The 72,089-nt window shown below is 40.2% G+C and overlaps 1 protein-coding gene across 1 annotated transcript; it reads left to right on the top strand.

Moving 5' to 3' along the window:
* The first annotated feature begins 30,119 nt into the window (after positions 1–30,119).
* Positions 30,120–65,293, top strand: IL20RA (interleukin 20 receptor subunit alpha). Its single transcript, XM_029223378.1, has 7 exons — positions 30,120–30,363; positions 49,077–49,212; positions 54,742–54,920; positions 56,782–56,957; positions 57,532–57,676; positions 61,061–61,200; positions 64,400–65,293. Exons 1-7 carry the CDS (start codon positions 30,249–30,251, stop codon positions 65,189–65,191), a joined length of 1,683 nt encoding a protein of 560 aa, XP_029079211.1. The 5' UTR covers positions 30,120–30,248; the 3' UTR covers positions 65,192–65,293.
* Positions 65,294–72,089: the final 6,796 nt, after the last annotated feature.

Below are 72,089 nucleotides of genomic sequence, written 5' to 3'. Positions count from 1 at the left end.
GGTAAAGTGTTCCTTCTCTTTAAATTATATTATCCATGTATCCCAGAAAACAAAAATTCTGTCATGAAGATGTTCATTCCTTTTTTATTTATTTTTAAAATAAAAATATTCTAAGCCTCCATCAACTAATACATCTGTGGAGTTAAGTAGAGAGGTAGTAGAAAGCTGGGTCTACTATAGTAGGTAACAAAGCATATGCCACCACCGTAACCGCACCACACCCTGGCAGGAAGTAGAAAGAAAAATGGTAACAGAAGGAAAGAACAGTGAGTAGAAAGGCAAATCCCCTCAAAGGTATTTTTTGAGGGGAGGTGTAGGGCAAGGAGAGCATCACAATTCCTGCTTCCCAATTTTACCTACATAGTGTCCAGTAATGCTAGTCAGTTCATATTAAACAGGAACTAATTCTGTCTGAAAGCAATGTGAGGCTTTAATTCAGCCTAAATTCTCCTCTTATAGATTAAGCAGCAGAGAGAAATTTCTCCTTATAGAGAAAGCCCTGGCCCAATGATGGCAACCAAGATGCTCCATTTAAAAGACCGTTTTCAAAATGCCACCATCCTAGAAAGAAGTCTTATTTAGAATGAGACCAAGAATCTTCCTGGAGATATTTCTCCCTTTCTTCTCTGAAAGACAGCTTCAGGACCATGTTGTTTTTCCGCCCTTCTTTCCTGCAGCATGTTCAGGGGGGCTGCTTGATTAAACAAGAGACTCAAGGAGAAGGCCGTTAGAAAATTGGAAAGAGTGGCAGCTAGAGACCAGATGCTCCTGCCTTATAAATTAGTAGAAGATTATGCACAGCCAGCTGTACCATATAAATGCCCGGTTTTTATACCACACCATGACCCTCTGTGTTTATCACATGGTCCAGCATCTGGTCAATTCTGTCCCCAACTCCCATATATCTATTCAAATCAAGCATTGGCTAGGGATTTATTTATGTATATGCTTCAATCTCAATCAGGATATCCTCCTGAGGTCCTAACTTGCAGTGTGGCAGAGAATTAACCCAGCAAGTCCTTTGTATCATGACTATAAGTTCCTCATTCATCTGGAGGATCATTTTATTTTTGCAAGGTTTAGAAGGTGAGTAGTGGCCAAATAAAGAATGCATGCATGTATGTAGATAATAAAGACTAGATATAGATATAGATACAGATATAGATACAGATACAGAAATATAAGCCTCAAAGTCTTTACATACCAAGATATGGATTTTCTAGAATAAGGTAGAAGTAATGTTTTATATGCCTTGAATAATTAAGATAAAAAGGAAAGAGGCTTTCTTGTGTTTTTAAATCTTGAGCTAAATCTGAGGTTACAAAAAGTCTTCTAAGTTTCTTTTGTAAAGACAGTTTTTCCAAGAAAAAAATCCATTAATTGATTACTTGGCTTTGGGTGTTTGGCTTTAAATGTCTTTGTTCGTTTATTTTTAATGTGACCCAAGTTATGTGGGCCCATCTCTGTGGTGCAGCCCAAAGAATACTCCGATCTTCCCCTCATGCCACACATCAAAACAAATTCTAGATTGACCAAAGAATTAAATGGAAAAAAGTTAAACAAAAAATAAAATTAGAAGAAAACACTTTAACAATTTTTTCTGATCTCTGGAAGGTAAAGGACTTTAGATTATAAAAACAAGGGAAGACATTATAATAGAAAAAGATTGATAGATTTTATCCCATAAAACTTTAAATTTTCTAAATTCCCAAATTTAGCACAACCTGAATTAAAAGACAAACAACATGGTGTGATTTTTTTTTTTTTGCAACAGATAATGAACAAAGAATTAATAATCTTAACATATGGAAAACTCTTAGGGATCAACAAGGAAAACACCAAAGCAACAGATAAATAGGAAAAAGACAGAATTAAACAGTTCTCAACAGAGAAAATACAAATTGTCAGTAAATTTTTGTTTTGCACAGTTCATTAGTAATGTTAAAATCTTAAGTTGAAACAAGGTACCATTCTACACCTATCAGCTAGGAAAGATTAAATTATAATAGCAAGGATGAGATGACATCAAAAAATGGGGCAATCAATCTGGAAAACAAATTAGCTTCAAAGTGTTCAGATCCCTTGACTCAAATTTTATTTCTGGGCCTCTATACTAAGCGTGAAAATTTCAAAATGCAGGTGTAAATTCAGGCACAGTGATATTCACTACAGTGTAAGTTTAATAGCAAAACAAAGAGTGGAAACCATCTAAATGCTCTTCAGCTATAGGGAAATGGCAAAGTATATCGGATGTGTCCTTTAAGCTATTAAGTTCTCATTAAAAATCATTCTTACAAGAATTTGTAATGACATAGGAAGGGGGAATAAATTCACATTTCTCTGGCCTAATTAATGTGGCACCTTTTCCATGGGCATTTGATATGCATCGTGTCCAGTCTATGTGAAGCTTTCCACACAGTACTGAAAGGAATAAAGGTATACCACCCCCAGATATGTCAATTTGGCATAAAGATTATTTTGAGCTAGAGGAAATTAAGAATCAACAGACACAGGAAGACTTCTCTGCCCTCCCCTTACTTGCCTACATGCAGGGCATAAATTTCCCTTTGTGAGGGGCGACTTAAGTTCTCCCCGTGTTCCTGCTCCAGAATGAGGAAAGCGACCTTTATTACGAGAGACAGTCAACACCAAGGTGACTCTGCATAAACAAACTTTACTAAAATAACCTGTATCTTCCACTAGTTCCCTCATACACTTCCTAGTTACTTCCCCACAATTTATAGTCCCTTGAAGTCCAAACCCTCTTTTGTTATAAGTTAAAATGTTGCATAAGTTAAAATGTTACATAACAAAAGAGTTTCACTTCTTTTCTGTGAATTCCTGTGCATGTAAAAATATTAATAAATGTGTATGTGTTTTCTCTTGTTAATCTGTCTTTTGTCAGTTAAATTCACAGGCCCCCAGACACAGAACCTAAGAGAATAGAGGAAAGGTTTTTCCTCCCCAACAGTTTTTGACATGTAGAAATTCTTTCATGAATCTTAGCTATTATTGTCATTCTCATTTAATCCTTGAAACAACTCTGTAAAGTTGGCATTGTTTTACCCATTTCATGAAAGAGTGAAACAAGGCTCACTGAGGTCAAGTGCAGGGATACCTAACTGAACTACTGTTTGAAAAAAGGTGGGTCAGAATCCACAGACCATGTTTTTCTCAACACATCCTGCTCCAAAGACTGGAGAATTCAACAAGACTCATCATAAAATTCAACAATATTCCACATTAAAAAGTTGTTTTCAATTGTTTGCAGGGTTGCATTTTGTACTTTGCGGTAGTTATAGAAAGAAATGGCTAAGAATGACTCTGATTGGTAGGAAGGAGGAGGGTTTAAGATATTAAGATTATTCTAAATTAAAGCAATATGAAAAAGAGCTATCATACTAATAGTAATACTTGACTTGCATAAAAAAAAGAGTTTAAAAAATTTGCAGTAGAATGATATACCTTGTTTTCTATGATTTTATCCAACTTCAAAGTCTTCTGATACCTGGAGGCAAGTATGCCTATAAATTGCAAATCTGAATTTCTAAACCTGGACTCTGAAGCATGTTTTGAGTGGAATGCTATAAATGTGACCCAGCTGTTACCTACACTTGCAACAAACAGAGGTGTCTCAAAATGGCTTCAAGTGACTTATAAATATCAGTGATGCAAGAAAAAGAAATTACTGGCACAAAAACAGAAATATAGATCAATGGAACAGGATAGAAAGCCCAGAGATAAACCCACCCACAGCTGGTCACCTTATCTTTGACAAAGGAGGCAAGAATATACAATGGAGAAAAGACAGCCTCTTCAATAAGTGGTGCTGGGAAAACTGGACAGCTACATGTAAAAGAATGAAATTAGAACACTTCATAACACCATACACAAAAATAAACTCAAAATGGATTAAAGACCTAAGTGTAAAGCCAGACACTATAAAACTCTTAGAGGAAAACATAGGCAGAACACTCTATGACATAAATCACAGCAAGATCCTTTTTGATCCACCTCCTAGAGTAATGGAAATAAAAAACAAAAATAAACAAATGGGACCCAATGAAACTTAAAAGCTTTTGCACAGCAAAGGAAACCATAAACAAGATGAAAAGACAACCCTTAGAATGGGAGAAAATATTTGCCAACGAAGAAACTGACAAAGGAATAATCCCCCAAATATACAAGCAGCTCACACAGCTCAATATCAAAAAAACAAAAAACCCAATCCAAAAATGGGTGGAAGATCTAAATAGACATTTCTCCAGGGAAGACATACAGATTGCCAACAAACACGTGAAAAGATGCTCAACATCTCTAATCATTAGAGAAATGCAAATCAAAACCACAATGACGTATCACCTCACACCAGTCAGAATTGCCATAATCAAAAAACCTACAAACAATAAATGCTGGAGAGGGTGTGGAGAAAAGAGAACCCTCCTGCATTGTTGGTGGGAAAGTAAATTGATACAGCCACTATGGAGAACAGTATGGAGGTTCCTCAAAAAACTAAAAATAGAACTACCATATGACCCAGCAATCCCACTACTGGGCATATACCCTGAGAAAACCATAATTCAAAAAGAGTCATGTACCACAATGTTCATTGTAGCTCTATTTACAATAGCCAGGACATGGAAGCAACCTAAGTGTCAATCAACAGATGAATGGATAAAGAAGATGTGGCACAATGGAATATTACTCAACCATAAAAAGGAACAAAATTGAGTTATTTGTAATGAGGTGGATAGACTCTAGAGTCTGTCATACAGAGCGAAGTAAGTCGGAAAGAGAAAAACAAATACCGTATGCTAACACATATATATGGAATCTAAAAATATGGTACTGATGAACCTAGTGGCAGGGCAGGGATAAAGATGCAGACATAGAGAACGGACTTGAGGACACGGGGTTTGCGGGGAAGGGGAAGCTGGGATAAAGTGAGAGAGTAGCATTGACATAAACACACTACCAAATGTAAACTGGATGACTCGTGGGAAGCAGCTGCATAGCACAGGGAGGTCAGCTCAATGCTTTGTGACGACCTAGAGGGATGGGATAGGGAGGGCGGGAGGGAGGCTCAAGAGGGAGGGAATATGGGGATATATGTATACATATAGCTGATTCACTTTGTTGTACAGCAGAAACTAACACAACATTGTAAAGCAATTATACTCCAATAAAGGTGAAAAAAAAAAAGGAAAAGAAATCTGTTTGTTTCTACTATACCATGATGTTAAACGCATTCTCTTTATTAGATTTTGTTACCTACATTTCCCCTTGGTTTATTTTTGAAAGATAACATCCCTTTTACCATATTTGAGACATATGTCAGTATGGAGGTTTGTACGTTAGAGTTAGTAAGAGAAGGGGCTGCTGCAAAGTGTGTCTCTGTTTGGTACAGAAAGGAGTCGTTGAAGACTTCAAAGTGATTTTGAAAATATTTAGGTATTAGAGGGAAAGAACCATCATGCAAAAACACTAAATTCAAAGAGAGGATTTTTAAAAAGCAAAGGAGATGAGGGAAATGAGCTGCCTCCTTTTTTCCAAGATTTCATCTCATTTTAACTTTTTTTTAGGTACTCTGGATGCAAACATGTCTGTAAACATTACCAATGTGAAATTGCATTTCTTGAATTGGAAGCACATTATTCAATAGAATAGTATAAACATGATCACAGCTGTTTCAAAACATAGGTGTCCCAACATGGTCCACCAAGTGGCTTTTAAATATTGATGATGCAAGAAACATTAACTTGGTTTTATGTAATCAGGCACTACTGAGATTTTGCAAGGCTTCAGAATTTACTGCTAGTGAAAGCTGTAAGTCGAGTCCTCCCTCAGCACCAATTTCTTCACCTCGGACCTCCCTCCAACCCCGCTTTTCCAACATAATAAACAGTTGAATCCCAGCATAATAAACCAATTTTATAAGATGGTTTTATAATCAACCTAGAATATAGATGATACATATGTCTTTCCCTAGTATGGGGACATTTATGAGATCATCCTTTCTGACCGCTTCATTCCCAAGGCAAGGGTGGAGGGGTAGGCAGCCAAGAAGAGTGAGAGGAAAAAATTCACCTTTCCAGGTGCTTGAAAACCAAACATTATATATTTGCCACAGGAAAGAAAGAGGTGAAGAGAGGGAGAGAGGAAGGAAGGAAGCAGAAGTTCTCCTGTCAAGAAACTTGCAGTGGTGAGTGTGATGTGAGAAAGAGCAGTTTGGGGAGATAAATAGCAGTAGTTTGGGATTTGTTTTGTTTTGTTTTTAGTTACTGGCTTCAAATCACGATGAAAATTTCAAAACCAGAAAACTTTAAATACCACTATCATATTATTTCTAAAGAAAGGTAGTTCCGATTAGCGCTTCTGAAACTAGCTGTGTTAAAAGATAAGTTTTTAAAAAAAATTTCTCAACTATCATGGCCAATACATTTGTGAAATACGATAAAATGGAATACCTAGAAAATAAAATAAAAACAAAGATGCAAAAAAAAAAAAAGAAAGAAAACATTAACTTTAAAAACTGAACAAATGACCCTCAACATCATTTGAAGGGTAAATAGTCACCTTCGGATACAATGGCTAGTGGCCACATGGATCTGTGTTTTAATACGGAGGCATGTCACACACACAAGCGTACACAACATTTCTGCTGCCCTCTTACTAATGGATTTCAGAGGTATTTCCATTCAGTCTCTTTGAGGTCTGGTGGGGGTGGGGAAATGAGAGAGGAGGAAGTCGCTGGTTCTATGGGAAATGGAGCTTGGGAGCAGCCCCTTGAGCTACAAGAAAGATAAGCCACCTGGGATCCAGCTAACTCATCCAGGCAGCTCAGAATGAGTACCCAAGCCATCCTCAATCTTCTCTTTTTATTTTTTAATTAATTTTTATTGGAGTACAGTTGATTTACAATGTTGTGTTAGGTTCTGCCGTACAGGAAAGTGAATGAGTTATACATATATCCACTCTCTTTTAGATTCTATTCCCATATAGGTCATTACAGAGTATCAAGTAGAGTTTCCTGTGCTGTACAGTAGGTTCTTATTAGTTATCTATTCTATATAGAGTAGTGTGTATATGTCAGTCCCTGTCTCTCAATTTATCCCTCCCCCCACCCTTTCCCCCTTGGTAACCATAAGTTAGTTTTCTACATCTGTGACTCTATTTCTCAGACAATTTTCTACAGTATGGTTGAAACCCTGCTTTCTGTGCCTAGGAAATATTTTTTATATTGGAATATCAAGAAACTAGGCTTCTTTTGAATTATCCAGCTTTTCTTTCATAATCGTTGATTGTTTTGTGGAATAAAACTCAGGAGAAACTCAACAATCCGCTAATCAGAATCCTTCTTTAACTAGTAATTTTGCATATTTCCTGTAAAATTAAAGTTGAAGCTTACACTCTTCAGTGCTTTTGGTTGCAAACAACAGCAAATTTTCTGGCTAATTTAAACAGGAATTTGCTCGAAGGATATAAATTACTTCACGGAATTGTTGGGAGAACTGCGTTTAGGCAGAAACTAAGGTCAGCAAAGCCCAGCCCACGTCCTGCTGAACTCCGCTCCTCCTAGGTCCTTGCTGCCGGGCCACCAGCCTCACAGCCGCCATTACAAATAATATCTAAGTGGTCCCAAGCCTTTGATGCTCCCAGTGAGAGCATCTGACTGGCCACCCTTTGGCCACCCACCCATGCTCTAGCAGTCAGGGGTCAAGAGTAGAAAATGGATCTGCCTCCCGTGGCTTCCACTGGGGTCGTGCAAGCCCTGTCTCCCATCCATCTTTGGATTCTCCCCAAATAGGAAGGACACTGGGCATACAGAGCCACAAATTTTAGGGCTTTATGATAGGCACTTCACCTACATTGTCTCATTTAACTATGACAATAACTGTATTATCCCCATTTTTAAAGATGCAAAATTGAGGCTTGGATAAGTTCAGGTGTCCATTAGGATGAGATCCGAGGTACTGAAGTGCTATCCCAAACATCAGAGAAATCTGAAATTATGCATACTCTAATCCTAATGATAGATGTGTTTGTGTATGTTTTGGGTTTTTTAAACTTTTTATTTTACATTGGACTATAGTTGATTTACAACGTTGTGTTAGTTTCAGGTGTACAGCAGAGTGATCCAATTATACATATACAGAATGTATTTTCTTTGAACAGTGGTGATCTAACTGTGACACAGGTGGTAACACCCTTAACCAAAGCGCAGGTTTGATAGAACACCATTTCTTCGGACACACTGGTATCGTGGTACATGAATCTTTAAGAAGAGATTAGTGCCTCTGCTATTTTATAAGCTGCAAACATACTTTCTTCAAGCTACTCTATCAATCTATCTGCAGGCATGGAAGGAACAGATGCTCCTCGTTAAGAAGAAGGAATCTATGCATGAAAGAGCAGAGAAGGTGCAGTTTTTTACCTCTTGGTGACCTCACAGAACACTACTGACCCCCTGTGGCCATATTTCAAAGTGCCATCTTCAACTGAAACCCAGCTGCTTCTGAGGGCCAAACAGCAACAGCAGGAGAGGTCCCCTGAGTACCATGGTCCCTGTGCTCCTGTGTCATCATTGGGAAACTGGTTGTCATTGTACTGGCATGTGGAATCACTGAGCTAATAAGCCCAGTTTTGCTCTGCTCGAAAGCCACAGCCCACATCCTGAGGATTCGCCCAGTTCTACCCACAGCACGACGTCTGTATTGTGTTTGTTTATATTCACCGAGCACCTTTCCTATTTGGGCCTTCTGACAAGCATTTGCCCTCCATTGTCTCATTTAATCATTGCAAGAATTGTGTTATGCCCGTTTTACAGATGAGAAGTTTAAGTTCAAAGATCAGTAATTCCCCCCAACCCCACCCCAAGTCAGATGAATAAAAAGAAATTTCGAAAAAAGGATTCAAATCTTCCTCCCAAGGTCTGCTAACGTCTCCATGAAGGCTCCTAATGACTATTTGGCCCACAGAAATCTCACCCCTTCTAGACTTTAGTACTTAGCAGATGCTGTTTTGTATTATCTTATGTGTGTGGTAAAAACTTTGGGTGGTTGCTGGGTGGGAGGGAATGTGGGTTTGTAAACCCAGAACAGAAAATCTTTCCAGGACTGGAATCTGCACGCATATGAAAAGAGAACAACAGTGACGGCTGATACGTAACCACGGCTCACCGTGTGCTGGGGACAGGACATCTCAAAATGCTTTCTAATGATTACATCTTCATATCAACCCCACAGTGTAGGTATTATTAATAGCTTCGTTTTACAGATGACAAAACTAAAGCACTGGGAAGTTAAATAAATTGCTGTTATGAGTTGAATTGTGTCTCCCCAAAATTCATATGTTGAAGTCCTAATACCCAGCACCTCAGAATGTGACCTTATTTGGAAATAGGGTCATTGAAGATGTAGTTAGTTAAGAGAAGGTCATACTGCAGGAGGGTGGGCCCCTAAACCAGTATGACCGTGTCCTTATAAAAAGAATGACATGTGAAGAGACAGACACATACACAGAGAGAATGCCGTGTAAAGACTGGAGTTATGTTGCCACAAGCTATGAACACCAAAGATGGCCAGCAAGCCACCAGAAGCTAGGGGAGAGGACTGGAACAGATCACAGTCCTCAGAAGGAACCAACCCTGCTGACACTTGATTTTGGATTTCTAGTCTCCAGAACTGTGAGATGATAAATTTCTGGTATTCTAAGCCACCCAGTTTGTGGTACTTTGTTAGGCGGCCCTAGGAAAATGTTACTGTTGTGTAAGGTCACACAGCTCCTAAGTGGTGAAGGCTGAAAATGAACCTGGGCTGTGGGGCTTGGGAGCCCGTGCACAGTCCTGGAGAGAAATGGGGAGAAGGAAGGAGGGAATTGATGACAGAACTTCCTCCAGGCCCTTGGCAGGGTGGCCAGCACCTAGGACCAGGTGGGAAAAGAGATCTGACTCAGAATCCCCACACTGCAGAAGCTGTAACTCTGTCCCCTGTCTCTCATTTGTACTTCTTATCACCCAGGATCCCCAGGTCATCGTAGGAGCAATGCCATCAGCAGCAACAGTGGCAATGGTGATGGCTGCCCATGCCACCGTTGACCTTTAAGTTAGGTGTGCTTACCGCCTGTCAGACGCCCACAGCAGCAAACAAGTATCCCAAAAATGTTAGCAAGGTTTTGTAAAGTTAATAGCTTTATTGACATACAACTGACATACAGTAAACTGCACATATTGACAGTGTACCCTTTGATAGGTTATGTCAAAGGTATATACCCATGACACCATCACCACAGTCCAGATACAAAGCATGTCCATCATCTACAAAAGTCTCATTATGTCCCTTTGTATTATCTCCCTCCACCATTTATACTTTCACCTGGTTTTTTTTTCTTCATTTTTTTTATTGAGGTAAAATATACATAACATAAAATGTACCATCTTAACCATCTTTAAATGTACAGATCACTGGTATTAAATACACTTGTAGAGTTGTGCCACCATCACCACTATCCATCTCCATACTCTCTCCATCTTGTAACACTGAAACTCTATACCCATTAAGCAAATAACTCTCCACCTCCCTCTCTGTCAAAACCTTGGTAACCACCATTCTACTTTCTGTCTTTATCATTTTAACTACTCTAAGAACCTCATCTAATACGAGCTACACAGAATTTGTCTTTTTGTGACTAGTTTATTTCACTTAGCATAATGTCCTCAAGGTTTATCCATGTTGCAGCATATGTCAGAATTTCCTTCCTTTTTAAGGATGAATAATATTGTATTGTATGTATACACCATGCTCTGCTTATCCATCGATGGACACTTAGGTTGCTTTCATGTTTTAGCTAATGCGAGTAATGCTGCTATGAATTCTTTGAGATCCTGCTTTCAATTCTTTTGGGTGTATACCCAGAAGTGGAATTGCTGGATCACATGGTAATTCTGTTTTTAATTTTTTAAGGAACTGCCATACTATTTTCCATACTGGCTGTACCATTTTACATTAAAACTTTCACAAAGCCCAATTTGTCTACTTTTTCACTTGGTGCCTGTGCCTTTGGTTTCACATCAAAGAAATCATTGCCATAGATTTTGCCCTGTGTTTCCTTCTAAGAGTGTTATAGTTTTAGGTCTTTCATTTAGACCTTTAAACCATTTTTAGTTAATTTTTGTATGTGGTGTTAGGTAAGAGTCCAGTTACATTATTTTGCATATGGATATCCAGTTTTCTCAGTACCATTTGTTGAAAAGACTGTCCTTTCCCCATTGAATGGTTTTGACTTCTTGTCAAAAACAATTTGGCTATATATGTAAGGGTTTATTTCTGGGCTCACTATTCCATTCCATTGACCTATATGTCTGTATTTATGCCACTACCACACTGTTTTGATTACTTTATCTTTGTAGTAAATTTTGAAATCGGGAAGTTCAAGTCCTCCAGCTTTGTTCTTTCTTTTGCAAGATTGCTTTGCCTATTTTGGGTCCTTCAAGAGTCCATATAAGTTTTAGGATGGGTTTTCAGCCAAAAAAACTCCATGTCATTGGGATTTTGATAAGGATTGCATTGAATCCATAGATCACTTTGGGTAATATTGACATTTTAACATTATTAATTCTTCCAACCCATGAACATGGGATGTGTTTCCATTTATTTATGTCTTCTTTAATTTCTTTCAGTCATGGTTTGTAATTAACATTGTATAAATGCTTTACTTCTTTCATTAAGTTAATTCCTAAGTATTTTATTCTTTTTGATGTTATTGTATGTGGAATTGTTTTCATAATTACCTTTTCAGAACTTCTCTTCTGTTAGTAGAGAAGTTTAGTAGAGAAATGCAACTGATTTTTGTGTGTTGACTTTGTCTCTTGCTACTTTGCGGAATTCAGTTATTAGTTCTACCAATTTTTTTGTGGCATCCTTAGGGTTTTTTACATATAAGATCATATCGTCTGTGAACAGAGATCATTTTACTTCTTCTTTTCCAATTAGGATACCTCTTATTGCTTTTTATTGCCTAATTTCTCTGTCTAGGACTTCCACCCTATGCTGAATAAATGTGGTGAAAGTGGTCATTCTTTGCTTCTTCCTAACCTTAGAGGGAAAGCTTTCAGCCTTCCACTATTGAGTAGGATGTTCACTATGGGGTTTTTTGTATACGGCTTTTATTATGTTGAAGTACTTTCCTTCTATCCCTAGTTTATTTTTTAATTTTTTAATTTTTATTTTTTATACAGCAGGTTCTTACTAGTCATCAATTTTATACACATCAGTATACATGTCAATCCCAATTGCCCAATTCATCACACCACCATCCCCACACTCCTGCGGCTTTCCCCCCTTGGTGTCCATACGTTTGTTCTCTACATCTGTGTCTCAATTTCTGCCATGCAAAATGGTTCATCTGTGCTATTTTTCTAGGTTCCACATACATGCGTTAATATACAATATTTGTTTTTCTCTTTCTGACTTACTTCACTCTGTGTGACAGTCTCTAGATCCATCCATGTCTCAACAAATGACTCAATTTCATTCCTTTTTATGGCTGAGTAATATTCCATTGTATATATGTACCACAACTTCTTTATCCATTTATCTGTTGATGGGCATTTAGGTTGCTTCCATGACCTGGTTATTGTAAATAGTGCTGCAATGAACATTGGGGTGCATGTGTCTTTTTCAGTTATGGTTTTCTCTGGGTATATGCCCAGTAATGGGATTGCTGGGTCATATGGTAATTCTCTTTTTAGTTGTTTAAGGAACCTCCATACTGTTCTCCACAGTGGCTGTATCAATTTACATTTTCACCAACAGTGCAAGAGGGTTCCATTTTCTTCACACCCTCTCCAGCATTTATTGTCTAGATTTTTTGATGATGGCCGTTCTGACTGTAAGACTTTATTTTCAATGTATCTGGGCTTAGTATAAATTACCTGTCAAGTGACATCCTAGCTGAAGGTGCCTGCAGGTGAAAACAAAACAGGATGGTGAGAAGTTGGCCTTTGACATATTGGAGCTCCATTTATGGAGATGCTGCTTAATGGTTCAGAGGATAGACTCAGAGCCAGACCACCTGGGTTTGAATTCCAGTTCCCCTCTTACCCACACCAAATTTCTAGCTGTGAGATCTTAAACTAGGTACACCAATACTTTTGAGCCTCAGTTTCCTCAGCAATTATATGAAAATAATACTTTATCTATAATGTTTCTGGTTTAATAAAGGGAATCTAGTCATTCTGCCTCACACTTTCCCTCTCTTTCATTCACACCATGACTAGGCGACCCAATAGAGCTGCCATATATTTTCTCCTGTAATTTAGCTAAATCTGCAAACTGAAATTGAGGAGACGTCCTGACAGGATGCAAGGCAGCAAGAATTTAAGTATGATTAACTTGCAGGCATGCTGCACGAGATCACTGATATATTCTCACAGAACCACAGGAGGGAGGAAAGATAACTATGTTCTTACTCTAATCAACCTGAAGCAAGAAAAGTCACAAATTAATGTACTTTTATTATTGTGATTGGCAGAGTGTAAAAAAATTGTGCTGCTTCAACAAAACAGAAAAAGACTCAGGTATTCTCATATTTCTTTTCTGAGCTAGATTTGAATGGGACCATTCTATCTGATTGTAATTCCTGTAGGTAAGCAGATGGTCAGGCAGCACACCAAGAATTATAATAATCTATGTGGAATGTTCCTAAAACATGAGTTAATGCTTTCAAACCCATAAAGCTTGGAATTTTATGGAGATGAACCACATTATAGAACCACAGGCAAGCATGTGCTCATCAATATTACCTCAGCTGAATCAACAGCTCAGCTCATTTGCACCTCCTGACCTTCTGGAAGTGACCTATGAGATGCATCCTGAAAGCAATTTCTTCCTTTTAAGGATTAAAATTAGATATATAAAAATACACACAACTCACAGTGATAGCACGTATTTTCAAGTTCAGATTTCTTCATCTAAAACAAACATGGGAAACAAGATAAACTGAACTGCCAAAAAATAAGTTTTAATTATAATCCATTGCCTCCCTAAGATTCCAGGGGACACTACCAGAGATGACTAGGAAAGAGATAGGAGGGAGAATAAATGGAAAAATGCACAATACCGTTGGCTCTTCATATCCACAATTTCCAAATCCAGGGATTCAACCAACTGCTGATGGAAAATATTTGGGAAAAAATTCCAGAAATTTCCAAAAAGCAGAACTTGAATTTGCCATGCACTGGCAACTCTTTATGTAGCATGTACATTGTATTAGGTATTATAAGTAATCTAGAGATGACTTAAAGTATACAGAGGACGTGCATAGGTTATACGCAAATACCACACCATTTTATATAAGGGACTTGAGCATCGTGATTTTGGTACCACGAGGGTCCTGAACCAATCACCCCATGTATACTGAGGGTGGACTGTAGTAAACTGATCTCCATGGATTATATACAATTAATTGAGAGTCAGCTTTGGTGCAGTGAAAAGAAGGCACAGCTTGGAATATCCAAAAGGCTAGGTGTGAATCGTGACTCAGACACTTTCAAGCCAGTGGCATTAAGAGGTTATTTAACCTCTTTCTGCCTCAGCGTCTTCATCCTTAAAACAGGGATAACAATACCTACCTCACAGCACAGTTGTGAAATAACCTATATTAAGCACCTGGAACACAGTGCACAGCCAATGAATGTCTTTCATGTTTCTTTCTTCCTATATTTTTCACTTTTCAGTAAAAATGTTTTTATTTTTAAAACATCTTGCTGCTTTCAGTGCACTTCTACATAGATTTTCTTAATCCCTCTCACAGCAAAATATACTAACATTAATTCTGTTTCACATATGAGAAAACTAAAGCTCATTCTAGAATGCAGTCTGTTTTACTTCTAGTCTTGTGCTAATCCCTCTAGAATGAATATTGGGATAGCTGAAACCATATGAGGAAAAAGGTCAAAACAGTGAGAAGATTCTAAGATGAAAATATAATAATCTAAGGTTTTTAGAGATCATTAGGTCAAACAGATAAAAGAATATCATGGCAATCTAAGTGACATTTATTTCATTTTTTACTATATAGTTGGGGCTTCAAGAGACTAGAAATAAATATCTCATTAAGAATTATAGGGCTTCCTTGGTGGCGCAGTGGTTGAGAGTCCGCCTGCCGATGCAGGGGACACAGGTTCGTGCCCCGGTCCGGGAAGATCCCACATGCCGCGGAGCGGCTGGGCCCGTGAGCTATGGCTGCTGAGCCTGCGCATCTGGAGCCTGTGCTCCGCAACAGGAGAGGCCACAACAGTGAGAGGCCCGCGTAGCACACACGCACAAAAAAGAATTATAAAGCACACAATATAGGATTTAGGGGGCTTGTGGAGAGCTGTGAAATGATTCTTTTAAAAATCCATTCTTGTTTGCAATTACTGTTTGCAGAAATTTACAGATAACATATGCATGTATAAATTTATAAGACAGTTATTAAAAGCTCTTGCCTTTCGAAGTTAATGTTAAATAATAAGGATGAATCCGTTTTAGCAACTTAAAAAGCAATAAAATAACTCATAATATAGTTAAATACTACTGTGGAAATATCTTTTTTTGGTTTTTATCTAGTTTTCATTTATTACTGCAATTAGCACACACACGATCACTATAAGTCTTCATTTAGAAAGAGAGCTTCAGAACAATTTTATGAATATCTCAGAAATAAAAAGGTAAAACAAAGAGGTAGAATTCAGTGTTCAACAAATTTTGGAAGAGAACAGAAATAAAGGTTACTGTTTGAAAAAGGGCATACCAAGCACAGTGCCTGATAGATAGTAAGCTTTCTAGTCAAGTTTTTTTCTGCCAAGGGAACGTGTGTTTTAGGTTTGGTAGAATAAAAGGCAGAGATAATGAGTCAACAAAGATTAAATCTGAGAGCAGAGCAAGTAGCAAAGTAGGGTCAGGGTAGCAGGTTCATGTTTTAATAGAGAGAAAATAATCCATCGATAATTTCTTGAACCCCACAGCATGAAAACCTGGCTGGGTTGCCATAAGGGATGCTATTCCATACCACTTGCATCCCCACAGCTGCCAGAAGTGTTGGTTGTCACAGCTGAGTCCCTCCCAGGGAACTGCTCTTGGCTAAACGGAGCTGCCTTACACAAGGTTGTGCTCCCCTCTCCTGGAGCAGTTGGAACCCAGTGACTGATGGATGCAAGGTTACAAGGCCCAGCAGCCTCTTCCCTCAATTAGGATAACCCCTTCCAGCTCCAGAGCCCCTCATGGGATTGGCTGAAACCCCTGTTGCAGCTACTACACCAAAGTTTAACCTCACTCCACCAACACTGCGTCCCTTGATTCCTTAGCCTTATTAATCCTTGGAGTTCTTAACAATTAACCACTGCCCATAAATCTCCATTTCGGAGCTGCTTCCGGGGGACCCAACCAAAGACAGTTGGTTACAGAAATGGTCCTAAGAATAAGACTCTAACTTGGGATTTGGGAGATAGGTGGCCTGCTGGCTGGCTGGTAATGAGGACCCTACAAAGAGTCGTACGTGGAGAACTGATAACCTGGCACATTGTAGCAGTCAATTGTCAAAATGTCCAGTGGTGGTGAATTGAATGGGATAACATGCAGGGCAGTGCACAGGCTCAGGCATCTGAGAGGTACCATGGACAGCATCGTTATCAGGGCTATGGAATAGGGAAAACCTGATTAATCCGGTGGGACTGACTTCACTGCAGAAGTGATTGGAGTTCAAGCCACACTTAAGGGTGAGTGTGTGTGTGTGTGAGTGTGTGTGTGTGTGTGTGTGAGACAGGGAATGAGGGATGGTTACCAAAGAGACTTCCAGCCAAAAGAAACAGCATCTACAGAAGCTCTGATGCACAAAAGTGCCTGGCAATGAGAAGAACTGGGAAATGAATCTCTAGAGAGTGGAAATGCAACAAAGGGAAGAATGGCGCCTGGTAAGCCTGGAGGAATAGGCAGGAGATAAGTCTCAGCCGTGGTAAAGACCTTGTTGTCATCTTAAGAGCAGTGATAAATCATTGAAGGATTTGAAGCAAGAAAGCTAAAAGATAATATTACTGAATCCAAGTTCATATGCACGACAGAAGCCAATAAATTGAGAGACAACGTGTTGGGGCAAGGAACAGCGACTTTATTTGGAAAGCCAGCAGACTGAGAAGATGGTGGACTAGTGTCCCAAAGAACCATCTTGCCTGGGTTTGGATGCTAGTTTCTTTTATAGAACAAAGAGGAGGAGGTGAGGAGGTATAGTAAAAAAAAAAAAAAAAAAAAAAAAGGTGATAAGGTGTTGCAAATATTTCCTGTTTCTTGCCAGACTCTGGAGGGGATGTGTTAATTTCTTCTTTCCTGGAGCCATTCACAGGTGGGCTTGGTCAGCATGTTTTCTGTGATCTAAACAAAGATATTTTAGCTTAATGCTCAGGCATGGGAGGCAGGGCTCCTGGAGATGGGCCATTATGTCTACTTTAAGCTCTAGGCAACATGCCTTTAGTGATCAACTTGTAGCAAAAGCAATAGGATAAGTTAAAGAAACAGAGCCAACATGGAGTCAGATTTGTTTTTCTCTCTTACTATAAGATTTGCTTTTAAAAAAATCTCTTTGGCTATGTGAACAGATTGGAGAGAGCAAAAATGGATATGAAGAAAGCAGGCTCTCAGAGGCCGTTGGAGTGGCCTATACAGGGATGTGGTGGCAATCAGTAGAACCTTTTTTACTCAGTGAGCTATCAAACCACCTTCTCGGTGATGAGAAGAACAGATGCACCTCCACTTACCTGGTTGACATCTATAGAAACAATTGTGTGATCTCCCTTCAGCTTAAGATTTTAATCTCTGTTTGAACACTAGAATGTGGGCTCCACTGTAACAGGAATTTTATCTGTTGTGTCACTGTTGTGTCCCCAGCTCCTAAAATAGTGCCTAGTACTTAGAAGGTGGTACTCAATAAATATTTGTTTAATAGTTGAATAAATGAGTTTAATAGGAAACATTCCTAATGGAAGTGTAACAAGTTCCTATATTCCTACCTTGATATGAATAAAAGTGAGCGAGCATAGGCTCAAAGGGGGCAGGAGGGAAGCAATGGGTAAGGAGCCCGTAGCAACTTGCCTACTTTATTCTACTTATATGGCTGTGTAAGTATGGAAAGCAAGCAGGTAATGCCTGTGGGTTAAAAATCGTAATGGAACTGGCTGAAGATGTACTTCTAAGTCAAACTGGAACCTTGCACTAGTCTTTCGAAGAGGGAGCAACTGTCATGTTTTGATATAAACTGGTCACTAAACCTTGTTTTTCATTTCCTGTTTCTTTTTTTAATGGAAGAATTTTAGTATTATCTTTGAATGTAATCTGAACCAGCTATGAAACCCAAATGATTTCCAGTCCTCATGTCCAAGCCTGGGTCTGTAGAAGAGTCTTGACTCTTGACTAAAAGATAAACGGCAGCTGGGTTCCTTCTGGCAGCTGTGTTGCTTCCCCCGAGCACTGTTTTCAGGCTGAGACTATAGCTGAGAGCGGCACTTGAGATCACGTATCTCTTCTAAACCTTTCTGTGCTGCTCAGAACCGAAAATAAATTTTATGTAAGAGAAGTAAGTGATCCCATATTGAGGAGGCCTTTACAGGTGAGTCTGTGCCCTCTGTCAGGGTTGTAAACTAGGACATTGCATATTCATGCGTAGAGAGACCAGCAGGACACCCAGACTCGGTAGTGTGGGAAACAGTGACATCCAGTGGCCGGCCGGCTGCATTTCTGATGTGTGGTGCACACTGATTGGGAGGGACGGGGACTCACTCTTTACTCCAGGTGCTGACTTCCGCTTTTGGCCTTCCAAGCCTGTGAACCCTGTGAGACGCCAGGAAGATTCTGATTTCAGATCAACCAGGTTCTACCAATAATATTTATCCTTCTACATCTTCTCCTGGTTTTTTTTTTTACTTTCAGGATAAGCACTCATCTCTCCCTACAGCTGCAATGTCTTAAATTGTATCATAAAATTGAATAAATGTTAATGATCAACAACTGAGAAAACGTAAAATTCCAAAATTACATTTTTTCCTGGTGTTGAAAGTAAGCTTTGTCATTCATTCAACAAATGTTTATTGTGCACCTACTAGGTGCCAAGCAGTGAGTACAAGAGGAATTCTTACCCTCCTGGGGAAGACAGTAATGTACACACACACATAGAGACATCCCATAATGTCCAGTCATGGTAAATGCTAAAAAGAAAAATGAAACAAGGGCATAGATTTTGACAAGAGAATTGCTGCTATCTTGGATGGTGACCGTACAAGGTCTCTCTGAGGACATTTGAGCAGAAACCTGAATTGAAGGGTCAGATCATGCATATATCAGAGGAGAGCCTTCCAAACATAGAGAAAGGCAAATGATAAGAAGAACTGTTGTGCAAAATACAGCTGCTAGAGAAAATTAAATATGATGTCAGTGTTGAAATAAAAATAATTATATATGAAAGCAGTTTAAATCTATTTTTAAAGATGAAAAGAACCTATAAGCCTAAACTCAGCTTTCATATTTTATACAGGAGAGTGCAAGAGTTAATTACAGCCAATCTTTGAATTAGGAATTCAGACCCAAAGTAAAATAGTATCATATGCCACTAAAATGCCACTATTCATAATCAATTTGCCAAAAATGCCACTATTTATAATCAATTTGTTTCAGAGTAAAGGCAGTGAGTCAGAAACGTGGATAGTCAGATGTTTCATTCTGTCCCCATACACAACATGCCCAGACCTCCCAGTGCTCCCAGGGGTAGCTAGGGTGTTACACACACACACACACACACACACACACACACACACACACAGAGTGGAGAAAGGGTTTTACATTCATTATGGTATTTGATAAAGCTACTTCGGGAAAGATAACTTTTTTCTTTTTGTTTCCTCTTTTTGAGATATAATTTACACATACCTTTAAGGGTGCAGCTTGTTTAATTTTTACATATGAGTTTTGACATATGTGTAAGTTTAACCTCCACTGAGATCAAGGTATAAAACATTCCCAGCTCCTCAAAAGTGTCTCTTTTGTCCCCCTCCTGCTAACCTCCAAAAGATAACCAGTATTTTGATTTCTGTCACTATATATTTAGCCAGTTTTTTGAACTTCTTATACATGAAATCACATAGTACGTACTCTTTCTGCATCTGGGTTCTTTCGTTCAACATTCCACCTGTGAGATTCATTCATGTGGCTGCATGTAGCTGTAATCTATCTGCTTTCATTGTTGTCTAATATTCCATTATATGAATATGCTACAGTTTATATGTTCTACTATTGACAAACTTTGGGATAATTTCTTGTTTGGGTGGGGTTAGTATGAATAAATTTATTATTAACATTCCTGTACGTGTCTTTGGGTGAAAATAAGCATTCATTTTTGTTGAGTTTCTATCCAGGATTAAAGTCACTGATTCAGAAACTGGGCCAACTACCTAATCTGCAAGCCCAATGCAAAATGAAAATGAAAAGCCCCTTATTCAAAAAGTGGGGAAACATGCTATTAAAGATACTAAAATATAAAACTTTTTCCTTTTCCCCAAGTCTCTCTCAACTTGTCATGGTGTTCTTTTATTTGTTATTTAATGTCCTGTAAGTAAGAAAACTTAAATGTTTAAATTTTAGCGTAAATTTCACCTTTTTAATGAATGACTATGAATGAATATTGTGCAATGGCTGTTTTATATGCAAATATTAAAGCATTTAACCTGTGTGCAGGATCACTGAAATTACACAATTCATTTTTCAGAGTTTGTGTATGCGCATGTATTTCATTCTTAAGAGAGCAGTGAAAATGCTGCATGGAACTAAGTTAAATATGTTTGTGTCTTCTCTTTGTACATGCCCATTATGTCAACACTTTCTACCCTCAGCTTACTGGTGAGAAAGTAGGATCAAAAAAAAAAACTATAGGTGGCCCTATCTTTCCTTTCCTTCCACGTTATCATTGCTAGCATACGCGTTTGGTTAATGCAGGGAAGTAACATGAGTAAGAAAGGCTATGATAGAATTCTTTGGGTTTTTGTGTGTTTCTTAAAACATCATTGGGTTCTTTCTATTCAAGGCAAGTTCTGGTTCAAGCAGAAATGGGGCTTCTCAGGGCTGTCAGTGTCCCCCACTTACCTTGCATTCCTTTGAATTTCATTGAACTCCCAGGCATTGGGGTTCCACTAGAATACTGTGCCCATGGGTACAGTGAATGCTATCCATGACTGGGGTACAAAGGAACAGCACAGACACACAAACTGCACGTCCTTTCCTGTTCAGGTGTATGCTCCGCAGTCTTGCAAGTCTTCACTTACAAAAAAAAGTTTAAAATCAGCAAGGATTTGGGGCTTTCCTGGTGGCGCAGTGGTTGAGAGTCCGCCTGCCGATGCAGGGGACACGGGTTCGTGCCCCGGTCCGGGAAGATCCCACATGCCGCGGAGCGGCTGGGCCCGTGAGCCATGGCCGCTGAGCCTGCGCGTCCAGAGCCTGTGCTCCGCAACGGGAGAGGCCACAGCAGTGAGAGGCCCGCGTACCGCAAAAAAAAAGAAAAATAAAATCAGCAAGAATTTCAAAATGTTGACAGCAAGGCATCAAACCATGCATACAGCGCTTCTAAGTTATGGGCCCTGAGCATCTGCACAGGTCACCTGTCCATGAGTCTGTCCATGGAGTTATTCGAAGTATCTTTACCAGTTTAACTCTCCCCCTAGAAATACATGAGAGTTCTAGTTGCTCCAACTCCTTACCCACACTTGACATTTTAACCATCATAGTAGGAGTGTATTAGTATCTCATTGTAGTTTTAATTTGCATTTCCCTGATAACCTATGCTGTTGAGAAGCCTATTGTTTATTTTGATATCTTCTTTTGTGAAGTACCTGTTAAAACTTTTGCCCGTTTTTGTAGTGGGTTGTCTGTCTTTTTCTCATCAAGTTGTGGGAGTTATTCATATTTTCTGCATTCTTTTGTCGTACATATGTATTGCAAATATCTTCTGCTCTGTTCTTATTCTTTCATTCTCTTAATGGTGTTTTTTGATAAACAGCAGTTGTTACTTTTAACGAATTCTAATTTATCAATTTGTAACGTTATAGTAAGTCTTGATGTCTTTGTGTAAGTTGTTCAGTTTTGTTCTTCTCCAAGATTTATCTTGGCTATTCTAGGCTCTTTTCAAATAAAAACTCTGAAATGACCTCTGTGCTAACCTAGCATTTTCAAAAGTTTTCAGACTTAAATTCCTTAAATTACCCAGCAGAGGGTACTATGCTACAACCAAGTAAAGCCAGACTACTCTGGATTTGGACCGAAGAGGATTATTAATGTTGTGCTTTTGTCTTTCCATACCAGAAAAGAGGAATCTTTAGTTTCTTTTCACATATGCTGGCTAATTAGCATGCCTGGCAGGTGCAACTACCAACTGAATTATTATACCAACAGTTGTTGCATTGAGAACTTTTTTTTTTTTTTTTTTTTTTGCAGTACGCAGCCTCTCACTGTTGTGGCCTCTCCCGTTGCGGAGCACAGGCTCCGGACGTGCAGGCTCAGCGGCCATGGCTCACGGGCCCAGCCGCTCTGCGGCATGTGGGATCTTCCCGGACTGGGGCACGAACCCGTGTCCCCTGCATCGGCAGGCGGACTCTCAACCACTGCGCCACCAGGGAAGCCCGAGAACTTTTTTGATGATCATGAATGCCAAGGTCATTCAGCATTTGCAAGGATTTTCATCTTCTTTATTACCACCATGCTTTACGGTAGTGGCTGAAGTAACTTCTGTGGCTTTTTATAAACCCTTCCAGAAGCCAGTTTCTGTTAGGAGTACTGTTTCCATTTTCCATAGTAGTTCTTAAAATAGAAAAGATGACCAAAAACACGTTACAAATCCCTTAGTTAAAAATGTTCTTTGAGACAGATATCATATGACATCAGATATATGTAGAATCTAAATTATGATACAAACAAACTTATTTACAAAATGAAAACAGACTCACAAACATAGAAAACAAACTATAATTACCAAAGGAGAAAGAGGATGGGGGAGGGATAAATTAAGAGATAGGGATTAGTAGATACAAATTATTATATATAAAATAAATAAACAACAAGATCCTACTGTATAGCACAGGGAGCTATATTCACTGCCTTGTAATAAACCATAATGGAAAAGAATAGGAAAAAGAATATATTTATATTATATATATAAAATTCATACTTATATATGAATCACTTTGCTGTACACTAGAAACTAACAAAACATTGTAAATCAACTATACTTCAATTGAAAAAAAGTTCTTTGAAATTAAAGTTGCTTAATATCCAGAAAAAATATATGTGTGTGTGTGTGTGTATATATATATATACACACACACACATATATATCCAAAATATATGTATACATAATATAATGTTCTGCATAATACATGTTATATATGAAGCACATACAGTCTTCCAGTTTGCAGCTTGTCTCTTAAGTGTCTCTTTCAGTGTCTTCTGATGAGCAGAAATTCTTAATTTTAATGTAGTCAAACTTTCCAATCTTTTTATGTATGGTTAATGCTTTTTATACTTAAGAAATGCTTTCCTACCCAAGGGTCACACCCAAAGTCTTTCTGGATTTACCTTTACGTTTAGTTTTTGGATTGGTTTGCTAGAGCTGCCTTAAGAAAAGTGGCTTAAATGTCTCACAGTTTGGGAGGCTGGAAGTCTGAAATCAACATGTCGGCAAAGTTTGCTCCTTCTGACACCTGTGAGGGGAAATCTGGTCCATGCTTCTTCCACAGCTTCTGGTGGTCTACCTGCAATCTTTGGTGTTGCTTGGCTTGTAGATGCATGACCCAGTCTCTGTCTTTCTGTTCACATGGCATTCTCCCTGCGTACATGTTTGCATCCAAATTTCTCCTTTTTATAGGGACACCAGTCATATTAATTAGAGGCCCATCCTACTCCAATATGACCTCATCTTAACTAATTACATCTGCAACAACCCTATTTCCAAATCAGGTCTCTTTCTGAAGAACTGGGGGTCGGGACCTCAGCATATAAATTTCAGGGGGAAAGGACATCATTTAATCTAAAACAGCTCTTTAATGCACCTCAAGTTGTTTTTCATGTGGTGTAAAATAAGATAAATACCCTATGTTCCCAGAACCGTTCACTGAAATCCCACTCTTTTTCCACTCTTCTAAAATATCTGTAAAATGTCGCCAACAAATGTCTATAAATGCTGGACTTTATACATGTATACCTCGTTTTATTAAACTTCACTTTATTGTGCTTTGAAAATAGTGCAGTTTTTAAACATTGAAGGCTTGTGGCAACCCTGCTTCGAGCAAGTCTATTGGTGCCATTTTTCCAACAGTAGTTGCTCACTTCTTGTCTCTGTGTCAAATTTTGGTAATCCTAGCAATATCAAACTGCTTCTTCATTATTATATTTGTTATGGTGATCCGTGATCAGTGATGTCTGATGTTATTACTCTAATTGTTTTGGGGTGCCAAGAGCTGCACCCATATAAGACTTAATCGATAAATGTTGCGTGTGTTCTGAGTGCTCCACTGACCACTGTTCTACTGTGGGTAAAACTTTATCATACAGCTTTGTATGCTACAGAGAAATCATTCTTGAAAGGAAGAGTCAATCGATGCAGCAAACTTCACTGTAGTCTTATTTTAAGAAATTGTCACAGCCATCCCAGCCTTCAGCAGCCATCTGATCAGCCATCAGACCACTCTGATCAGCCAACAACCATCAAGATTGAGACAAGACCCTCCACCAGCAAAAATATTATGACTCGCTGAAGGCTCAGATGATGGTTAGCATTTTTCAGCAATGAAGTATTATTTAAGGTATGTACATAGTTTTTTTTAGACATAATGCTGTTGCATACTAAATAGACTATAGTATAGTGTAAACATAACCTTTATATGCACTGGGAGACAAAAAAAATTCGCGGACTAGCTTTATTGTGATAATCACTTTATTGTGGTAGTCTAGAACCAAACCTGCAAAATCTTTGAGGTATGCCTGTATACTGTTTCATTGATCTTTTAGTTTACCACCTTTCCTTGCTGTAACTTTACAATAAGGCTTGATATGTGGAAGGGAAAGTCCTTCCATCTGAACTTTAAAAAAAGAGTCTTTATTTCTGGACCTTTGCCAATTCCACACAAATTTTATAATCACCTTGTTAAGTTTCACAAAGGTCTGTTAAAATTTCGATTAGATTTGAACCTGTGGTCATTGAATATATGACCTAATTTTAACAGATATTGAATCCTCAATCCATAACTACAATTCATATCTCCCCACCTAAAAAAAAATTATTCTTCAGTGTCATTGATTGGAATTTCATACATTTTCTTATAAAGGTTTCTCACATACTAGGTATCTTTCATACTATCATAAACAATATTTTATTTAATTTTCTACCTGTTTAATGTTGGTGTACAGATGTGCAATTGCTTTTTGGATATTGAATTTATGTCTAGAAAACTTGCTAGACTAATATTGGTATTTTTAAATTATTCATAGATAGTTTTTCAATCTACAGGATCCCTGGCCAATATTCCTTAAGACAGTCTAGTTCATGAACACATGGAAATATTGAGAAACTATCACAGACCAGAGGAGACTGAGCCATGGCTGTCGCAAGCAATGTGGTACCCTGGATTGGATCCTGGAACAAAAATGGAAAAACCAGAGAAATCCAAATAAAGTCTGGAGTTTACTCAAAGGTAACATGCCAATGTAGCTTTCTTAGTTTTGAAAATTTACCATGGTAATGTAATGGGATGAGGAGTATGCTAAAATTCTCTGTACTACCTTTGCAAATTTTCTGTACAGAAGTACATAAATAAAAACTAGGGCTTCCCTGGTGGCACAGTGGTTGAGAGTCCGCCTGCCGATGCAGGGGACGGGTTCGTGCCCCGGTCCGGGAGGATCCCACATGCCGCAGAGCGGCTGGGTCCGTGAGCCATGGCCGCTGAGCCTGCGCGTCCGGAGCCTGTGCTCTGCAACGGGAGAGGCCACAACAGTGAGAGGCCCGCGTACCGCAAAAATAAATAAATAAATAAAATAAAAAATTTATGATGGAACATCCTAGCAATAAAAAAGATTAAAACTACTAATACATTTTATAACATAAATGAGCCTCAAAGACATTATGTGGAACAAAAGAAGCCAGATGCAAAAGAATACATGCTACCTGGTTCCATTAGTAGGAAGGGCAAGAAGATTAAAAAGTAAGTAATCAAATGGTAATGGAAGTCACAATAGTGATTGCCTGTGTTGGAGGGATATTGATTGGAGCATGTGGAAATTTTGCAGAGTCCTGGAAATATTCTATATTTTGTTCTGTAGTTGGTAACATGGTTGTGCATACATGAAAGATTTAAGATTAGTGGACTTTATGCACCTTATTTTATGTATGACAATAAAAAGCATTTTTTTAAAAAGTCTCAGCCAAGTTGTTTTGTGGGAATTTGCAAGTGATTCTAAAATTTATATGGAAATGCAAAGGGAAAAAAATAGCCAAGTTACTCGAATAAGAACAAAGTAGAAGGACTTGTTTGCCAGCAAAAAGATGATTAAAATAGTGTGGTATTAGCATAGGAATAGACAAATAGATCAACAGAACAGAGGATGGTTATAAACAGACCCCTTCATGAAAGACAGTTTATGAAGAGCTGTAAGGAAAGGATAACTTTTCAGTAAATAGTGCTGGGTCAGTTGGACTCACATAAAAAATAAAACTTGAACCCTTACTTTACATCATATATAAAATCAATTCCAGGTGGATCATAATTTGAAATGTGAAAAATAAAACAATAAAGCTTTCAGGAGATAACTTAGAAGAATATCTTCATGACCTTAGGCTACGATAACATTTTTTAAACAGAACACAAAAAAGCAATGACCATAAAAGAAGTAATTGGTAAATTAGACTTGATTACATTTAAGAACTTCTTTTATTACTGTCTGAAGAGACTGGAAAGACAAGCCACAACAAGAAGGAAAATATTTGCAACATATATAACTGGGAAAGGCCTCATATTCAGAAGATGTAACAAATTCCTTCAAACCAATTAAAAATAAAATTAAAAGACACGATCGTATAGAAAAAAATAGGCAAGAACTTGAGCAGATCCATGATACAAGAGCTAATTATGTATTATCCAAAAGGCTGATAAATTATCCATTATCCAAATGGCTAATAACTTACGAAAAAGTTCTTAACATCATTAGTCATCAGAAAAATGCAAATGAAAACCACAAGGAGATAATTCTACATATCTTCTAAAATGGCTACAATTATAAAGCCTGAAAATACCAAATATTAGCAAGAATGTGGAAAAAGAACTCTCATTACAGCTGATAGGGGCGTAGATTGTTACAAGTACTTCAGAAATCAGGTTTGGCATTATTTAAGTTACTGAGGTTGAAATTAGGTATGTCTTATGATCCAGCAATTACACTTCTGGGTGTGTATCTGGCAGGAATATGTGCACATAAGCAAGAGACACGTACAAGAATGTTCACAGCAGCACTTTTAATAGCTTCAAACCAGAAACAATTTAAATGTCATAAAAAACAGGATGAATAAATAAATTGTGGCATAGTCATCCAATGAATTAACTTCACAGCATGGTACAACAGCTACAGGCAACAACATGGATAACTCTCATAGCCTAATGTTGAGTGAGACAAGCCAAATACAGTAGAATACACCCTGAGTGATTCAGGGGAGAAGAGAAAGAGTAGGAGAGGTGACTGTCAGGTTAGAATTGTCCTATTCCTTGACTTGAGTGATGCTTACCAATGCTTTCACTCCGTGATAACTCATTGAGTTGTAACAACTACCTGTGCGCATTTTTCTGTATACATATTAGGCTTCACAATTACAAAATTTTTTAAAATGCATGAACCACTTTTCTCAAAACAAAAACTGAAGAGTTGGAGGAAGATTTGATGAGATAGGATGCCATAGGATTTTAGATATTGGATATAATTTGATTTAAGCAGACAGCATGACAAAAATTGCTAGTGGCCCCAAATAGCCACAGAGAATGGCAGAGTAGACTAAAAGGCTCATAGAAATCCTCTAAGTACCAGATGCTAATTATTTCCCCAGAACTCTCCTTTTCTCGAATTTGTCCCCACCCCCAATCCTTTTCAGAGAACTTTATCTTGCCAGCTGTCTCCCTCTAACTGCCATCTGTCCTCTAATCTTCAGGTTTACTTCTGGAGCAATCACCTTAGTACATTCTGAGCCTGCCCTGTACACAGCTGAGTATCCAAGAATGGACATCTCTTCTCCTTTACAGAGTAACTTACACTAAGGAAATCACACCCATTCTGCATTTTCATAAATTAATAAGTATACATCTTAATATATGTGTTATTTTACAGTTCACCCCTCAAATGTATTGGCTTCATTTTCTTTCTTTCTTTTTTTTTTTTTTTGCTGGGGGGAGGGAAACAGTCCTTTACCACATATGGTTTTATTTTATTTTATTTAACATCTTTATTGGAGTATAATTGTTTTACAATGGTGTGTTAGTTTCTGCTTTATAAAAAAGTGAATCAGCTATACATATACATATATCCCCATATCTCCTCCCTCTTGCGTCTGCCTCCCACCCTCCCTCCCTATCCCACCCTTCTAGGTGGTCACAAAGCCCCGAGCTGCTCTCCCTGTGCTACGCAGCTGCTTCCCACTAGCTAACTGTTTTACATTTGGTGTACACAAAAGTGTATATATGTCCATGTCACTCTCTCGCTTCGTCCCAACTTACCCTTCCCCCTCCCCGTGTCCTCAAGTCCACTCTCTACATCTGCGTCTTTATTCCTGTCCTGCCCCTAGGTTCTTCAGAACATTTTTTTTTTTTAGATTCCATATATATGTGTTAGCATACAGTACATGTTTTTCTCTTTCAGACTTACTTCAGTCTGTATGACAGACTCTAGGTCCATCCACCTCACTACAAATAACTTAATTTCATTTTTTTATGGCTGAGTAATATTCCATTGTATATATGTGCCACATGTTCTTTATCCATTCATCTGTTGATGGACATTTAGGTTGCTTCCATGTGCGGGCCTCTCACTGTTGTGGCCTCTCCCGTTGCGGAGCACAGGCTCCGGACGCTCAGGCTCAGCGGCCATGGCTCATGGGTCCAGCCGCTCCGCGGCATGTGGGATCCTCCTGGACCGGGGCACGAACCCGTCCCCTGCATCGGCAGGCGGACTCTCAACCACTGCGCCACCAGGGAAGCCCTCAACACATTTTTTTTAAACTGAAGTCAGAGTTGATTTACATTGTTGTGTTAGTTTCTGGTGTACAACAAAGTGATTCAGATAGACAGATAGATATAGAGAGATATAACATAGGTTATTACAAGATATTGAATATAGTTCCCTGTGCTATACAGTAGGACCTTGTTGTTTATCTATTTTATATACAGTAGTTTGTATCTGCTAATCCCAAACTCCTAATTTATCCTTCCTCTACTCCCTTTCCCCTTTGCGAATCATAAATTTGTTTTCTATATCTGTGACTCTTCAGCACATTTCTTAATTTCAGCCCCGCCCTCCCATTATGAAGAGCATGGGACCTAGAATCAAGCCTGTGTGGAAATCCGGGCGTCACTGCTCACAGGTTTGTGGGACTTCAGGCCGACGCCCCAACTTTCTGAGTGTCCCTTTCCTCATCTGTAAAATGGGACAATGCCTAATTGCAGATGACGAGGATTAAATGGAATCAAATACAATGGATGGCAGAGTGACTGACAATGTGTGAAGAAATAAATATCTATTCTTCCTCCGGCACTGAACTCGGACATTTCAAAAGTTTTACAGAAATGACCATCAGGCCCGAAGACCAGAATCACTCTTCAGTGTGCGTGGCTCACGCTCCCTTTACTGGAGGGAGGTTTTTCCTGCAGTAGTAATCTCCTTGGTCGCGGCGGTGGAGAGTCTCAGATTGTCAGAGCTGCGAGCCTGAGGAGCTAGGACTAGAAGTCGCGGTCCCTCCCCTCTCCCTGGCGTCCGGCCCGGGCTGCGGCGGGAGGCGACTCCGCCTCCCCGGCCGCCCCGCCGACCCGAGCGCGGCGCGCAGTGGGAGCTGGGGTCTGGGGCGCCGAGGGGAGGCCGCGCTCCCACGGACCGCGGCCCGAGGGGGCGTCGGACGCTACCGGCCGCCCGCGGAGATGTGACCCGGCCCCGCCGCCCATGTGCGCCCCCCGACCCCCAGCGAAGACGGCTGCCATAGGGGCCCCGGCACCCGGCCTCCCGGTCCTGCCGCTGCTGCTGCTGCTGCTGGTGGCCGCGCCGACGGGACGGGCAGGTAGGAAGGTAGCGCCGGGGCCGCGACGACCGCCCAGTTCCGGCTGGTTTCGGACCTCCAGCCCCCGGGTTTCGCTTTCAAGCGCGCAGAGCGGGAGGAGCGCGGGTCAGCGCCGGGAGCCCTGGAGTCCCAGGGAGAAACTCGCCGCTGCCTCGCGTGGGCCGGCTTCAGGGTCAAGTTCGCGCGCTCCGCGTTTCACACTTTTCGTTGCGGGCGAGGTAGAGGAAGGTTGACGGTGGTCGCTCCGAGCGGTCCCAACAGCTGGTAACTTACGGTCGGTGACAGTGACCTTTCGCATTGCACTCGCCGGCACGTCGCAGGTTCCCGCCACCCAAGCTGTGGCCGCACCGACCTGTAGCCTTTCAACAGAGCACCCCAGGGAAGGAGGCGATGTCTGCGCTTTAAAAATCAAACTTCCTGTAAGAGTGGGCTTTGAGGGAACCGGAGCTAGAAAGTGCAGCGTTTCTAAAGTAAGATCTTTCTGGGCACGTCATTTTTTTCCTTTGCAGTTTTGATCTTGTACATATATGTGCTCTTTGATTTTTTTGCAAGTAACAAAACTTTGAACTGATCCATGATATAGGTAACTCAAGGCTTTTTGGTTTTAAGTTTTAACTCTCTACCATCTGGAATCCAGTAAACCAGAATGATTCATTAACCTGATTTCTTTTTTTTTTTTTTCCTTCTGCATTTCTGGTGTATGAGAGAAAGAAATTTTTTAAAAGCAAGATATCTAGGACCCTCCTTTTTAAAAAAAAAAAAAAGTTAAAGCAACACAACTTCCCAGAATACTGTGCTTTGTACAGATTTGATCCAGGCTTCCATGTTTTTAACCCAGAGCTGAACAATGACAGTGAATGCAGGAAGAAAGTTGTTCATGAAACTGCGGTGTCCTTAATAGTCAAAGAAAAAGTTACTAAAGTTCAATATAGTTACAAAGGTAAGAATTGTGTGCATATAGATCTTGGAGAGATTTTTGGACAATAGACATCATACACAAAAAGTTTCTGTTCTAAATCCTAAAGTTACCAGAAATTGTAGTTCTTTTGTCTTGTGATAAATATTCTTAGGTAAGCTGAATGGGAAGATCTGCTCCTGACCTATCCAGATACTGAACCTCAACTAACAGATATGAATTTAGTTGTTTCTATTTCTAATCAAAGAAATAAAGCTTGCTCCTTAATTGGGTTGGGAGGCCGACATTAGAAGGTAATAATATTCTTGGCTTCAAAGCAAAATTGGGGAAAAAACAAAACAGAAGAAACTCTTTTCAGACCCACGAGACTCAGGTACTTTCTTAGCTCTTCTTAAAGAGTTCCTGTCCTTTTCTGGGCCTCCAGGCACCCTGAGGACTGCTGGGAAAACCAGGTGAGAAGGCATATGTGGTTACATGGTATGTGGTTACATACCTGGCTCTTAAGAGAGAGCTATTCTATCTTGATGGATCCGCCACCATATCTGCTGAGCAGTATGAACCTTCTAATAGTTATATGACATTACCATTCTCCAGTAGGCGAATTCTTTAATTTTTTGAACTTTCAGCACAAAAGTTCGAAGTCACACAACTCTGTGATTGGATCAGGCTGTACCATACCAAACATCCAAAGAGAAAGAAAAAAAATGCAATGGGGCATCAACATTTTAGGAAAGTTCTTCGTAGTTCATTTCAGGTAAACTTTTAAAGGAATCCAGAACGTCTGTGCCACTCCTTCAAGGCAGGAGGGATACACATCTGTACCTTCACTCTCTTATGTCTCCAGGGACAGAAGTTTCACTAGGAAGTTTATCACTGTGGTTTATCAAACTCTGCCCTGTTGGCCCAATCCCATGTCTTATTCCTCAGTGAAGATAAAGAACCGTGGTCAGCATAATATAAACAAGCATTTAAAGCCAGTAAGAGAGTGGAAGGAGATGACTTTCCAAGGTCATGTATCTCCTCTCCTCAAGCCCTTCAGAGGCTTCCATCTGAATTCTCCTACGTGGTCTTATACGGCTCACTCCTGCCTCTGTCTCCAGCCTTACCTCACATCACTTAATTCCTGCTATCCTGGCCTTTTTCCAGTTCCTAGAGCAAACCAAACCATTTTCCCTCTCAGGACTTCATACTTGCAGATCCTTGTGCTGGAATGTTCCTGTCCACTCTGTCCCCAGCTAACTCCTGTTCAGACTTGGCATCTCACCTCCAATGTGCGTCCTTCAAGGAGAGCTTCCCAAAATCCCCAGAGAGGGAAAAAATATTGTTTATTATGCCTATAAACAAATGAGCCAAACTCTAGGTTTGGAGCTTTTGAATGCAGTCTATTACAGCATCTCTGCTTATTAGAACTAATATACTATAATTAACAGAATGAGGGTATTTGTTGAAGTGTGTCTTCTTTGATATGAACACAACAGCATCAGGTATTTTATTTCACTGAGAAATTTTTCAGGATATTTTTCAAACACACACAAATTATTCCAGTGAACTAATTAAATTTTCTTCATTATTTTATTCTTTTTAGCTTTTAATTTTGAACTATTCTGAGACTTACAGAAAAGCTATAGAAATAATAGAGCTCTCATAAACACCTCACCCGGTTTCTCTTAATTTTAACATGTTACGTAACTGTGGTACAGTGTTCAGAATGAGGAAATTAACATTGGTATAGTATTGACACTATTCACTAAACTATAGACTTTGTTCCAATTTCACCCTTTTTTCCACTAATTCCCCTTTTCTGTTCCAGGATCAATCCAGGATCCTTATTACACTTAGTTGCTGTGTCTCCTTCCTCTCTTCCAATCTATGACAGTTCCTCAGCCTCTCTGCTTTCATGTCTTTGACATTTTTGAAGAGTTCTTATCACCTCCTCCTCAGGCTGCCCCTCAATGTGGGTTCATTTGAAGTTTCCTCTTGATTAGAGTGAGGTTATTCCTTTGGGGCAATAATACCACAGAGATTATGTTGTCTTTCCCAGCGCATCATATCAAAGGGTTTATGATGTCAATGTGTCTTCTTCCTGGCGATGTTAACCTTGATCATTTGGTTTAGGTGGTGTCTGCAGGGTTTTTCACTGTATAGTTACTATTTTCACTTTCTGATTAATAAATACATTGTGGGAAGACACTTTGAGATCATGCAAATATCCTGTTTCTCCTCAAACTTACACCCACTAATTTTAGTATTCATCAGTGGATACTGAATGCAACAACTATGATGCCTAATGGTGATTTTTTTTATTTCATTTTTTCCTTCTCTATTTATTAAATTGGAATTCTAATGCAAAGAAGAGCATTTACTTCTCCCCCCATTTATTTATTTATTCAATTGCTTAAATATATCAATATGGACTCATAAATATTTACTTTATTCTTTGAGTTATAATCCAATACTATTATTATTAATTTTGCTCCTCAAATTGTTCCAGCTTTGGCCATTAAAAGCTCTTTTAGTTTGGCTCCCATGTCCTTTCAACAAGCCCCATTCTTTTTAAGCATTTCATTGCTTTCTAGCAACATAAAATGTTTCAGGTTCGTCTTGTATTTTCCCTTCCCCAGGGCTGAATCAGCTACTTCCCCAAGGAGCTCTAGCTCCTTCTACTGGAGAATAGGATCTAGAAACCAAAATCTAGTTGCCAGGCATATTCATTGCTACTGGAATGTTGTTTCTAGGCTCTCTCAGCGGACAGAGCTGGAAGTTATAAATATGTATACTAACCCAGGCATCCACACACATCTGTATTTCTGTATCTATATGTATGTGTCTATGTATACAAAAGACAGTAAGCTTACACTGATACCTCTGATTCCAAGAGCACAGAGTTCATTGTCTTTCTTTATTTGTAGCTTCTTTCTCCAACAGTGAGAAACCTGATATCATTATCTATAATAGATTTACTTATTTCTTCATTTCTAGTTTAGAGTTTCAGAAGTATTAACCCATGCTTCTATGAGAAGGACATTTACTAACTAGATTATAGCATCTATATACAGTTCTTTTGTCTTTAGCTTTATAATACCCAGTCAAGATACTGTTGACCAAAGTTACTTAGATTAGACTGGTTTTCTTTCACCTTCTTTACTTTATTGTCTATTTGTAATAAGGTTAGGTTCATTTGTTACTGTTTGTATTTCAGTTGGGGTTTCCCACATGCTAGTTGGTTTTGTTTCTTGATTTGGGAGTATTTGAAGGGTATGTGAGACATTACTGTAGTTTAAGAGTCAGAGAGAGATGTACCAAATGGTACACTTGGAGAGGGGTTGCCCCCTCATCATCCTTACAATCTGGTTCCTATTCTCATTCCACGTCACCCCCGTAGGTAACCAGTCTCCTTAGTTACTGGTTTATCCTTCCTGTATTTCTTTTGCACCAGTGAACAGATACGTGTGTATTTTCTCATATTCCCCTTCTTTCTCACATGAAACCTAGCATACTACAGGTTCTCTTTTCCACTTAGCATTTTTTCACTTAACAGGATATGTCTTTTCTGCTTCACAAATCTGTAATCCTCAAAGGTAGGCCCTGACTATACCGGCCAAATTCATATCAAGGCTAAATCATTTCCAAATCTTGCTTCAACTTCGCAGGAAAGCACCTGGTTTTAAACATATTGTATGCTAAAAGTCAAGAACTTGGTCTACATCTGGGTGCTCTATCGCAGCTAAAGCAGGATTTGTCTTCTCAAAAGTTCTTTCCATCAAACAAGCTTGTCCTCTTTTCCAGCTTCTCTCCCATTCCCTTTGGAGCAGACATGAGGGATTTCTTGTACATTTGCATGTACATTTATCATTTATTGGCTATTATATAGCTCCTCATTGATCAGCTCGAAGCCCATCCTCAGCATGTCTGGAGAGCATCATATACCTGAGATCTAAGCGTGTGGCTATAGGTATCACCAGCCTCCCCTTTCAGAAGATGTGCTCCTACTGCCTGTAGCTATTTATCCAGCTTCCTATAGAACAAATCCAGGAAAGGCAGAATTTGCTCCCTAGAGAACAATAAAGGAGATCTGTTACCCACAGGAGGTGGCATGGTGTACAACCAAGGCGGTAGGGCTGAGGAGGGGTGTCAGTTCCCTGAGTGCACCATTCCATACAGCTCTGACTCAGAGCCATAGGTAGGATGCAGATTTTGCATTTAAGCCTAAACTTTAGACAAAGACAATAAGCAGTAACATATATTTTAAATTTTTAATATTAATGCTATAAAACTAATACTTTAGTATAAGCATCTCATAAAACATTAACTATTTTTAAGTGCTTGGCATAGTGCTTTTCACAAATGTCACTCAGTAAATTTGCCTTTTTGGTTAAAAGGCATCTTTCATTATATGCATGATTTTTTTTTTTTTTTTGCTGTACGCGGGCCTCTCACTGTTGTGGCCTCTCCCGTTGCAGAGCACAGGCTCCGGACGCGCAGGCTCAGCGGCCATGGCTCACGGGCCCAGCTGCTCCGTGGCATGTGGGATCTTCCCAGACTGGGACGAACCCGTGTCCCCTGCATCGGCAGGCGGACTCTCAACCACTGCGCCACCAGGGAAGCCCTGCATGATACTTTTAAAATGACTCTCTACTTGCATCTTTTTCTTCATGTACAATTTTACCAGGTATCTTTGACATGTTTACTTCCATGATGATAAAAAAAAAGACTGCTAAGTATTAACGGCAGCTTAAGGTAGTGTATATTTTAAGAAGTGAAATCATTTTATTCATCTTATTTATAACATTACCTTTATGCTATGATTGTGATGTTCTGACAGCATTTTTACTTTTTCTTGCTCCACATTTATGATTATTTGACTCAAAAGGTGATACTAGAAAAATGAATTAAATCTCTATAATCTGTCTCAAGATGTGTCAATTCCATATAAAATTGGAGAACAAGAGAACTTTTTAAAAAAAGAATGCTGGCTGAAGACAATACAATTAAATACTTCCTCTGCTTTATTTTCAGAATTCCTTTTGATATAGAAAACTAGGCTTGAAAGGGCCTTAAAATCCCGTCCAACTGCTTCCCTTGTGAATGTTCCCTGCAACATAACTTCAGAGTCATTACCTATCTGCTGTTGGAGCACCTCTCATCACAAGAAACTTGATACCTGACACCCAAGACAGGATGTCCTGTCGTTGTAGACTTCCAGCTACTAGAATGTTCTTCCCATGAACGAGCTGAGGTCTTGATCTCTCATCTTGTCACACTGTTGGCCCTCACTCTAAGCTGATGCAGTCATGCAGAACAAGCTGCTCAGCTCATTGACTGCAACCATCACATTTCCTCTGTCTTCATTCATCTCAGCTAAACACCTCCCCAGTTGTGTCATGCCAGGCGTCTCTCTCTCCTGGTCTTTTCTGTATGTGTGTGTTCCAGGTTGTCTGTAAGTTCTCAGGCATACTCACTGTAGATCATGATGACATGGCTGGTCTGCCAGATTTTAATCACGGCCCCTGGTATGTTGGTCCTTAAGTGATTCAGCATCAGTTTCCTGGTGAACAAAGGGTTCCTGATGCCTAAAAGTTACCCTCCCTTTTTACCTTTGCTGTCTTTTCCTATAAGACACAGACCTTGACCCCTCATTTAAACTCAGCATTTCATATTAATACAATTTCAGTTTGTGGAGGCAATTTTCTTTCTCTTTACTTCTCAGAATACAGAGAATGGAAGTATGGCATGATGTTTTATCTAGAGCGCATGATGTCCGTCACGGTGGACTTTAACGCAATTAAGGAGACTCTTCTGGAAAGGAAATTTTTATTGATTACAAATATTATCTATTCAAAATCAGTTCTGTTTTTCAAGCGTGGTGGTCACCACAGTGCACGTTGAGACGCCAAAATGGCTTCCACTCAGCTTCTCCAATCACTTTATGCACCGCACCATCAAACACCAGCTCCACCTCCCGGCACAGAGAATGGGCAAACCTTGTCCTGTACAGATTTGTCAGGAAGTTTTCCTTATACTTCTTGAGTCTCAACATGTATGCCTTTAATCCAGCCCCCTGAAATTTTCCATTCCATACCGTTAACATTTGTATTTTGGTGATATGAGATATTTTGGCAAGTGTGTCCTCTTAGTTGAAGCATTTGTTTACATTACTTCCGCCATTTGAATTTCCTCTTTTTCAACTTTGCAGACATTTTTTTTTTTCTCCTACTTCAATCCCTCCATCCTTACTTCCAGGTTACTTGGCAGCCCTTAAAGCATTCATTCTTCTGTTAAATAAACATTGTGTTCATTTTTGAGGAAAGATACAAGGAACAGACACCTACTATGTTACTTTCCTGAGGCTGCCATAACAAAGTACCACAAACTGGGTAGCTTAAAATAACATAAATGTATTATCTCACAGTTCTGGAAGCGAGAAGTCTGAAATCAAGATGTTGGCAGGGTTGCTTCCTTCTGAAGGCTGTAGGGGAGCATCTGTTCCACGCCTCTCTCCTGGCATCTGGTGGTTGCTGGCAATCCTTGGCATTCCTCGGCCTGTTGAGCATCATTCCAATCCTCTGCCTTCACACACTGTTCTCTGTCTCTTCACATAATCTTCCCTCTGTGCATGTCTCTCTTTGCGTCCAAATTTTCCGTTTGTATAAGGATACGAGTCATGTTGGATTGAAGCCCACCCTAATGACCTCTTTTTAACTTGATTACCTCTATAAAGACATTATATCTAATTAAGGTTACTTTATGAGGTACTGAAGACTAGGATTTCAACATATTTCTTTGCGGGGCCACGGTTGAATTTATAACACCTACCACACCCTCAACGGCTTGTAGGGCAGTGAGCAGGACTTGAGCTTGGCTTCTAAAGTGGAGAAAAGCTACCTTTTCTTTCTTTTTTTTTTTTCCGGTACGCGGGCCTCTCACTGTTGTGGCCTCTCCCGTTGCGGAGCACAGGCTCCGGACGCACAGGCTCAGCGGCCATGGCTCACGGGCCCAGCCGCTCCGCGGCATGTGGGATCTTCCCGGACCGGCGCACGAACCCGTGTCCCCTGCATCGGCAGGCGGACTCTCAACCACTGCGCCACCAGGGAAGCCGGAAAAGCTACCTTTTCAACCCCATGCAGTTTTCCTCCTCAACGTGTTTATTAGTCTTTGTCCACTGCCAAAAGGAAACCTTTGCAGAAGTCTCACGCCTGAAAGACTCTCCTGAGAATGTAAAGGGCAGAGATGAGTCGTCTCCTGTACTTTCCATAACATGAACATAAAAGATAGCCACCATTTTGCAATACGTACAAACATGGAGTCATTATGTTGTACACCTTAAACTAATACGTTATATGTTCATTATACCTGTTTTTTAAAAAGGAGAGAAACGTCAATGGGTATGTAATAAAGATGGTGGAGTTTAAATTTCTTCAGCAGAGGGGTTCACTCTCGTCAGACCTCCATCTCTGTTGCTCTACGTGGCACGTTCATTGCAAAATCTTCACCCTTGCTCCAGCAAGGACCATTTTCATACTTAAGGCTAACTATCCATGTGACTCCAAGTCAGCGCTCCTCTGCCATTTTAGGTGAAAGTATAAAAGAAGTAAAAGGTCCTCTGAATTATCCTACTGAATGCTTTACGTTGTTATTTTTAAAATTTGCTGATAGTTTTTAGGTGCAAAATAGAATATCACGTGTGCCTTAGGAGCAAATAACTTAGGGGAATGAGGTATTTGAGGTGGTCAGATTTAATGAAAAAGAATTAACCTTCACACCCCACACATTCATTTTGAGTTTTCATAAGTTAAAATACAACTTGACACAATGTGATTTTTAAATCACCTTCTTTTGAGCACTTTTCATTTATTCATTCTTTCTTTCATTTATTCAATATCATTCATTCATACATATCAGGAACTGTTCTCGGTATTGAGGTGAACAAGAAAACAGGGCCTCTTTCTTCGTGGAGCTTTTAACTTCGGGTGACTACATCAAAGTATAAATGCCAGAACTGAGGAAACCAAGCTTCTTTAGAAGCACAGAGCAAGGCAACGGATCTAATCTAGGAGTCAGGCAGGGCTTCCTATGAAAAGGGAAAGTGAGACTTATGAGAATTGCCAATATACTTGTTATATTTTGCATTTAAAATGCTAGCAAGAAAATAAAGTTAAATCCTTCTCTAAGCATATTCTATCTATAAACTACCACGTAGTTAACATTCCTTTTTCCCACCTACATTTCTTTCTTGTAAATCTACAAATCAACCAACAAAACCCAACAACAAATAGGAGAATCCTATGAAACAGGTGATTTTTTTCTGACTATGGTATTTATTGCCAGGTGGGTGGGAGTAAGGAGTTTTGCAGCTGTAGGACAGCCCGACCTCAAGGTCACTGACAGCTTCAACAGGTCACTGTGGTCTGCGGCTCTGTGCAACACTGAATCCAACTACAAACAGGTATCAAAAGGCTCCCTTGTTACAGCTGTGGTTTTCTAGAGGGCTGGTGCCCGAGGCTCACTTTCTCACTTCCTGAATCAACACAGTCCTTTGAAGGCTCTGTTAGCTTTAACAGCAAGAGCAAAGGGAATGTCTTCATTGATCCATTCTCTGAGTTGATCCTGGAGAGGTTCCAGTGTTGTCAGAGCCTTTGGCTCTTCGTGGGTGGCCTCTTCACCGTTGCTCTGCTTTTATCCTGACCAGTGTGTTTTAATATCTTTGTGGTAGGATAACCACCTCAGAGAGCTGATCTTCAGCGAGCCCCGCGCAGCACGTGGATCCCCCGTCCATTTTATCACATTTAGTTACACAACTTCATTGAGGCTTAATTCAACCCTGAAGAGGTGTGATCCGAGCCCCGGTCACCATCAAAAACATCAAAGCATTGACTTGTCACTATGGAGGAGAGTTAACCTATTGAAAAATATTGCACCTTTCTGACAGTGTTTTTGATGGCTGCTGTACACTTCTGTCTTCATCTTGTTTGACTGGAAAGTCTGAGATCACACTCTCAACTTCGTTTGCCTCAAAATCCCAATCAACAGCCAAGAGAAGTAAATACTACTAATTACTTCCAAATCTCCACTAAGTAATTATTTTTGTCTCTCTTACTTTTTCTATTAATTTTTTTCTCACATTTTTATCTTGACTTTCTCTCTGAAAATGTCAAGTGATGGAGATGTTAGTGGAAGAATCACATTACTTATGTGAGGATAAAAAGAAGTACTATGATTTATGAAAATTATTTGAAAAATAAAGTGGACGATATATGTTGATACTTAGTAAACACCTATTGATGGAACTGGGAGTTCCCAACAGCTATTCTTTCCAATACCTTAGTGGTTTCAAATGGTTTGTCTTTGACTCTGTTATTTCTTTTATCTTTTCCTTTCTGAGGCAAGTTATCAAGTTGTAGAGACTCCAACCCACATTTGAATCTATTTTTCCACAGTTACTATGATATTTAATTTGGATAAACACTTTGGAGATCACAAAATGTGGAGAAAAATCAAGTCCCTGGCCTCAAAAAGCAAGTCTGAAAGGGAAAGGGAAGGGAAGACATACATACAAGAGATGACATAAGGAAGTGGGACTGCTTTTCTAACAACGAGACCAACATATTCAAATTAATAATGGCATTTTCAAAATAGACATTTTAGGGGGCTGTGCACAAAAATCTCACAATGTATTTCCTAAACTCCTTTTTTCAGAGTTCTCAATAGAACCTGTATGCATCGGTCAGATTAAGGTTTGCCATTAAGTGGCAAACCTTCATCGTGGAGGTGTGATTTAATTTTCAAAAGCATTCAAAGCCACCTCCAGCCAACTTGGGTAATCAAGCTAAGAAATGCTATGTTGGGCAAAAACAACGTGTGACTATAAAAAAAGAAAATGAGATGGAATTTTTTGCATGTATGCAAGCAACCGCTGAAGACAGTTGTAGCTGAAAGGAAGCATGCCCCAGATGCCAGAGCTGAGCCGTATGAGGGAATAATTATAAACCCTCCCAAGGGAACTGCTAGGACAATGCACACTCTTTTTGATGGGTAAATGCCAGTATATTTATTTTAAGAACTAGTCTCAACCTTAAAGTCCTACTTGCTCTCAAGCACCAACAGCAATATTCCGAAACATGTTTAAGCACATAGATTTACTTATTGAGGTGTGGCTATAAAGAAATAACATGCTTTTTATGTATGACTTATATATCGCTCATCCGTATAAAAGTTCACATACCTGGCAGGGAAAGCATGTATTGATGGATTGCGTCCGCGATTCAGAAGATACCTGCTCTGTGAGGGCAGGGCCTTCTGCGTGTTTCTGTCTCTGCCACTGCACCCTGGTAACTATCAGTTTCTGTTTCTGGTAGGTGCCCAGTAATGAGGTTGAATGAATGATATGACTAAGTACCTTTCCACCAGAAGAAACTTCAATGAAGGAGAAATACTAGGGTTTTCCTCCTTGAATTCCTTGTGTGTGTGTGTGTGTGTGTACATATTTTTATTCACACTGAGAAAAGATAGGGAAAAGCAGCATATGAAGCGTTTGCATTTTTGAGAATTGAACCCCTCATTGAAATTCTTATATATCTCCTTAGAAGCAGTCATCTGTCACATGCACACTTTCCAATGACCATGCAATCTTTACTTCCCACAACACTGCTCCTCGAAGCGTTCCCTAAAGGCAGTAAGTGAGTGTCCTAGTAGAGAACCCTGTTGTCCTCAGAGCACTTGGGCTCAAACAGCTTCCAGATGGCTGAATAACCACAGGCAAATCAGTCCGCCTCTCTGGCCCTCTATCTAATCAGCTATAAAGGGAGAATAGTAACCATGGAGGATGATACTGAACTAATGATTATTGAGCTCTTTCTTTGTACCAGGCGCTATTTTGGGAACCTTATTTAATCATTCCAACAAGCCTATGAGGCAGATTATATGATTGTTTTATTTTACAAATGAGGAAATCGAGTACAGAGGCTAAATGACTTACTTCAGGGCACACAGCTTAGGTACGCTGTAGAACAGGGAGTAGGTCCCAGTGTGGCTCTAGAACTCTTGTTCTTAAAACTTCTGCCTCACCTACTCACGTAAACAATTATTAGAAGCCAATGAGATAGGGCGGGTGGCAGTGCCCTATATAACGTTCAGTATACTATTAAGAGAAAACAGAGGCAGTATGCAAGTACAGCAGCAAGTGGGCAAAGAAATAATTAGAGAAATTGTAGCGGGATTGGTAGAGGAAGATAATCGAGTTCAGAGGAACTAACGTTAACATCAAACCGTACTGGCTCCTTTACAGAAGACAGTTAAGTATAGTTTCTCAGGTAAATAGTTTCTGAATAACATTTCAAGTGTTGTTTAGATGACTCACTTTCTAAGGGCACTTGATATATGTAATATATGTCAAGGGGGAAAAGAGGAAAGAGGAGTTAATATTTTTCAGGAGAGACAATTGATAACTTAAGACAAAAGAAAATATGCCTTTTCTTTCAGCACGATGAAGTTACAGCAATATTTAATCTGTTTGAAGGTAGTGACACTGTTTGGCTCTCCTTTGGTGGAGGCTGGGATGAGGTATATCCAACTTTTGCTTCCTGAAACCGATCAATCACCCTCTGGTGCTTCTTGTACATCGATTGTTTTTAACCCCATTTCCCACAACAGAAAACTCATTCAGGAGGTGATTTTTTTTTTCTTTTTTTGGTCTTACAAGCATAGTAGGTATTTTCCTATTTTGAAAGGCACTTGTAAGATGTAGCAACCACTTGCCATGAGCTGCTCTTCCTTCATTAAAAAGCATCTGTTGAGTATCTTCTGACTGTGCTAATCCCCTGTGTATAGTGTAAGTTTCCCAGGGTGATTTCAAGCTATCAGGGTTTGGTGGTTCAGACTGTGTCACCCTCATCCAGATGCTCATGTGAATCTGGGTCCTGCCCTTTCTCTACAATTTATGTGAGCCCAGTGGTCCCTGGTTAGTTCAGTTCAAAAGTATTTATTTGAGGGCTTCCCTGGTGGCACAGTGGTCGGGAGTCCGCCTGCCGATGCAGGGGACACGGGTTCGTGCCCCAGTCCGGGAAGATCCCACATGCCGCGGAGCAGCTGGGCCCGTGAGCCATGGCCGCTGAGCCTGCGCGTCCGGAGCCTGTGCTCCGCAACGGGAGAGGCCACAGCAGTGAGAGGCCCGCATACCGCAAAAAAAAAAAAAAGTATTTATTTGAGAGGCACTGGGGATACAAAGAATCTTATAAGACATGGTGCCCAGGGTCAAACAGCTCAGAGCCTAGTGATACCTTCATTGCTTCAGCTTCAGAAAGACAGATGGGGCTGGAGGGCTGGAGACTTTCTCCGGGCAAAGGTGGGCAGGGCTTCCTCAATGCTGAGGTTCCCTTGTTAATCATGAGCTTGAGAGACTTGAATGGCCCCAAAGGGAAGTCCCCAAAAGTGGACACATTTGACGGTTCAGCCTCTTGTAGTCTGATGGTTTTCCACAGGAGTGAATGAGCATACTGTCCATAATGGGAAACTCAGAAAGCCTCAGCCCCAGAAGAGAGAGGTTTGGGTAACCACGAGCCTGATTACCCTTTGTGAGTTCACTCTGAAAACCTCACCACTTTTTACCAGTGTTCATCAGGCACTAATTTATGCATAGACTTTTCCCACAGTATAATGAAATGGAAATACCTTTTACTGTCAGGCATATAATTAAAACTGCAACATACTTAAAATGATGACCTTAGTATTATCTTTGAGGCCATTAAGAAAATGTCACATACCATTTCATTCCACCTACAGAAAGGTAACTATAAGGTAATTCTTGGAACTAATGTAGCAGCCACATTTTATAAAACTCCACTAATGAAGTTGTCAAAGATTTACCCATTTCAAATTCCATTTATTTATTCTCTTTCTACTAGAAGGACCCAAGAGGAGATAGAGGACTTTTTCTTTTTGGGGTTATAACATATATGAAGCTGGGCTAGAAGACTTTCCCAAAGGCCAAGATATAATGAGAGGAAAATAAACACTGAAAGGGAGCACAGGTCTAAATGACATGACTTACAGGCTATAGCTAACCCATCATTACTTAGGAGTTCATTAAGTGGACCCCTTCTTGCTGACCCTGCACAGCTTTGTTAGGACAGAAGCCATCTTTCTGGTTGTTGTTCATTGGTTAATTTTTTTCCTTTTTTAAATTGAAGTAGAGTTGATATATAATATTACATAAGTTACAGGTGTACCATATAATGAGTCACAATTTTTGAAGGTTATACTCCATTTATAAAGTATTGGTATTCCTTGTGTTGTACAATATATCCCTGTAGCTTATCTTATACATAATAGTCTGTGCCTCTTAATCCCCTACCCCTCTACTGCCCTTCCCCACCTTCCCACTGGGAACCACTAGTTTGCAGAAGCCATCTTAAATACCCATTATCCAAGCGGGCCCCCCTCAAGTCTCCCTCCATTGACCAATGTCCATACCCCAGTCAGGGAAGCTCAAAGGGAGCCTGGATTTCTTGTCCCTTTCTGAGGTCTTCTGTGTTTCATTTTCTCCTGATAGACCAGCCTCCCACCCAGTGACTGTTGTCAGGAATACCCACTCCCTTTAGGGGAGACCATGCACACCCTCCACAACATCACAATGTAATCATGTCATTAAAATAGTGCAAGCCAATACTCTAAATGGAGGCGCACATGGAAAAATAAGGCGTCTTTTAGTTCCCAAAGATACTATAGGAGGAGGGTACCAAAATTGTAAAGGCATAAAAACCGCAGAGCTAGTTAGGGTTTTGTGGGTGATTTGGTGCGACTAATGAGCGTAGTGCATTTGGCAGAATTACAAAAGGAGAGGCCAGACCAGACCATGGAGAACTTTGTGTACCAAACCGAAGTTGTAATGGTATAGCACTCCCAGAAATAAAATTATGTGTGCTAATCCAACAGCTTCGTGATTTGGGATATTAAATGGACGGACTTTCAGAGGATCAGAGCTGTACTTCCAGGCCATCAATCTATGCGAACAAAAATGCTTTTGTTACCCACGAATTGGCACATGACTCCTGATATCAATGTGGGTGTGACATATTTCCTCTTTGGTGTTGATTAAATTATCTTATCGATACTGGCATGTTAGGAAAATGACTTATCTCAACTGGAACATTTATTCAGGAGTGTTTTCTTTATGTTTTCCAAACTGGAAACAAACAGTGCCTACAACTTCGTGAAGATGAAAACACCACAAGGAAATACTAGTTATAAGTTGTTCTTTTTAAGATACTGTTTCTCCTCCTCAAAAACAAGTGCTAATTCTATTTTTTATCACTCTTTTGCATCATCAAAAGGGCAAATATTTCTTGATAAATCCTCATCTGTTGATTTAGCTTTCACAACACAGCAACTCTCTTACTGATGTGACTCTCATAGCTCTGCTTCATCAGGGGGTACTGTTTCTACTTTGAAAAGAGAGCTCCCAGCTGCGCCCACCTCACCCTCCATATCCACAGCCAGCATCTCGGTGCAAGCTCAGCCTTCCTCACTGGGGCTGCTGCAACTGCAGTCTCACAGGTCTCTCCAGTGCTATTCTTGCCCCCATCTTTCTTCCTTCCTCTCATAAAAGGCTAAGCCTTTTATGCAGTGGAAGCCATGGGCCTATTTGTATTTCAAATGGATTACTTCACCATCCGGAGCCTGTGCTCTGCAACGGGAGAGGCCACAACAGTGAGAGGCCCGTGTACCGCAAAAAAAAAAAAAAATTAAAATGAACAGTCCATTTACTTTATTCCAAGTTATTTCTTTAAAAATTTGGGGGTATGTTTTAGGCATTTTGAGAATTCTGTTGTTTACTTATATTAAAAGTCACACAGAAACCAATGTAGAAGATAAACCTTTGTATAGATAAACATTGAAAAAATATGCCTGGATTATAATAGCTAAGATAACTTGTGTTTTTTTATTCTCCGAAAACAAATTGCCACAAATCAGACTATTCTGGTTCCTTCTCAGTTAGTTCTGTGGAGCCATGTTTTAGTAATGTCTTCCATCGCGATATTATAATACACAGTCTATTTTAATTTAGTTTTTACAAGATGCTAACCACTCTTTACATGTTAGTGTCATCTAAAAATATAGAACCACAGCATTTTAGATCTGGAAAGATCCTCGGAATTGTTTATGTTGACAGTGTTCCCCACTTTTTTTGTTTTGTTTTGTTTTGTTGCGGTACGCGGGCCTCTCACTGTTGTGGCCTCTCCCGTTGCGGAGCACAGGCTCCGGACACGCAGGCTTAGCAGCCATGGCTCACAGGCCCCGCCGCTCCGCGGCATGTGGGATCTTCCCGGACCGGGGCACGAACCCGTGTCCCCTGCATCGGCAGGCGGACTCTCAACCACTGCACCACCAGGGAAGCCCTGTTCCCCACTTTTGAAGGGTTGGGGAATACTATACTTCATGGTGCTGCTTCCCCAAGTTCTCTGTTTTGTCTTAAAAATATGATTAAAAGTTAGAACCTAGTGATAGCACAGAGCAGTATTAAATCATTAATAATTATTCATTATATATAAGCTCCAGAAAAAGCCAATACCAGTTGATATGCAGTGCTTCCAAGGAGTTCGAAGAATAGAAATCAAAGACAGACACTTTGATGGCAGGTGGCATCCTTTAGAGGTCCTTTCAACTGCTCCTACACACACACCCACACAGTGACCAGTTGACAGAGCTTCTCTTTGAGTGTTTAACTTCCCTCTCTGAAATAAAACTGAGGACTTCCCTGCTGGCGCAGTGGTTAAGAATCCGCCTGCCAATGCAGGGGACATGGGTTTGATCCCTGGTCTGGGAAGATCCCACATGCCGCAGAGCAGCTAAGCCCATGTGCCCCAACTACTGAGCCTGCGCTCTAGAGCCCACGAGCCAGAACTACTGAGCCCGCATCCCATCACTACTGAAGCCCGTGTGCCTAGAGCCCGTGCTCCTCAACAAGAGAAGCCACCGCAATGAGAAGCCCGCGCACCGCAACGAAGAGTAGCCCCCGCTTGCCGCAACTAGAGAGGAAAGCCCGTGCGCAGCAACAAAGACCCAACGCAGCCAATAAATAAATAAATAAATTTATTAAATAAAATAAAATAAAACTGAGGTATTAAAAAAAATGAGCAAGGTTAAAAGTAGGAGTCATTACAAATGTAGCACATGCTTGCACACATGCCCAAACACAAACTCAGCCACTTATAGTTCGGTCACCCTGCCACGTGTTAAAGAGCTTACTTTGGCTCAGAATCAGGGTCATGTTACATTATAAAGTTTAATTCCAAAGGAAAGAATTTTTTCTTTCTTTTCATTTGGCTTGTGGGATTACAATACATTGTATAGAGCTAATCTTAGCCAAGGATTACCACAATCATAAAGCTAACTCCTTTCTCTGACATTAGTCTCAGTTGATTTATACAAGAATTATTGAACGTTAGCCAAAATTGGACCAGCCTTCAGCGACTTAGCTCAGTTTTATTTCCTGTTTGATTTGAAATATCAAAATTTGATATTTTCCAAATTCATTGACTAGAATATGCATATTTATGATAAGTTCTTCATAATATCTGATTATTTATTACTCAGGACTTTGGGATCTCTCCAGTAGTTTAAATTAATATTTTGATTCTTTCATATCACCACAGAATTTTTTCATTTATTGTATTTAAATGATCGTCTTTGTTTTCTTTTATAAGAAACTATTCTTCACTTTTCTTTTTTCCTTTTCTAATTTTTTGGTAGTTTCTCCATTTTTTATCATTCCTTTACAGAGGATTTCTATAAATTAATCCTCTAGGATACAGTCTTCCTTAGAACACAGTTAGGTGAACATATCAGTGTTTTTTTTGTTTTGTTTTGTTTTGTTTGTTTTTCTTTTTTGCAGTACGCGGGCCTCTCACTGTTGTGGCCTCTTCCGTTGCGGAGCACAGGCTCCAGATGTGCAGGCTCAGCGGCCATGGCTCACGGGCCTAGCCTCTCCGTGGCATGTGGGATCTTCCCAGACCGGGGCATGAACCCGTGTCCCCTGCATCGGCAAGCAGACTCCCAACCGCTGCGCCACCAGGGAAGCCTGCATATCAGTGTTTAATTAAATAAATTGTCTTCTTTCATTAGTTCTTATTATAACTATTTCTTTATTATATACTTTAGTAAAGCTAACCCCAGCTCCAGTCTCCAGTCTCTGGCCTTTCAGTGACATCTATCCTAAATTTTATTTCTATATCTAATAAAGGGATTGTTTCAGTTATCTTCTGGTGCATAACAAACTGCCCCAACATTTAGTGGTTTAAAAGAATCATTTTATAATTTCTCATAATTCTGAGGATTTATCTAGGGCTCAGCTGGATGGTTCTTCAGCTGGTCTCTTTCAGAGCCTCTCGTGAAGCTTCAGTCTATGGCACATGGGGCTGGAATGTCCACAGTGGCTTCATTCTGGCCCCTTGGTTGGAAGACTGGGCTCAGCTGGGACACTGGGACAACCGAACCTCTCCCTCTTCACATGGCCTCTTGACATGGTTTCTCCAGCATAGTAGCCCACTTTTTACATGGCAGCTCAGGGCTTTCAAAAGGACAAAAGTGGAAGCTCGTAGGCCTTGTTAAGGCTCAGTCCCAGTAACAATTTTGTTGGTTAAAGAGGGCCATGAGGTCAGCCCATGTTCAGTTTGGAAGGAAATACACAGAGCATGAGTACTGGAAGGTGTGGCTCATTGGGGACCATATCTGGAGACCAGCTACCACATGTTAGGTCTTCCTTTCTCTCTATTAAGACCTCAATTCCTCTCTACTCCTTTTTCAGTTTCCTGTGTCTCTGGTGGTCTGCCTAAACCTACAAATATAACCTTCTTATCTATAAACATGAAGAATATCCTACAGTGGAACCCACCACAGGGCCTACAAGGAGTGGAAGTTACTTATTCTGTGCAGTATTTCATGTAAGTTGGTTCTTTTCGTTTTGGCTAATTTATAAGCACAAGACTCAGACTCCTATTAATTGTGCAAAGATAAACCATCTATTGTATTAAATGAGTGAGGAAAAAGAAAGGTTTTAGATATTTCATGTTAAATTATCTCATTGTGTTTTGTTAGATTAAATTAGACAACAGTTTCTTCATGGAAACAGAGTATTGAGTACTTAGGCAAGAAGAAGTTATTTAAATGGAGAAAAGAAGTCTGTCAAAACGTTATTCTGTGGCTGAGCAAACAAGGAAATCCATCACCTCTGAAACATCTATACTTATTAGAACTATAGGACATTTTTAAGTGAAACTGAGTGCAGAATTCTGTACAACTCACAGTTTTTATTAAAGATAATAGTGAATGGACATTTTCACTTTTCACCTCTCACTCAACACACATTGCAATCAAGAAGGAATGCAAAATGGTAAGTCGGTGTGTGATAGATCCTCACTCCTATACCCACTCACCTAATATTTAATAAAGAGCTGGCTCCATTCGAAGAGTAATTGTCCCAGAGAATCCAGCACACCTGTCCCTAATTACTGAAAGGGAGAAAGACAAAAAGAACACAAGTCAAACATTCCTGAAAGCTTTCTCATGGAAATTAAAGAAAAATTCAGACAAATAATGGTTCATAGTTTGAATCCATAAACAACATGTTCTCTAATGGTAAACCTCAAAGAAGGGATAACAGTCAAAGAAGAGATTCCAAGACAAGAAGAATACTTTTTTAAAAAGCACGGTGGCAGAACTTAGGAAGAAGATGGAAAATAAAAATGTTACATAGAGATGAAAAACCTATTATAGCTAACAGGTAGTAATAATTGAACAGGTAATAATGACTATCTGGAATTGCATATTGTAAATGCATGCTCTGTCTAGGAAAATTTAATAAAAATAATAGGAAGACATATCTTGGTAAAGTTATTTAACTTTGAAGAAAATGAAATGATTTATGACCGTCACAGCAAAAGCAATGATTTCTATCTGGCAACACTCAGTTCATGACAGTGATGTATCTTCTGAGGGAAAAATAAGTGTGACCTAAGACTCTTACCAAGTTCAGCAAATATATTTTCTGTATTTTCAAGCAGGTTGAACTTGGGCTATCACTCCCCTGAGACCTTCTTGCAGGCTGTGGTTGGGAGGGAACACTAACTAAAGATGATATCTAACTGACAGAGGGATAAAGATGAGCCTAAATGAGCTTAGAAATGACAAGATTTTGGCAAAAAGGGAGCAGGCATTGAAACTATCTAAATGTAGAACTAAGACTAGTGCTGGGAAATATGGTTACAGAAATTTCTTGTAAATGTTTGAACCTTTTCAATAATATAACAAATCAGAAGGTAGGGAAAAACTGTATATGTACTGACTTCCGTAGCATGAAGCCATTATATGTGATCCAAAATGAAAATATGTCATCATTTTAATAACTAAACTCTCAATATCTTTCATACACAATTTTCTTAATTTAAAAGATCTTTTTAAGAACTAATATCTCATGTGGTGATGAAACATTTGAACTACAGTGATTCATTTCATTTTAATTTCTTTTTCTTCAAAGTTTGAATCAAGTTAAATTTACTACTTTTATTAAAATCATAAGTATGGCATAACCTAGCTTTTGTCTATGTATTCAGCTATTGAATCATTCCTCTGGGTACATATAAGCATAATGAGATGTGCAGAATCATGTGTACCAAATGTTTCAGGGTAATGGGCTTCAGGGTAATTTATTTCTCTCTCGGTTATACTTTTCTGATTGCCTGAGTTTAAAAACTGTACCATATTTACAAAAAAGAATAACATCATTTTTGTCTTTGAAAAGAAAATTCTGAGGCAATATGGGGATATATGTATATGTATAGCTGATTCACTTTGTTATACTGCAGAAACTAACACACCATTGTAAAGCAATTATACTCCAATAAAGATGTTGAAAAAAAAGAAAAGAAAAGAAAATTCTGACCATTAAAGGCAGTGAAAGACTTTGGCTGCTACTCACAATGACCTCATTTATCTAGAACTTCATTCTCATTGCCGAAGAATTTCTCAGGAACCAGTATTTTAGGGAAGAGGCATCACTCTGCCAGGAGAAACAGCTCATGAATGTGTCCTTGTCTCCTTTTTCATTAGGTGGAGCAAGGAGCTTGTTCTGTTCTTTATGTGTTTATGTGATTCAGAAAAGGATTTAAAAAGAGAGAGAGAGAGTAATCACTGCTCTGTGAGAGTAGATAATTTAGATTACATAAATTTCAAAAAAGAATATTTGAAAAGAAACTTGCCATGGTGGAGTTCTTACATGCCTGTGAATGTGGACAGTGGGCAGGAATACAGGGCAGCTGTGTCACTGACAGCTCCAGGCTCAGTTCCAAAGACAAACAGTCCTGGGGTCATAGCCAGACTGTGAACCTAAATGGGTAGCCTTGGGCAGGTTACATATTATACTTTTTTACTTTTGAGTGAAGTTTGTTTCTAAGCAAAAAATGAAATTTTAACAAACGTTTAAATTATATCTACCCAAAGAATTTAATGCCGAAAAGAGAGTGTAGCATTAAAAGCACAAGCTTTAGCATCAGGGAAAAGTGGTTCAAATCCCAGATATGCCTGTTATACTAGTCAGACTGCCTTGAGCAGCTCCCTTAATATCACTGAGCCTCAATTTCCTCATCTGTAAAATGGGATGAAAATAACAGTACCTACCTCCTAAGGTTATTATGATAATTAAATGAGATAAAGCTTTCAAATCCTAAGCAGCAGTCCAAGCGCATAATAGGCACTTGATAAATATTTCCTGCCATTACCAGAAATCAGAGACCCCTGAGGGCCCCGCATGACTTTTTGACATGCATGAACATCATTACTGTAGTATTTATTGAATGTTTCATGTCTATCAGCTTGTCAGACTTACAAAGCATTTTGTCCAAAATTCAGTAAAGAGCGTTTCTCCTTCATTGACATCTGTCATGGGAAGCTGCCTTGCCCTCGGCAAAGTCAGGAAATTTGAGGAGAAAAGGTCAAATAGGGGATGGCAATATTTTTCAAACCACAAGTCAAGACCTGTTGGTGGGCCATGAAGTCAATTTTGAGGGACATAACTGGCATCTTTTTTTTTTTTTTTTTTTTGCGGTACACGGGCCTCTCACTGTTGTGGCCTCTCCCGTTGCGGAGCACAGGCTCCGGACGTGCAGGCTCAGCGGCCATGGCTCACGGGCCCAGCCGCTCTGTGGCATGTGGGATCTTCCCGGACCGGGGCACAAACCCGTGTCCCCTGCATCGGCAGGCGGACTCCCAACCACTGCGCCACCAGGGAAGCCCTAGCATCTTTTTTTTAACGGGAAGGATTAGAGTGGTGTGGAGTGGATTAGAATGGAAAATAACTAAGTGCCTGGCATGTTGTAAAGTTTAGGTATTATCTTCCAAGACCTTTGTTTTAGTATGTTGGATATATGTGTGAACTGGGTCACACTGTGAAATGTATTTCTTTCTATGGCTCACAGTCAATAAAAAGTTTGAAAGCCCCTCAGCATGGTGATTACTTGAATGGAGAAATTGGTCAACAAGATCTAACTATATTTCTAATGTTTTCTGGTAGCTGTGGTACTTATGAAACAGGAGACATTTACTTTCAGGACTCTGCTGCCATATTTGGAAAAGAGAAGATACCCTTAAGCTTCGGCAACACTTGATAAAGTTGACATTTCATCCTTCTCAACACCCAGTCTTCCCTTGACTTTTGTGATGTCTGTTTTTCCTTCTCCCTCTTTAGCTGCTATTTCTAAGTGTACTTTGTATCTCACCTTTATTTTTTTAATAAATTTATTTATTTTATTTATTTATTATTTTTGGCTGCGTTGGGTCTTCGTTGCTGCACGCGGGCTTTTCTCTAGTTGCGATGAGCGGGAGCTACTGTTCGTTGTGGTGCGCGGGCTTCTCATTGCGGTGGCTTCTCTTGTTGCGGAGCATGGGTTCTAGGCACGTGGGCTTCACTAGTTGTGGTACACGGACACAGTAGTTGTGGCTTGCGGGCTCTAGAGCGCAGGCTCAGTAGTTGTGACGCACGGGCTTAATTGCTCCGCGGCATGTGGGATCTTCCCGGACCAGGGATTGAACCCATGTCCCCTGCATTGGCAGGCAGACTCTCAACCACTGCGACACCAGGGCAGTCCCTGTATCTCACCTTTAAATCTTGCTGCTCCTGAAATTTTATCCTAGGCTTTGCTTTGTCTCCATGGGTAATTTCATTCATGCCTGTGCCTTCCATGAGCAGCTTTATGCCATAGATTTCAAAATCCCTACCTCCCACTCACCCCTTTCTCCTGAGCTCCAGCGCATTCTGAGCATCCGCATTCGGATACCTTTTACGTATCTTAAGCGCAACATGTCAAAAACTGAACTCATTATCTTTCCCTCCCCCCTCCTCTCCCCATTTCCCAAACCCACTCTTCTTCCGCATTCCTGATCTTGGTAAATGTTACCACCATTCCACCCAACTAGCCCGGACAGTAAGAGACATCATCCTTAACACCTTCTTTTCCCTCATCTCTCTCATGCACTCAATCACCAAGTCTTGTCTCCTAATATTTTTTCCTTTTGTCCTGTCATTCATTCCACTGCCACCATCCTTGTGCAAGCCACCTACCTCTTCCACCTGGACCACTCTAGCATCCTCTCAACTGCTCCCCAGTCAGCCACCCTTGACCCATTACATTCTCTACGCTACCACCAGAGTTAGCTGTCTAAAAGCCCGACACACCTGCTTTAATCCTTTCAGTAGCCTCTCATACAACCCTGTCTCTTTCACTTGGCTCTTCCCATGTCACTTAAACTCTCAATACCTCAGTCTCTTCCACCAGAGAAATGCTAAAATATTTCCCACCTCCTATTTTCCATGGGTGTTATGTTTTTAATAAAGGAGAGGAAAAACAGATGTGAGCAACCTAGTTAATAGCATCATCATCACTATGATCATTGAAAATGCTAATTTCCGAATGCACTCCAACCTAGTGAATTTTCCCCAGAACCCTTGAGGGCAAGTATATTTTTAAATTTTACGACAATGTCAAGAAGAATTTCCAAGGAAAAAATGACTAATTTTTCTTAAAACAATCCATCCAAAAGAAAAAGACGCATCAAACTGACCTTGGTATGCATGTGGGCTAAAAATTTACATAGAAGAATTGATCACACAATCTGTAAAATGTTTACTGTAGGCCAAGCCTAATAATAAAATACATGCTTTCAAAATGTACTATCCACATTATAATTCACAGAAAAGAGATGTGATTATAGAAACTCTGACTCATGTTCCTGACAGCTAATGAAAAAATTTGCCAGCAGCAAAAGTAGATTCTTTTTTATCTCAATGACAAGCACTTTTGTTGTTCTGAAGAGAAGGTCCTAAGTTCCATTCAGTTTTATGTAATGAATGTTTTTTTTTTTTTCCTACTGTAAAGCATAGAGAGCACCTCATTGTTAATTCACAGTTTCCTTCTCAGCAGATATGGGCAAAAGAAATGGCTGAATAAATCCGAATGCAGAAATATCAGTAGGACCTACTGTGATCTCTCTGCTGAAACTTCTGACTACGAACGTCAATATTATGCCAAAGCTAAGGCCATTTGGGGAACGAATTGTTCTAAATGGGCAGAAACTGGACGATTCTATCCTTTTTTAGAAAGTAAGTAACACAGTTGTTTGTTAAACATGTGTCAATATCAAGTTCATCTGACCCCCTAATGTACCAGTCTCTGCCTCATAGACAGCCTTGTCGAGGCCAGCACTCTGCACTCTGTCGATCAGGTGAAGTCACCAGCCCAAGGTACTTCACCTTGCTGCATCTCAGAGTCTCATCTTTAGAATGAAAGTTTTGGCCAAGTGTCTCTAAGATTGCTCCCGGATCCAGAATTGACGCTAGATGCCAATAATTTTTTTTTTCTTTTTTTGCGGTACGCGGGCCTCTCACTGTTGTGGCCTCTCCTGTGCAGAGCACAGGCTCCGGACGTGCAGGCTCAGCGGCCATGGCTCACGGGCCCAGCCGCTCTGTGGCATGTGGGATCTTCCCGGACCGGGGCACAAACCCGTGTCCCCTGCATCGGCAGGCGGACTCCCAACCACTGCGCCACCAGGGAAGCCCTAGATGCCAATATTATCAAATTTTGAGTTTGTTTTATTGTTTAGTTGAGATTATATAATTTGAGGAACAACTGACAGATTTATTTTCATGTTGTGGGTTTATAAACTATTTGACATATGCCCGCAGGTTGATTGAAGATTGTTCTGATCACCAAACTAAGTCTCTTCTTGTTACAAACTTGGTAGAGTTATTACATAATTTCTAGATGTAACTCAGAATTAAGGCAGCATCTTCCTGGTATTTCCTTTGAAAATTTTCCATCCCTGATCTGTGACTGATTCGGCCATAGAGGACCCACTCAGAGCTGCCATGATGAAATTTACAAGCACTCCCTAAGTTCTGGAGCTGGAGCCTTTCCCTTGCTGCCTTTCTGGATCAGAAGTCAGCAAACTATGGCCTCGGACTAAATGCAGCACCCCCTCCCCTTTCTGTTTTTGTACAAGACAAGAGCTAAGAATGGTTTTTACATTTATATAAATAATAGTTGCGACAGAGATCACATGGCCTGCAAAGCCTAAAATACTTACGTCAGTACCTTTATGGTAAAAGTTTGCTAATCTCTGTTCTAGATCATTCTCCAAAGTTTACTTCCCCAGAGGTCTTTAGCAGTGCTTCATTTCTCCATTTCTGATTTTTACAAACACATCAAATCCTCTTAATGTTATTTATCACCAACGTTTCAGGTCCCAGGAGTGTTGCACACACTTTTTTTTTTTTGTATTTAAAGGATCGTCTTTGTTTTCTTTTATAAGAAACTATTCTTCACTTTTCTTTATTCCTTTTCTAATTTTTTGGTAGTTTCTCCATTTTTTATCATTCCTTTACAGAGGATTTCTATGAATTAATCCTCTAGGATACAGTCTTTCTTAGAACACAGTTAGGGGAACATATCAGTGTTTTTTTGTATTGTTTTGTTTTGTTTGTTTTTCTTTTTTGCAGTACGCAGGCCTCTCACTGCTGTGGCCTCTCCCGTTGTGGAGCACAGGCTCCGGACGCGCAGGCTCAGCGGCCATGGCTCACGGGCCCAGCCGCTCCGCGGCATGTGGGATCTTCCCGGACTGGGGCACGAACCCGTGTCCCCTGCATCGGCAGGCGGACTCTCAACCACTGCGCCACCAGGGAAGCCCATGCAAACACTTTTAATTATACTTACCGTCATCTAGTACTGTTTAGCCATGTGACTAGGAACTACATGTGACTAAGTAAATTTGCTGCTTTAACGTTCTATCAGTGTGTGACATGATTGTTTCAAGATTCGGTATCACTTGGGCCCACCTAGAGCATTCTGAGGCATCTCAGATAAGAGGGTGGGCTTTAGAGCTTTGATCCCAGTAGGATTATATTGTTTCATCCGAGGTGATTTCTACATCTGAACATGATCATTCCCTCTCCCCTCCCCTTTAAGCACAAATTGGCCCACCAGAGGTTGCTTTGACTACTGATGAGAAATCCATATCTATTGTTCTGACGGCTCCAAAGAAGTGGAAGAAAAACCCAGAAGAAAGCTCTATTTCCCTGGAACAAATATACTCTAATCTGAAGTATAATGTGTCCATACATAATACTAAATCAAATAGAACGGTAAGCCTGAAATGGAATGGGGACCTATCATTTGTGTCACTTTTTGCAGCTAATGCTGGAACACACAGCCCTGATGCTTAAATTCTCGGCATGTGAATCTGGGAAGGTGTGACATTCAGGAGTGTTGCCATACAAGATACAGTTGAAGCTGATGTGTAGAAATTTTAAAAACTGCCTTCAGATTTCCTTTACAGAAAGTCTCTGCTATGATGTTGCTGTTGGTGTGTAGAGCAATTGTCCACCTCACTTTGATGGAGAGTTTTTACCTGCTTAACATCTGTCAGTCACTCTCCAAGAAAGAAAAACTTATCAGCAAGAACCCAGGACAAAGTGGAAGAAGAAATCCCTCCTTATGTCATTATTTAGAATTGTTCCCACAATTTGCCCAGTCCCTAACTGGGACTGCCAAGCTGAAGGAAAAGGATATTTTAAAGCTGTTGCTAAAAAAAAAAGCTCTTAGTGATAGTAAAGGACTTACTGGTACCTCAGTCTTCTGTTTCCTTCTAAAGTTACTTGTCTAGGGTGGTGCTGGAAATCTCTGGCTCTAACTGCTCTTAGCAATCCCCTATCCTAGTGGTCCCAGTGTGTGACAAACCGAACGCTGGTATTCGGCTGGCTGGAGCCGGACACTCTGTACTGCGTCCTCGTGGAGTCCTTCGTCCCAGGCCCTCCTCGCCTTGTTCAGCCGTCTGAGAAGAAATGTGTCAGTACTTTGAAAGGTAAGCTTTGAGAGTCTCAGCTGGTCTGACGTAGGAAATCTGCTAAAACTAGAAGGAAGGATGGTGGTGTAGACAAGGTTTTGAAAATCCGTGTCTACCAGAAACAGGCTGAAGTGCAGGCAGAAACAACCACCACCAGAAATGCACTGAGCAGCCTGGGACTCTACCATTGAACTTGGCTCACAGCAGGGAGTGTTTTCACCTCCCAGGGCACTCTTAGCACCAGTCCAACAAGACTCTACCTTGGGAAATAAGAATTATAGGAATTTTTACACACACGGTTTTTCTTCTTTAAAACTATAATCACTCTGATCAGTAGAAGTTCTGTGGTCTTTAAGAACATCACATGAGTTTATTCCTAGGAACAAAGCAGTATCCTAAAAACACTTTACGACAGAGTCTTTTGCTCCCCCTCGGGAATACAAATTATAGGCGCTGCAGGTTGTGTTCAGATATCACTCACTGTGCAAGGCTGTGCAAGGGCCTGGGATCAGCAAATCAGTTACTACTCCCTCACTCTTATAGTTGCTTCTCTCTCTTTCCTTTTATTTGTCTCCTCGTGTTTTCTGAACTTGGCTGCCAAGGAAGTGTGGTTGAAGAGTCTCGTTCCTGTTAGGAGACTAGAGTTATAGGAGCTTGGCGTTTGTTTAATCGTTCTCCCCTGAGGGTGGTAAGACCCTGAACTCAAAACCTAAAAATTGAAAATAAATCCTAAAGTTTACCTTCATTGAATGGCTCTTCATCCATTCTTCTGTTTCTCTCTTCCAAATGTGCTGGCCTTCCAAACGTCACAATCATTTTCCCCAAGACTTGGTTCCGTCACCAGCTATGGGACAGGAATGGTGACAGAACCCCTGTTTTCCTCTCCCCTCAAGCCTCCCACATTTCGAGATGAAACTGTCCTAAGGATTAAAAAGGGAATTTTGTGAATACATATCAGAAGTGAAAAGCTTTATTTTTGAATCTCCATCATTATCATACCTTTCCCTTTAAAATGAAGGGTTCTCTACCATATGTCAAATATCAATAAAATTAAAATGCAAGGCAAGCAAAAGGCAAAGCAAAGCAGATTGAGGAAATCATTTTTGTATTTGGAAAAGTGCTCTGTTTACTAACAGCTTGATCAGTGGGCAAATGGTAAGAATGAATTCCCAGTGGAAATCATTTAAGCCATTGGCAGAGCTAAAGCAACTAAAGTACAGATTAAATGAAGTACTTCCCAGTAAGCAGAAGGAGCCGACCTTCTCACTAGTCCTGGAACGGTAATAACAAGGTACCATTTCATGTTCTGACCTTACTTGATATCCCAGCTGTTAGAGCACCCCAGATACCTTTCCAAGACACCATTATGAGGGTCTACTTTTTCAAAAACTCACTATTACCTCTTTGGGGACTATTCTTTGAAATATTTCTGCTCTCCAGACTCCCCCAATTCCTAAAATATAGATACAGTTTATTAGTTGGTTGTTGCAAACATGTGCTGGTGTATACTAAGTGCCTTCAGTCATTGTTGTCATGGCTCTGTTTATCAGGATGAGTTTGGTCCAGAGGCCAGGGATTGTATTAAGAGGACTGGATTGATTGGGATTGACATATACACACTACTATATGTAAAAGAGATAACTAATAAGGACCTACTGTATAGCACAGGGAACTCTACTCTGTACTCTATAATGACCTATATGTGAAAAGAATCTAAAAAAGAGTGGATATATGTATAAGTATAACTGATCACTTTGGTGTACACCTGAAACTAACGCAACATTGTAAATCAACTATACTCCAATAAAAATTAAAAAAAAAAAAGGACTGGACTGAGTTGTAGCCTGAAGTAGGGGCAGGTGATGCTCAGCCATCTGCAACATCTGCATTATTGGCATCTTTCTATGTGGAACCTGTTGACAGATGTGCTCTTCGGGATGGAAGAGCCTGCAGTTGGACCCCCATACCTGGGCTTTTCCCACTGGCTATTGTTGACCAGAAGTCCATGATGCTTCTGTTTCCACTCTTTAACTAGACAGTTGACCAGACAGTAACTTAGCTCCTCTCTCCCAGGACTAGGCATCAAGAGTACCCAACGTCTGCAATGGGTTAGAATACTCCCATGATACTCCTGCTGATTGTATTAGTATGTAAGGAATGCCCTAGAACTTTTGTCATTTGTGCTAAATGCTGTAGTAGTCAGGGTTCTCCATAGAACACAATATACATAATCTTTATATATAAATGTACACACACACACACATCAAGATGGAGATAGAGACTTATTTTAAGGACCTGGCTCACATGATTTTGGAGGTTGGTAAGTTAAAAGTCTGCAAGGCTGGAGACCTAAGGAAGAATTTATGTTGCAGTTCTTATCTGAAGGTGATCAGCTGGCAGAATTCACTCTTCTGGGACATGATCAGTCTTTTTTCTATCAAAGCCTTCAACTGATTGGATGAGGCTCACCCTCATTATAGAGGGTAATTTGCTTTACTCATGTCTACTAATGTAAATGCTAATCTCATCTAAAAAATGCTTTCACAGAAACATCTAGAATAATGTTGGACCAAATAACTGGGTACTGTGGCCTAGCCAGATGGACACATAAATTTAACCTTCACAATTTACAAGTACTCCACAGGAGCTTAACAAATATAAATTAGTCACAATGAGTCCTGTCTATCAAGCATATAGTCTGATCCATGGTGATCCAGGGCTACTTTTCTTAAAACCACTCACCAGATCTTTTCATTCCTCTATGGACTTTTAAACTCATCATGAACCTACGGCACAGCAGGACCAGGGAGGGAGTTACTGCCATTCTCAGCGCACACCAGCTCAGCTGCCTCTCCACACATCCCCAAGCTCCAGACCTACCAGAAAGCCTGGCCAGCTGTGTAAGGATGATTCTGTTTGTCACACAGAAGATGATGCCATACATTCGTGGCAAGGTCCTGAATATGTGGAAAAGATTGAGTCAAATGCGGGGCATGGAAACGTGGGGCAGCTTAATGGGATCTTCACAAGAAGGTTTTGTTGTTTGGTTTGAAGCGCTGTGAGTTACTTGAGTATCAGGCACACTTTCCTGCAAATAGAAGAACCGGCATGAATCTCGTAGCCAGATATAAAATGTTGGAATATCTGCTGACTTGGGTTGTTAAGGCATCCTTGCTGTAAAGGTTGGAGACAAGTCCAGATGATTCCTTAAGCCCATCTGTTGTCAGAGAGAGTAAGAATTCTGAGATCCCTTCTAACATTTAGCTCAAGCTTCTCAATTTGTAAATGAGAAAACTGAATTCCTAAAAGTAACTGATCTCTCCAAAGCTTCTTGACGTTACCAGTGTTTTCCCACCACACCAAATCACAACTGTCTACCCCACCCTACTTTTCTTTTTACAGATCAAACACCAACACTGAAGGTTAAAATCATCTTCTGCTATGTTTTGCCCATATCTGTTACTGTGTTTCTTTTTTCTGTGATGTGCTACTCCATGTACAGATATACCTACGTCGGCAAAGAGAAACACCCAGCAAATCTGGTGAGTGCCTAGAGTGGTAGGAGGCTTTATAACACACCCAGGAAGATAGAAAAGGAGGTTCTAGAACAGATACCGTTCCTTTTATGGGCAGAGTGAGTTTCAAGTTAAAGAGTTGATGAATTAAAAACACTTTCTGTACTAGACTAACTCAGTACCATAACCAAAGAGAAAGATTCCTTAACTTTTGACAAAGATTTTATATTTATGGAACAGATCAGACTAGGTCTTGAGGTACACAGATAAATTGTCATGAACCATGCCCCTCCGAAGGCTTAAGTCTAGTTGGGGACTAGAAGTTTTAAAGGATATGTGAAGACTAAGATGAAAGTGGGTTCTAGGGACTCTTGCGGGTACAGGAAGGGCGCTGGCACCCTACGTGGAGGATCAGAAGTTTCATGCCTGGGCTTGGTCGTGAAAGTTCAGTAAGAGTTAGGGCACCTACCTCAAGCGGAAGAAACAGCAGGGGCAAAGGTAGGAAGATGTTTGGGAAAACATATAATATTGCAAAACCATGAGGTTCCTAATGAGAAGCTATGAAAGAAGAGACTGGAGGGTGAGGGGGTAAGGTCAGATAATGGGAAAGTTGGGGAGCTATTCTAAGGACCTTGGACTTCATTGTGTTTGCAAAACTCTGTAAGGTTTTGAGCTGGGATCATTATGGTAAAGATTGAGTTTTAGATACAACTGGATAGTGTTAAAGACAACTTTAGGGGGAGGAAGACTAGAAACAAACAAACAAACAAACAAACCCAGCTAGGAGACTGTGGGAGTTGTCCAGGAGAGAGAAGATCAGAGTCTAAAAGAGGAGAGGGGGATGTAGGGCTGGAGACAGACACGGAATGGAAACACGTTTAGGGGGAAAGCGGCCAGGGCTTAATCATTCCCAGCAAGGAGAAGCAAGAAAGCAAAAGAAGGAACAAACCTTATGCTTCTGGACCATGTACTGGAGGTTTCCCAAGGCTGAGCATATTTTAACAATCAAAAACTATTTCTTTGGGAATTATCAAAATACTTGTTCACGTGTACACGATACATACATGCATTCCTGTTAGTTCTGTTTTTAAATGTTTCTATTATTCTGCCTTCATTTGGGTTTCAGAGTTAGCTTTTTAATGACGTAGGGAGACCTTTCCTAGGAAGAAAAAGCACAGGAGAACTGACAGCCTGTGACTTTTTGAAACCCACATTTTTGTAAAAGAAAGATGCTGAAGTTCCTATTTTGTAGTTAAATGAAATCACATCATAGGGTGGATAATGAGAATTGTAACATAACTCATCATTGACAATCTAAACAGGCACCTTCCATGTATTGCCAGAAAACTTTAATCTTAAACAAGTTTTCCTGACACGATTTAGAGTTTCTTTCTCTGCTATAAATTGGCAGGTGAATTTCCGTTTTGGGCCCTATTATAGCATGATTAGTTTGGTGTATGGGGGAAGTAAGTAAAACCATCTCTATTCATGTGCTTATTTCTCTTTTTACACCTAGTTTTCATGCCCTTCCACATTTCCTGTCCAGAGTATATGCAAAAGAGAGCTGGTAGCCCAGAGGATGGCTTATTGATTTCATGCCCTTCCACATTTCCTGTCCGGAGTATATGCAAAAAAGAGCTGGTAGCCCAGAGGATGGCTTATTGATAAACACATAGTAAACTGTAATTAATAAAGCAATTTCAAAAACTCTCAGTCTTCACCACTCCTGACACAGCAGAAATTCTGATTTTACAGAATTAAAAAAAGGAGGCTCAAGAAATTAAATAAGCCCCCTGAATTCCCTCAGCCAGTTAGAGGAAGAGGCGGTCACACCCGATCCTTGGACTGGATCACGACCACCCAGGGAACCACTCTTCACTGCCATATGCATTTCGTGCATCTTGGGTCTCTTGCCTCAAGGTGAGGGAGTTTTCCCGCGTATTCCAAACATAACTCACTTCCATGAGTTGGTAAGAATAGGCCTTTACAACTATCTGGGGACAGTATAAATTCTAACTAACAGCTGGGTTTTTTTGTTTGTTTGTTTTTTTAATATCTTTATTGGAGCACAATTGCCCTACAATGGTGTGTCGGTTTCTGCTTTATAACAAAGTGAATCAGTTATACATATACATATATCCCCATATCTCCTCCCTCTTGTGTCTCCCTCCCACCCTCCCTATCCCAGCCCTCTAGGTGGTCACAAAGCACCGAGCTGATCTCCCTGTGCTATGTGGCTGCTTCCCACTAGCTATCTATCTTACATTTGGTAGTGTATATATGTCCATGCCACTCTCTCACTGCGTCCTAGCTTACCCTTCCCCCTCCCCGTGTCCTCAAGTCCATTCTCTACATCTGCGTCTTTATTCCTGTCCTGCCCCTGGGTTCTTCAGAACCTTTTTTTTTTTTTTTAGATTCCGTATATGTGTGTTAGCATACGGTATTTGTTCTTCTCTTTCTGACTTATTTCACTCTGTATGACAGACTCTAGGTCCATCCACCTCACTACACATAACTCAATTTCGTTTCTTTTCATGGCTGAGTAATATTCCATTGTATATTATGTGCCACATCTTCTTTATCCATTCAGCTGTCGACGGGCATTTACGTTGCTTCCATGTCCTGGCTATTGTAAATAGAGCTGCAGTGAACATTGTGGTACACGACTCTTTTTTTTTTTTTTTTTTGCGATACGCGGGCCTCTCACTGTCGCGGCCTCTCCCGCTGCGGAGCACAGGCTCCAGACGCGCAGGCCCAGCGGCCATGGCCCACGGACCCAGCCGCTCCGCAGCATGTGGGACCCTCCCAGACCGGGGCACGAACCCGCGTCCCCCGAATCGGCAGGTGGACTCCCAACCACTGCGCCACCAGGGAAGCCCATGACTCTTTTTGAATTATGGTTTTCTCTTGGTATATGCCCAGTAGTGGGATTGCTGGATCATATGGTAATTCTATTTTTAGTTTTTGAAGGAACCTCCATACTGTTCTCCATAGTGGCTGTATCAATTTACATTCCTACTAACAGTGCAAGAGGGTTCCCTTTTCTCCACACCCTCTCCAGCATTTATTGTTTGTAGATTTTTTGATGATGGCCATTCTGCCTGGTGTGAGGTGATACCTCATTGTCGTTTTGATTTGCATTTCTCTAATGATTAATGATCTAACAGCTGTTTTTAATGTCTCTCTAAAGTGAAAAGGTGAAAACCATTCTCTTCTCTCTTTATAGATTTTGATTTGTGGAAATGAATTTGACAAAAGAGTCTTTGTACCTGCTGAAAAGGTTGTGATTAACTTTATCACCCTCAATATTTTGGAGGATTCTAAAACTTCTCATAAGGATATAAGTGTAATGGAAAAAAGCAATGATGCATCAGACCTGAATGAGCCCAGCAAGGACCAGGAGCCCCATCAGGAGGAAGTGGAGGTGAAACACCTGGGATATGCTTCACATGTGGTGGACATTGTGTATGACCCTGAGAAAAGCACCAAAGGGACTTCCTTAAGCCAGCAAGAGCCACCCAGCAGGACAATGCCCACAGACAAAACAGTCATCGAATATGAATGTGATGTAAGAACTAGTGACATTTCTGTGGGGCCTGGAGATCAGGAGTTCAATTTGCAGGAGGAAGTGTCCCCACGAGGAAAGTTATCTGAGCAACAGGCAACCTTAGCAGACTTGGGTCCACAAACACTACCATATTCATATACCCCTCAGCTCAGAGACTTGGACCACCTGCCGCAGGGGCATGTGGACACAGAGGAGGGGCCAGAGGCAGAACCATCAACCACACTGGTCGATTGGGACCCTCGGACTGGCAGGCTGTGTATAGCTTCATTATCCAGCTGTGAGCGTGACTCAGAGAGGTGTAAGCATTCTGCGTCTGAGGGACTCGAGGACGAGGGCCTCTTCTCTAGACTCTACCAGGATCGGGCTCCGGACAAGACACTGGAGGGACATGAAGCCTATCTCATGCAGTTTATGGAGGAATGGGGGTTATATGTACAAATGGAAGACTAACGCTCAGCTGTCCCTTTGCCGACCTCTACTGTTAAAAAACACGGGAGTGCAAACAGATAAGTGACCGAACAATAGAGTACCGGAGACAGAAGTTTACTCAGATTTCTGTGTCAGTGAGAATTACTTATTCCTTCTATTTTCATAGAGCTTGTTTCATTCTGCCTCCTGTGGGTGGCTGGGTTGTGCATGTGGGCCTCCCGCACTGATGGTGGGTGCCCAGAGTGCAGTGGCTGACCCTCTTTGTACCCAGTAAGTATTCAAACATTTTGGCCAACTTGGATGCAGAATTTATTCAGGTGGGTGTACTGTGGCCTCTTTATTTATGATTTTCTAACAAGAACTTGTACAATTATTTTCTGGGCCCTTACCAAGTGTATAGCGCTGTAAAAAATACTTCATGGAGACCATTCATTGTATAAGTGCTACTTTTTTAGAATTTGGTTTATTGCCAGCATGATGAGATACTTAAAACATGCAAATACCACTAAGTGGGTGGGAAGTGGTCACATTTAAAGACCTAACCCACTGTTCAATCATAATAATCCATGTTCAGAGTGAATAAACCAGGCACAGATCTTGATGTCATATGCTTTGGGCTACTTTAAGTGGCCATATTAATACTTCAGGAGAAGTTCTGGAGTGTAAACATAAATTGTTGTTATTAGTTTATAGTCAGAAAATGTCCTCTCGCCTTCCCTGGTGGCACAGTGGTTGGGAATCCACCTGCCAATTCAGGGGACACAGGTTCGAGCCCTGGTCCGGGAAGATCCCACATGCCATGGAGCAACTAAGCCCGTGCACCACAACTACTGAGCCTGCGCTCTAGAGCCCATGAGCCACAACTACTGAGCCCACGAGCCACAACCACTGAAGGCTGTGTGCCTAGAGCCTGTGCTCCACAACAAGAGAAGCCACTGCAATGAGAGGCCTGCGCACCACAACCAAGAGTAGCCCCTGCTTGCTGCAGCTAGAGAAAGCCCACACGCAGCAACAAAAACCCAAGGCAGCCAAAAATAAATAAATTTATTTTCAAATGTCCTCTCAATAACTAGCAGAGGATTTTTAGCAGGGAATTAACCTGAAAAAAAAATGCCACATTTTATAATAGAACAGTACATTTATTTCTGGATATGTGTTTTTCAAAAGATATTTAGATAGTCTGTAAACTAGAACATGTTTAGTAGCTGAATCACTGTTACTATTATAATATTAAGTATTCTATTTGAATGAGCAGTGCCTTAGAGATTCCTTGGAATATGTGTGAATGAATATCCCATATCTACATAATCTTAAAATCAATAAATAAAGACATACAAAAGAAATAAGTTGAGTTTATATGTAAGGGAGGGTGTATTTGACATAATTTACTGTGGGAATGAAAGTATATCATAAAACAATATCACCCTAGTTAAATTACAGTAACCATTCCCATCTCCTTCATCATTTGCTTAGAAAATTAAATTCGATAGTCACATTGTATTAAAATATGACAGAATCTGTTAAGTTGAGCCATATAAAATTGTTGACGTTTGACTGTTTTTGACCTGCAGAGACAGCAATTTCATATGATTTACCTTAGCATATGTTTGCTTTAATCATGAGCTCATGATCCATTGATGCTCTTTCAGGAAAACAGATATCATCCGTATTTTCTTATTTATATTCTTGGCACAGACAGACAACCCTGGTAAGAGAGGTGGATTCTGAAGTCATGGTCTTTTCAGATTGTCCACAAATCCAAACAGCTTCTGATCTAGTGATTTAATTTAGAGCATAATTCTATTAACCAGAGTGTTCTGTTCTTCTCAATCTTTGTAAAAATGATTCTGCTAATTTTGAAGAACAAATTTATTATTAAATAGGTAAGAGAGAGTGTATTAAAATTTTGACATAATTTACTGTGGGAACGAACGTATATCATAAAACAATACTACCCTAGCTAATTTCCACTAACTATTCCCATCTCCTTCACCATTTGCTTCAAAACAGCCAGTTTTGAAGAACAAATTTATTATTACTATAAAGGAAATTCAGGAGTGGGAAAGAATGAGTTGCTATTAAGAGCAAAAAGAAAATAAAATGATTGATGATTGTTTGGCTTATTCATTTCATTCACAAAATACTTACAGAGCATCTACTATGTCCTACAATGTCCTCGTTGTAGGGAGGATAACAACAACCTTAGGGTTACTTTGAGGATGAAAAAGCGTTAGAACGTAGAAGGCATTTAGAACGGTGCCTGGCACATAGCGAGTGTTAGGTGTTTGTTATCGTTGTGCTTAACACCAGGAAAAGAAGCCATTTAGACATATGACTATTTTGATTCAAAGGCAGAGTTTGCCTCTCTTTGTTTCTCTTACCGAAAAGTACAAGAGTAATTTGCTTCCTACTTTATGCCTTCAGATTGAAATCCATCTGTGGTTTTGTAAAAGGGAATCTAATTCTGAGTTGCTTTCACATCTCTTATCATTCTAAGCATATCAGAAGTATTGAGCCTTTGTAAAATTTTGTTTCTTTAGTACTTTGCAACATACATAATGCACGCAGATATATATATATATATTCAAATGTGAGTGTACAGTAGGTATGTCTCGTGGGGGAAAGTGACACAGTCTTCGATGCAGTCTACCTTTTTTTTTTTTTTTTTTTTTTGCGGTACGCGGGCCTCTCACTGCTGTGTCCTCTCTCCCGCTGCGGAGCACAGGCTCCGGACGCGGAGGCTCAGCGGCCATGGCCCATGGGCCCAGCCGTTCCGCGGCATGTGGGATCTTCCTGGACCGGGGCACGAACCCGCGTCCCCTGCATCGGCAGGCAGACTCTCAACCACTGCGCCACCAGGGAAGCACCGATGCAGTCTACCTTTATGAGCAACAATCATCGTGCTTCCTGTCACCTCTGTGGCCAGAGCCTCAGCAGCTCCGAGAAGTCATCCTCTGGGGCCTCATTAGATTCCATCCCTAGGCCTGAGGTCCCAGTGGAGCTGGGAAGTCGAGGTTTCAGAATCTTTGACCAGCACCTTCACCCTTTCACTAGCTGTTCACCAGTTTTAGGATTTTACATACCTCTTCCACATTAGGTGATTTTTCCACATGAAAATGTCTGCTAGTGGCTCTATGTCCATACCCCATAAATTCTAAACAACTGGGTGAATAAAAATACCCCCTGCTACAAAGTGAATGAAACCTAGTGCCACATCCTGCACATGGGAAGGAAGTAGAAGAGGGACATTTGTCCCCTCAGCCTACAACACGGGGAAGATCGGGTGCCCCCAGGCTGAGTTCACCTCAAAGGAAATCAGTGCAGGGAAAACTATTTGTACAGCTCAGAGTGCAAGTCAGCGCAGCATGGTAAATCTAATGAGAACATCAAATAGAGGGCTGCACCAGTGTGGATCAGTGCACCTGGGTCATAAATCAAATTCTTTCTGGCCCACACACTGCCATCCCACATCTTGAGATGAATTTTTGCTAAATTACCTTGGAAAGAACTTTTTCTCTTTCCTTTGTGGTTCCCACATTATATCTTCCATAAATCTTCTATCCACGGTTTTCCAAAGACTTTGCTCAAGAACATGTGCCTATAATTTTTTAATAAATAATGCAATAAATTAGAAGTTTGGGATTAACAGATACACACTACTATATATAAAATAGGTAATCAACAAGGACCTACTGTATAGCACAGGGAACTCTACTCAATATTCTATAATAACCTATATGGGGTAAGAATCTGAAAAAGAAATCATATGTATAACTGAATTGCTTTGCTGTACACCTGAAGCTAACACAACATTCTAAATCAACTATACCCCAATATGAAATAAAAATTAAATTAAAACATAAATAAATAAACATTTTTTAAATTTAAAGAAGAAGAGTGTGACTACAGACAAATTACCAGCAAGATATATTGCTGCTTAGTTTCAAGCAGTCTATTGGCTAGTTGCAGTTCAACCAATAAACTTAGAATATTTTAAAATCTAATAAATAAATAAATAGTGCAATGGTTGTGGGTATTTTAAGACTAGATTTTTTTTTCTGTAGAAGATAAATGTACACATAAAAAAAATGTACACATACTCATTACAAACTAACTAGAGATAAAGGGGGGAAAATTAAAATTACCTGTAATATTGCCACCCAGATTTAACCACTGTACACATCTTAGGGTAGAGAAATGATTCTCAGCTGGGGGTGATTTTGCCCCCGATGGGGCATCTGGCGATATCTGGAGACATTTTTGGTTGTCACAACTCTAGGGAGAGGGTGCTGCTGACATCTAGTGGGGAGAGGCCAAGAATACTCTTCCACATCCTACGATGCACAGGGTAGCCCCCCACAGCAAAGAGTTATCTGGCCAAAAATGTCAATAGTGCCCACATTGATAAACCCTGGTGTAGAATTTTCCAGACACTTTCAATACATTTATGTATCTATTTTTCCTCAAAAGAGGGATGCTACTGAACTTTTATAACTTGCTCTTTTCACTCACTCGAAAATATATAACTGTCTTAACTATACTTAGATTAACTTTATGAAGCACCAATCTTATTCAGACTAGAACAACTGAAATGACAGGTGATGAATTATTTTTTCTAAATGCTTTAAAACTTTTTTAGTCAAACAGCAACCAAAAGTTGGCATTATTAAGAGCAAAGTGATATGAATCCTTTAAAGAAAACTGAACCTCTCCAAAATGTTATTTCCTGGAAATCACTGCTTCTGCAGAGTGGCTGGATGACCCTTAGATGGTCGTTTATCTTCCCTTTGAGGGTGTTGGACTCCCCTGTGTTTAGTTTTGACCACCTTCCACCTTTCCTCTAAAGGTCTTCAGGATCTTCAGTGACAGATCCTTGAAGGCAATCTTGGTTTTCACTGTAAATCCTGGATAAACATTCATGTTTATCACTGATTTTCCTCCAGATTCCTTTGCCTATGGCAGCCACAAGATTTCTTTTGTACTTTACTAGTTTTAGACTGCAACAAATCTTCCAGGTGGTTTTCATTTCTGAATGCCAGTAAAGATGGCAGGTTAAGGCTCTGAAAACATTGCTTCATCCAAGGCTCCCTTCCGGGAGGGGTTACGTTGTGTTGGTGCCGGTTGAAGGAGTCTCCTTCTGTCCTCAGGCAAGGCTGCCTCTTCATGGGTTTCCCTAAAACCCTGTCTCTAGCACTTTGCTAAATTTGGAAACAGACGAGGTATTTTCTCCCTTACTTCCTCAACAGATTTCTTTTTGACATCTCAATCTGTCGTTCTCTAGATTAAGTGGTATTTGGTATTAAGTGGTATTAAGCCATATGTCCATCGTCTGGTGTTTGTGTTTTCACGCCCAGGCCACTGAGACAATGAACACTGCTGGGGATAGCTACCATCTGCCATTTGCCTGTCCCTGGAACTGACTTTTGTGGGACGTATGAATTAGCCACTGCTTTTAGAGGTCTCATAGAATTAAGATAGTTTACATATTCTTCCTTCTCCTCAAGTGCATTCTTCTCCAATCTGAAATGCAGACGCTTCAGAACGTTTGATGTGAGCGGGAAAAAAAATCAGTGGGGATTTTAAGCCCAACCCCCCCAAAAAGGAGGCATGGGATATTGGATCTTCATTAAATTTGTCAACTTTGTGCTTTTAAAAGAATTTGGCAGCATTTGACTAACAAAGGGATATATGGACTGTCTACTGAAAAACGTTGCACAACCTAAAAGGTGAGAATTATATTTTATTCGGCAGACCTTCTGAGGACCGAAGCCCAGGAGGCAGCCTCTCACATAACTCTGATAGACTGTTCCGAAGAGGTAAGAGAAGAGCCAGGCTACGTAAGAGTTTTTGCAAATAAACATCAGTCGTAGAATATTGAGCAGTTCCCTGTGCTATACAGTAATTCTTTATTGGTTATCTAGTTTAAATATAGCAATGTGTACATGTCAATCCCAAACTCCCTAACTATCCCAATCTATTGAACACTGCTCAGTGCTCTGTAATAACCTAAATGGGAAAAGAATTTGAAAAAGAATAGATACATGTGTATGTGTAACTGAATCACTGTTGTACACCTGAAACTCACACAACATTGTTAATCAACTACGCTCCAATATAAAATAAAAATTAAAAAAAAAACACCATCAATCAGAACATCAAAAGGCTACTGCTAATTAAAGAAAACCAGACATATCAAGTTAATGAATTTAGTGCTTTTCCATGTCTGGGAAGATCCAAGAGCCTGGGCTCATTGAAATCATTCCTTTGATATGCACCTTAACTGTCTATGGCCAATGTCCTGCTTTTCTCCATCCTGAAACACCTCAGCGTGCACCGTCAGGATATGGCAGGCGACATTTTCATCCACATTACCTTAGGCAATTTATTTAACCTTTTGGGACCAACTTCCCTCATCTATGAAATAAGGATAATAATTGTCCCTACCTCCTAGGGTTGTGGGAGGTTTAAAGGAATCAATATATTGAAAGTTCTTAGAAGAGTGCCTGACACTAAATGAGTGTATTTATCTATCAGCGGAAGAAAGCCATGGACAGGAAGGAACTACACGTCCACATGGCAACGTGAATCTCACAGGCGTGTTGAGCAAAAATAGTGATTTCTAGAGAATATACAGAGGATAAATCCATTTACATAACATCTCAAGAAATACAAAATTAAACACTAGTCATATACACACGGTAAAACTATAAAGAAAGGCAAGGAAATGATTAACACAAAGTTTAAGATCATGGACTCCCCCCGTGGACTGAAGGGGATGGGAGTGCACAGAGCTCACGGGAACTTCAGCGGAACTAGCAACAGTCTCCTTAAACATGGTAGAAGCAGTGTATTCCTTTGATTATTCTTCTTTAAACTGCACATATGTATTAATATATCCTCTAATGTGTGTATATTTAAT

This window comes from Monodon monoceros, unplaced genomic scaffold, assembly GCF_005190385.1.
Source record: "Monodon monoceros isolate NGI ecotype Baffin Bay Population unplaced genomic scaffold, NGI_Narwhal_1 Super_Scaffold_15, whole genome shotgun sequence".
NCBI classification, from domain to species: Eukaryota; Metazoa; Chordata; class Mammalia; order Artiodactyla; family Monodontidae; genus Monodon; species Monodon monoceros.
The sequence above is the reverse complement of the archived record's forward strand: the minus strand, read 5'-3'. Positions and strand labels throughout refer to the sequence as shown.

Coding starts and splice junctions, on each gene's coding strand:
- IL20RA (XM_029223378.1), top strand. CDS start 30,249: ATGTGCGCCCCCCGACCCCCAGCGAAGACGGCTGCCATAGGGGCCCCG. Junction 30,364..49,076: donor CGCGCCGACGGGACGGGCAG/GTAGGAAGGTAG, acceptor CTCCTTTTTCAG/TTTCCTGTGTCTCTGGTGGT. Junction 61,201..64,399: donor AGAAACACCCAGCAAATCTG/GTGAGTGCCTAG, acceptor CTCTCTTTATAG/ATTTTGATTTGTGGAAATGA.